At 37.7% G+C, this 64,119-nt stretch overlaps 1 protein-coding gene across 12 annotated transcripts; it reads right to left on the reverse strand.

Moving 5' to 3' along the window:
- Positions 1-643: 643 nt before the first annotated feature.
- Positions 644-59,435, reverse strand: KLHL8 (kelch like family member 8). 12 transcript variants are annotated; one of them, XM_035726243.1, is made up of 12 exons: positions 59,197-59,434; positions 49,043-49,085; positions 28,014-28,369; positions 20,290-20,436; positions 19,888-20,208; positions 18,474-18,660; positions 13,993-14,136; positions 12,937-13,048; positions 6,627-6,795; positions 6,241-6,400; positions 3,723-3,924; positions 645-3,480 (listed from the first exon to the last, which is right to left on the reverse strand). In XM_035726243.1, exons 3-12 carry the CDS (start codon positions 28,221-28,223, stop codon positions 3,357-3,359), a joined length of 1,776 nt encoding a protein of 591 aa, XP_035582136.1. In that variant the 5' UTR covers positions 28,224-28,369; positions 49,043-49,085; positions 59,197-59,434; the 3' UTR covers positions 645-3,356. The 12 variants fall into 12 exon arrangements, with proteins under 12 accessions (XP_035582137.1, XP_035582140.1, XP_035582136.1 ...); XM_035726240.1 differs by adding an exon at positions 44,229-44,378 and having other exon boundaries at positions 3,236-3,480; positions 19,888-20,436; XM_035726241.1 differs by adding an exon at positions 44,229-44,410 and having other exon boundaries at positions 3,236-3,480; positions 19,888-20,436.
- Positions 59,436-64,119: the final 4,684 nt, after the last annotated feature.

The following is a 64,119-nucleotide window of genomic DNA, read 5'->3' on the forward strand; positions in this document are numbered from 1 at the left end:
CCCCCCTCATGTGCTTTCTCTCTCTCATTCTCTCTCAAATAATCTTTCAAAAAAAAAAATCTCATTTCTATACAAGTCTGCAGTTGCTGAAGAGACCATTGCTTTAATCAGTTACTAAGATTAGAGAAACTACTTACATTAGTTGCCCACATCCTTTATTTTTTAATTATTATTATTTTAAGTAGGCTCCATGCCCAGCATGGAGCCCAATGCAGGCCTTGAACTCACGACCCTGAGATCAAGACTTGAGCTGAGATCAAGAGTCAGATGCTTGGGGCACCTGGGTGGCTCAGTCGTTACATGTCTGCCTTCGGCTCACGTCATGATCCCAGGGTCCTGGGATTGAGCCCCACGTTGGGCTCCCTGCTCGGCAAGAAGCCTGCTTCTCCCTCTCCCACTCCCCCTGCTTGTGTTACCTCTCTCGCTGTGTCTGTCAACGAAATAAATCTTAAAAAAAAAAAAAGTCTGATGTAAAAAAAAAAACAGAAAACGTTCTTGACTGATAAGATATGAATTAGATTCTAAATGCATTCTCTACATGTAAGACATGGAGAGAAAAAAGAAAGAAAATTCTTAAGTTTACCCTTGGCAATAGGAGTTTATATAATTTCAACAATCTCTTATCTAGACATTTAACAGCATTATAAATTCAAATTGTGTGTAGGAATTAAGAGAATAAATAATATTCCTCAGAGGGAGTACAAAGTTTATTCAAACATTTAAAACAATTTAAAATAATCAGTTACACAGAGTACAATGAAATTAACCAAAACCAATTATCAAGTAATTTGTTTTTAAAGTGGCAATATAATATAGGAAAACAGTGGCTTTAATAACTTTATAGGACAATCACACAAAAGCACCTATAATACTTCTTGAAGAAATAAATATGCAAATTTTCACCATTTCAAAATTTTATCTCTATTTTATATCACTTTTTGGTTTTCTTATTAACCTCTGAGGTTAAAATGAAAGGCCTCACAATTAAGTAGCCATATTCTTTTAATAATGTCATCTCTTTATTCCTATGAATTTAATCATCTTTCAATTGCACGATTCCTTCAGCCTGATTCTCATTTTATATCTCAAAGAACATTTTTAATAAACTGTGAATACTTGTTCCACTATTTATCTTTCATAACCATTTTCAGGTCCTTCAAAACTATGCTTCTAACGATCTACACATAACAGACAGCCACATGTTTTCTTCACTTTACTTCCCTTATGAGTAGTTCCTATTTTATGGGTAGCTAGGGTATGTTTGTATGTTAGATGACTACGGTATAGTAAAAACCAGAAATAGACATTTAACACCTTAAAATAAAAAATTTAACACCTTTATGTTCCTAAACTCTACACATGTGACAAAGGCAGAAATATGTTAAAGAAAAAAACCATTTTAAATAATCTTAGAAACAATAAGACCATGATCCTCTCTCCCACAAAATAAATATAACATACTAGTAACCATAGCCAGACAAGCATTATAATACAAGAATTCCAGACAGTTGAAGCCAGGTGTTGAGATTTATGCTCCACATCCAGCTAGTTATAACCAGTCCAGTGAATTCTAGAGAGTTAAATGCTTTGAGGAATGACTGAAATATGGTTATAGTTATACAAGAGAAGAACCCTGATTCAGATCCAGCAAAGACTTATGAACTTGCCTACAGGCTGATAGCAAAAAGTGGCATAATTTGGGAATTTTTAAATTTGCCTCATGAAAGACCTTTATCTGCTAGCCTGAGATCCTCTTACAATTTTTTTTTCTTTTTTTGGTCTAAAATACTCAATAGACACTGGCTTTTGTAATGTGGCTTTCTAACCCTACTATACTGACAAGCCAGGCTACATTTTAATGAGGACCATCAGAGTTAGTAGGCAATGAACTTTAGAGCTGGGTGGATGGGGGTAGTGTTCCTCAGTGACCCAGCTTCCTTGTGAACCAGCAATGAACTACACTAAATTATGAGGCATGTTGACAGGAAAATTCAGGGAGGCCTGAAAGAGAGGTACCAAAGTGCATTGCAAATACAAAACAGAATATTTTAATATTCACCATAAGTATTTATACAAATATTTACATATTATGAATAGGCAATTTTATAATACTGGCTAAAACCATGGAAGAGCTATTAAGTCAGTAGGTTTATCAATATCCTGGCTTCAAATTAATGCATAGAAATATTTTCAGTTGAAGTTCAATAAATAAATATACTGAAGGTGATTAAACAGAAAAAACAGGAAATTTCAATATTGCTCTGTTTTTAACAGTATCTTTTATTGGTAATAATGGACTTGAACTAATCAGTAAACCATAATCTATAAAGAATTTTTGTAAAAATGCATTCATTTTCTGATAATAAATACATCCAAATTCCAGTTTTTTTAAAAACCAGGATGGTGGAAAAGAGCAAAATGGAAAGGTAATAATCCTGGGCTCAAAACCAAATGATTAAATCAAAGAGAGAAATATTTTCAGATTCCTCTCAGGGAATCATGTAATCGGCACCATTTCTTCTCAAGGTCTCTCAACTGGACAATAGAGTAATATCAACTCTAAAGCCTTCTCCTCTAATATTTCTTCTCGTTCAATTTTTGCTAATATGAAACAAATCCTTTTTGCATGAGATGAAAAAATAAAAGTGTAGATTTATTCAGATGGGATTAGTTCAGATAGATATTTGGTGCCCTACACAAGTCAAACTGAAATTAAGAGCTTCTTACAGCACTCCCATAAAGCTTCTGAAAATCCAGCCAAGTGGCACTGAGAAAGAGTAAACATTTTTTCTACTTCTATAAATATCCAAGAAATTGAAAAATCGACATCTAGAAAAAAGCAAGGCATAAATTCATCAGCACCAAGTAGAAATGATCTTCAAAAGGAGCAGTCTTTTATGTGTTCTGATATACTTGTGTTGATGAATAGGTTCTAATCTCCCCTCTAAGAAAAGTCCACTGCCTACAGTTAACACTTTTAGGCAAAAGAGAAGGTAAAACTCAGGTAAAATGGAAATGATTCCATTCTACATTTTGATTTATCCAAAATGTCTTTAAAGAGGGATTTCAAGGTTTCGGTACTACCTTAAACATTTTTCAGAGGAGGCATGGTTTCAGGTTAGATTGTTTTTCTTCCCTATCCCATTATTTGCTAAAGCGGGAAGTATCAAATTTAGTTTTATTACAATATATCTTCAGCTACCATTCTAAATGTTGCACTTAGTCACAATACAACAGTTTCCATTTAAAATAAGACTCTAGCAGTAGTGAAAACTATTCAAAGGTGGTCAAACAAGATCCTGGTTGTCCTTCTTGTCTATCAAATATGACCAAACTGTTGGTGGCTGGAGCTCATATCACATACAATCAACCACATTATTGGATCCATGACCTACATCTCGAATTTGGCTAGTTAAACAGGCACACACAGCTACGCCTGCTCCAGCTCTGCAGTGAGACACAGATCCAACCAGCTCCCACCTGAAAAGACAGAGAAAGTATGTTATCTTAAAACAAAGCATGATTTACTTTACTCAAAATACCAACCACAAACAAAAACTCCCTATTATTGGGACTGGTTCTGAAAGACAGCAAGGTTCCTCAGGGAGGTAAGATATCCCTAATGTTTTATCTTAATAGGTATGTCTAGTAGTATTTTAGCACTCTGGAATAAGCAATTACTGGAAGATCCCATTAAAGCATACAGAAAAAATGAAAATTACCTATTCAACACTGGATCAAATGCTTCCACTGTATTTAAGTATGCATTGCCATTATGCCCACCAACTGCAAAGATTTTGCCCATCACTGTTGCAATCCCCACTCCACCCCTGGGAGTGGTAAGTGCTGCTACATAATCCCATCTGTTGTTTCGAGGATCATACCGCTCAACTGAACTCAGAGGAGAATTATCATCAAAACCACCTATATATATATATATAAAAAAAAAGATTTTAAAAATAGTACTACATTTCATAGAAATTAACTATTAAATCTCAATCCAATAGCTTCTACAACCCAATCTTTTAAAAACATTTTAGAAAATAGAGAAAATCGGGAAAAAATTCACCCCATTACCTGTCATCACTACCGACTCCTATTAGACATTTTTCTATAATTTGAGATAACTTAGTATTTTACCTCAATACTAAGATTAAAAATCTTAAAATAGAAAAACTGAAGTCCCTGTATCTAAGCAGGTAATTTAGGAGAAAAAAAACCCCTCATAACATTCATAATTTGTCCTTCACCTCCTAGAGGCAAGTAAGACAGTATTGAGATTCCTTCTCTGTATGTTGTGTATATTTTTAAACAGTAAGAGTGCCTGAGAAGAGAATCAACTACTACTGAATCATTTGACTCTAAAGTTTTCCAACTGTTTCCCCTAATACTGTAATTGTCATAATTACAGAGACGGCTATGACTGATCTCACCAATTTTTGCCAAAACTACATCTTCATGCTGCATAATCTAGATGATGACAGTTCTCTCTATACATCATTCTAACAATGCTACTTATTATATTCCTGAGGGTTAAATACAGAGACTGTTATTTTGACAGTGTTCTTTCCCTTAAAAATAAATGTGCCTCTTTTTAGACTCCATCTCAGTCTACATGAGTAATAACTCTCTTCAGCAGCTAAGCCTATTTTCCTGAGGACAGGAAGTGTTGCTATTATGATCAGTCTATTCAGAAACAAGGTCAGTTTACAAAAAAAAAAAAACAGTTAACTTCTCTAATAGGTTTAATTAAATCAATTTAATTGAAATAAAATTCACCAATTTTATGTGTAACTTGATAAATATTGACAAATGTGTACAGCAGTTTCCTCACCACCGCAACCATGATACAGAACATATTTTCATGACAATAAAGGGTTTAGCTCTCCTAAGTAGGGAGCTGTAAGACGTAGCAACTGTGTACTGCAAGAACTCTGGTTTCTCATAGACCCAAGTTCAAATTCCAGCTTTGTCACTAGTTTAGAAGGTGTGTGACTATGAGGTAAATTATTCACGCTCTCTGAGTCTTTGCTACCTCACAGAGCTGTGAGCATCAGACAAGATCTAAAGTAAATTATGTTACCTATATTTCCAAGCACTGGAATATTCAGCATTACTTCTATTACTTGCAGATATTTCAATGCTAATAATATCCCACACTCTCTTATCAAGAACTGTAAGTTATGTAATACCAAAGAGTTTACATCAACATAAGTGCGACATATGCTAGTTACAACCTCTCTGAACAATTTCTTTCTCTGTAAAGGAGGGAATTACTAACCACAATATTGCCATCCATGTACTGGGTAACTACAAAGCACCAGATGCAGTTTGAGATGCTTCATATATACTATCTCTAATTCTTAGAATAATTCTCTCAAAGATAATTCTCATTATTAGTTCTCATTAATAATTCTCATCATTATTCCCATCTCATAGTTCTTTAAAACCTTGCTACTGGAAGTGTGCTGAATGGACCAGAAGCAGCATTGATTATCATTTGGGAGCTGTTAGAAATACAGAATCTAGAGGCGCCTGGGTGGTTCAGTCGTTAAGCGTCTGCCTTCGGCTCAGGTCATGATCCCGGGGTGGGATCAAGCCCCACACCGGGCTCCTTGCTCTGCAGGGAGCCTGCTTCTCCCTCTCCCATTCCCCCTGCTTGTGTTCCCTCTCTCGCTGTGTCTCTCTCTGTCAAATAAATAAAAACCTAAAAAAAAAAAAAGAAAGAAATGCAGAATCTGGGCTCCACTCCTGCCGCTTAACAGTATCTTCAGAATATTCACATGCATATTAAAGTTTGAGAAAGCAATGCCCTATGGTTCCTTCCAATTCTGCAATTCAGTAAGTAAAAAGCAAGATAGAGATACCAACAGCCATTATGCATATGAAATAGCCACTGCTTTGCTTAAAAGAGTCAATGTATAATTCCCTTGAAATGAAGATAAGAAAAAAATTTCTTAAATCTTTAAAGATTTTAGCAAAGCACATTTGTGTTCTTACATTAAAAAATATATATCTTATTTAAATATTATCCTCTACCTTAGATGTATTTGCTACTCCTAAAACATGAAACATGAAGGCATAAGCAAAAAAACACGAATGTGAACCTTAGTAATTTGAAAGCAAATCTTAGGACTATTCCATTTGAGCCTAAATGCAATATAATTTGTGTTATTGTGTTGTCTTATGACACTACCACTGTACATCCTGCAATAAATTAGAGAAATACCATCCACTCACCAACAACGTATAAGCAACCATGGAGCTCACTAACTCCATTGCCCGCTCTTCGTTGACCCATTTCTTTAACTTCTATCCACTTGTCCAGATGTGGATCATACCTCTCCACACTAGATAAAGAAGCTACTCCATCATTGCCACCTACTGCATAAACATGATTCTAAATAAACAAAGAATAAAAACACAAGACATTAGACTTTTAAGTGATTTATATGTGATTTATCGGTAGACCAGAATGTGTAAGAAAGCAGTGTTTCATGAGATAATATGGTATACAATCATTATCTGCATCCTGGAGATATGAATATAGCAGACCTTTCTTTACTTATTAGGGTATTAGGGCTATGATACAATGCAATCCATGAGCCAACTGCTACATAACTTACTACAAGAGCCACAGAGCCAACTCCTCCACGGGGACTATTCATTGGTGCCACTGTACTCCACTGATCAGATTCTATGTCATATCTTTCCACATCATTGAAGCAAGTGTTGTCATCTAACCCTCCAATTGCATAAATTGGACCTCCCAAGGAGGCCAAGGCAATTCCTCGCCTGCAAAGACAATAAAACATACTTTAGTATCTGGTTCTGTTTCCAGAAAAAAGGTAGTAAAAATATGCTAAAGAAAGTCATTTACTTTTTTAAACCTCAGTGAGGTTTTTGTCCCCATTATTTTTAGATTTATCAAGGCTTTTGAATAGATGGCTACAAGGCTGCCAAATTGTGTGACTATATGTGAATAGTGCCCTCTGGAGTTTTATAATGCACAGCCTACACAGGTTAAACTCAAATGAAATAAAGTGAAACCCAACAAAATAATATAAATGGAGTCCAAAACATTCAACAGTAAAACACTCCATAATAAGAGATTAACAAACTGACAGAAATGTTTTGCTGTGGAGGTCAGAAGTCAATCTCATTTCTAAATTCAAGTCATTGCAGAGCACATGTTTTGATGCAGGTTTTCATGGTACTACACAAAAGAACATCAATTTTTATATTACAAGCTTTATATCACATTGCTTAACTTCTGAAGGGCATTTATTTCTCTTCTTGGAAAGAGGGAGACTTAGCCCTTGTTAAAAGCTAATTCACTGTAACAGTGATCAGAAACAAATTATACCAATTTCTTAAACACTGCAGCAATAAAAAATTGAACTATTCTAAAACTATAAACTACCATTGACTTGATATGTACTTTGGACAGTGTATTTGCTAAACTTCTACCTTGCTTCTTCATCTGTAACCCATTTGAGAAAGGAGCAGACACAGGAGATATAGAGATAATATAGGTAAAGCACTTAAAACAGTGACTGGCCCATCGTTAGTGCTATGTTATTAGCTATATTACTGGAGAGTGCAGCTGGTCAACCGAGATTCTAAGTTTACCAAAGAGAATCCTAAGAAGGATTCTTAAGGGTAATGTTGTTACTCATTTTCAATCCCCTTAATCTCTTTTGAGAATAGAGCAATGACTTACAAAATACTGTGGCTATAAAAATTTGCAGGTGTGTAAACGTGTGTGCACTCTAGAACATACAGGTATTATAATAATGACAGATGTGTACCTAGTAAATATCCCACCCCCTCACCATCCCAAACCAAAATAACTAATAATGTTATTTCCTACTCCTCAAAACTCTCTTGATTTTCATGAAATCACATCTTTGAATTCCCTCCTAAATCTCTGGCTGATGCTATTCTGTTTCCTTTATCAGTGCCTTCCTCTCTACCCCATCATTAAATTATCAAGTTCCCTAAAGGCCTATTATCACTTAAACGCTCTCTGCCAAGGCAAACTCATTCTTTCCATGGATTTATGATAACTCAAATGTATATTTCCAGACACATATCCAACTTCTACATTAAATCTGTCATGTTAGCTATTCAACCTTAATTTTTTTTTGCAAGTGAGTGAGGAGGGAGGAGACTAGAGGAAGAGGGAGAGGGAGAATCTTCAGCAGGCTCCCTGACACAGGGCTCAATCTCATGACCCTGAGATCATGACCTGAGCTGAAATCAAGAGTCAGATGCTTAACCAACTGAGCCACCCAGGCACCCCTCTTCTACCTTAACTTTAATCTGAGATCAAACTCACTGCTTACTTCCCTGTGATAGGCAAATTTTAAGATGTACCCCCCCCACACACACACCCAGTATATTCATCCTCTAGTTTTATTCCCATGCTTATACTACATTATATGGCATAAAGGAGATTACTTGAATGGTCCCAATCTAATCACACAAGCCCTATTAGAGAGGTTTCTCCAGCTGGTAGCAGAAGACAACTCAAAAACTCAAAGAATGAGATGGATTCTGCATGCCACTGCTTGTTTGAAGACAGACAGGAGCACCTGGGAAGGACCTGGGAGTGGCTTCTAGGAATTGAGACGGACACCTGGCAACAGCCAGTAGAAATGAGAAACTCAGTCCTACGGTCTCAAGGAACGGAGTTCTATCAAAAACCTAAATGACCTTGGAAGTAGATTGTTTCCCAGAGCCTCCAGGTAAGAGCTTAGTCCAGCCTACACCTTTATTTTGGCCTTGTAAGACCCTAAGTGGAAAACCCAGTCAAACCCACTAGACTTCTGATCTACAGAACTGTGAGCTTTAATAAACAGATACAAGCTGCTAAGTGTGTGATAAATGGTTTCACAGCAGTAGAAAACAAATACACCCATCACAAGGGAAACAAAAATTTTATCCTGTTCATTGTCTTTTTTTTCCTAATGCAGAAAATTATACCACTATCCACACCCAACTGCTTAAGCCAAAAACTGAAGGATCATCCTTGCTTCTTGTTCTTTCCACCTTACACATCTGATTATCATAAAATCTTGTTGATTGTATACTTCTGAATTATATCTCAAATATGTCCTCTCTCTCCCAACTTTTTCCACTTTAGTCCAAGCCACCATTATTTCTTGACTAAAATATTACAATAACTCTATTGGTCTCCCAAACTGTTTTTACTCTGGTCAAATCCTTTCTCCATTTCATTCCCCTGCTATTAAAAACACACACACACACACACACACGTGTGTGTGTGTGACAGAGAGAGAGAGAAAGCTCACCAGATAAAATAAAAAAACTCTTGGCAAACCTGAAAGGCCCTCATCCTTTCCTATTGTTTCAGCCTTATTTTTTCACACCATTCACCTTGATCTTTCAGCCATACTAGACTTCCTTTATGCTCTCTCCTCTTGTTGACTTCCAGATTTTCAGACTTCATTTCTTTCCACCCATCACCCTTCTATCCACCAACACTTAACCAGAATATATTCTTCTATTCCTTCAGATCTTAGTTTAAACGGAACTTCTTTAAGATTTTTTCCATTCTCAAGCACCCTTTACTTAACCCTATGCTTAGAATTATTGCCCTTGGGGCGCCTGGGTGGCTCAGTCGGGTAAGCATCTGCCTTCAGCTCAGGTCATGATCTCAGGGCCCTGAGATGGAGCCCCACATCAGGCTCCCTGCTCAGCAGGGAGTCTGCTTCTCCCTCTCCCTCTGCCCCTCCCCCTGATCATGCTTGTTCGCTCTCTCAAATAAATGAAATCTTTTTTTAAAAAAAGAATTATTGCCCTTGTAATTATGTCTTTATTTGTATCTTTCCTTCTAGAATGTAAGATCTACAGAAGTAGACCCATGAGATCATGACCTGAGCTGATATCAAGAATCACTTAACTGACTGAGCCACCCAGGAGCCCCTGTTGCATGTCTATACACTAATAATGAAGCAGCAGAAAAAAAAAAAATTAAGAAAACTATCTTGTTTACAACTGCACAAAAAAGAATAAAATACCTAGGAATAAACCTAACCAGAGGTGAAAAACCTATACTCTGAAAACTATAAAGCAATGATGAAAGAAATTCAAGACAACACAAATGGAAAGATATTCCATGCTCACGGATAAGAACAATTTGTTAAAATATCTATCCTACTCAAAGCAATCTATAGATTTAATGTAATCTCTATCAAAATATCAACAGCATTTTTCACAGAATTAGAACAAACAACCCTAAAATTTGTATGGAATCACAAAAGACCCTGAATAGCCAAAGCAATCTTGAAAAAGAAAAAGAAAACTGGAGGTGTCATAGTTCCAGACTGCAAGTTATATTACAAAGATGTAGTAATCAAAACAGTATGGTACTGGCACAAAAAGAGAAATATAGGTCAATGGAACAGAACAGAAAGCCTAGAAATAAACCCACAATTATATGGTCAATTAATCGTCGTAAAAGGAGCAAAGAATATGCAATGGAAAAGAGAGTCTCCTCAACAAATGGTGTTGGGAAAACTGGACAGCAACATGCAAAATGAAACTAGACCACTTTCTTTCATACACAAAAACACACTCAAAGTGGATTAAGGACCTCTATGTGAGACCAGAAACCATAAAAATCCGAGAAGAGAGCAAAGGCAGTATTTCCTGACATTGATTATAGCAACATCTTTCTAGATATGTCTCTTAAGGCAAGGGAAACAAAAGCAAAAATAAACTATTGGGACAACATCAAAATAAAAAGCTTCGGCACAGCAAAGGAAACAATAAACAAAACTAAAAGGCAACCTACTGAATGGGAGATGTTTGCAAATGACTTCCCAAAAAAGGGTTGGTATCCAAAGTCTATAAAGAACTTATCAAACTCAACACCCAAAACCCAAATAATCCAGTTAAGAAATGGGAGCAAGACATGAATAGACATTTTCCCAAAGAAGACATCCAGATGGCTAACAAATGAAAAGATGCTCAGCATCACTTATCATCAGGGAAATCAAAATGCAAATCAAAACCACAATGAGATATTACCTGACATCTCTCAGAATGGCTAAAATCAAAAACACAAGAAACAACGCTGTTGGTAAGGATGTGGAGAAAAAGGAACCCTTGTGCATTGTTAGTGGGAATGCAAACTCGTGTAGCCACTGTGAACACAGCATGGAAGTTCCTCAAAAAATTAAAAATGGAACTACCCTAAGATACACTACTGGGTATTTACCCAAAGAATATGAAAACACTAATTCAAAGGAGTATAGGCACCCCTATGTTCACTGCAGCATTATTTACAATAGCCAAACTATGGAAGCATCCCAAGTATCCACTGACAGAGAAATGGATAAAGAAAATGTGGTGTATATATATGTGTGTATACACACACGCACACACATGCACACACACAATGGAATGTTACTCAGCCACAAAAAAAGAATGAAATCTTGCCATTTGCAACACATGGATGGAGCTACAGAGTATAATGTTAAGCAAAATAAGTCAGATAAAGACAAATACCATATGATTTCACTCATATGTGGAATTTAAGAAATAAAGGGGAAGGAAGAAGAGATAAACCAAAAAAACAGACTTAAATATAGAGAACAGGGGAGATGGGTGGGGAATGGGTGAAACCGATGAAGGAGATTAAGAGTACACTTATCTTGGGTGATGGCTATTAAGGACACTTGTGATGAGCACAGCTTGCTCATCATGACCTGAGCTGAAGGCAGATCCTTAACCGACTGAGCCACCCAGGCGCCCTGAGGGATTTTTTTTTATTTTTTTATTTATTTTTATTTTTTTTTAATTTTTATTTTTTTTAAAGATTTTATTTATTTATTTGAGAGAGAGAATGAGATAGAGAGAGAGAGCATGAGACGGGGGGAGGGTCAGAGGGAGAAGCAGACTCCCCGCTGAGCAGGGAGCCCGATGTGGGACTCGATCCCGGGACTCCAGGATCATGACCTGAGCCGAAGGCAGTCGCTTAACCAACTGAGCCACCCAGGCGCCCAGGGATATTTTTTTAGTATCTTAAAATACCTATGCCTTAGTCATAAAGGCAGTATCTCACTTAATAGGGAAACATTAGAGACATTTCCACTAAGATCAGAAATAAGACAAAAATAACTACCATCTCTGCTACTATTCACACTGTATTAGATTAATAGGCAATATAAAGAGACAAAAAAAAATTCAAAGCATAGGAATATGTAGAAAAACTGGCAAAAGTTGAATAAGATCTATATTAATTAATACCATTGTATTAATGTTAGTTTCCTGGTTTCAATAATTTTACTATGATGGTGTAAGATGTCAACATTATGGGAGCTGGATTGAGTATGCAGCAGGATTTCTCTATCTCACCACTACTGATATTTGGGGCAGGGAAAATTCTCTGCTGTGGGGGGGGCTTTCTTGTGCATTATAGGATTTTTAGTAGCATCCATGGCCTCTCCCAACTAGGTGCCAGCAGCCCTCCCCCAACATCCCCACCCCCAAATTGTGACAACCAAAAAATGTCTCCAGATATTGCCAAGTATTCCACAGAGGAAGTAAAATCATCTTTTGCTAAGCATCACTGGTAAATAGGAACTCTACTATTTTTGCAACTTTCCTTAAATCTAAAATTATTTCAGAGTTAAAGTAAAAAAAAAAAATCAATGTTCAGGTTTAGGTGGAAACTATGTTAATCATTACCATATTCTAAAACATAAAAAAATATAAAATATATTCTCAAGAAGGAAAACATAAAAAGTTATAACAAAGCATCACATTGGATGCTAAATTTAACAAAATGTGTTTAAGACAGTATTTAAAGTTTCTAAAAATGTAAAAAGTAGAAAATTGGCCCCTTCAATTACTGGAAGCTTTATTCTCCATCAACAAATCAAAAAAATTTCCATGCTGATTCACCTCTTTGTGTTCATTGATGCCTTCATCATCCATTTATTAGTGAGAGGATCAAACATCTCCATGCTACCTAAATGTTCATTTCCATCATGTCCACCTACTGCATACACTTTACCTGTCAAACAGAGAAGCATGTTCATGATTCCAACTTAAGTAAATTGATATTTATGTATATAACATATACATAAGATCAAAATAGAATAGCATAATTTTCAACAAATATTCTTCTGTTCAACATCATGAATAATGTCATTTAAATAGTCAAATGAAAACAATCATAAGCTTCTACTTAATAAAATGCCAGGAACATGCTGTTAGATATGAAGTTATTTAAATGCTCAAACACTATCCCTACTTTGGTTTCCCAACTTTTTATTACTAAGTAGATGAAATCACTAATAATGCTGTCAAAGAATGTTTAATAAAATTAAAAAATGCTCCATGTTATATGAAGAAAAATAAAATTCAATCCAGTATGATCAAACTTTCTAAGTGAAGTTATTAAAAATACATATACAATAAATAATTTTAAAGGTTACATACAAGAATGTCAACTGTGACTATTTTTATTAGAATGTTTTCATATTTTCCCAAAAAGAATTTACACTTCTATAATCAGAAAAAAAAAGGTATTTTTTTAAAGTCCCCTAACAATTTACCCATGGTTCTGTAATTATTTCATTTTCAGTAACCAGTAAAAAAAACCTCTCATTTCAATAATTAGGTATAGAAAAAAGCTGATATATATTTATTAAGTTCAATAAACACTTTTTGTAGTTTGATTATTTTACAAATATAACTCAGAAGAGTTTAACTCTTTATTTTAACTCCCTTTCCCCTAATACTCCTCTCCCAACAAGCACCTACATGCAAGAGATTATTCATTGAGCATCTATGGGCATAAAGGCAAGTAAATAAAAAATCACCACACAAATATTTTATTGATATAGTAAAACATTTTATAATTTAGCAATTTTCTTACAGAAAGAAATTCTCATTTAAATATTTTAAAAGAATGTTATCATCATGTGCTATGACTTAAGACAATAATGGACCCACCTTCCACAGAGATTACACCCACGTGCCGCCTTCGACTATTCATTTCTGGCCCAAAAAACCAACTGTTTTTGTTTATAGAATAGCATTCAATACTGCGAAAGGGGTCACCAGATCCACCTCTACCACCTACACAAAACAGCACGCCTAAAGGTAAAGCCAGAAAATACAGATCAAAATTATAGCTCCCTAAATTTTTTTAATTAGTGTGGAAAAAATACTTAGAAAGTCAAAATTTTGATGAACTGCTAAAAAAATGAGTTATTTGGATAACTTCAATGTCATTATGTTACTAAAAATCTAATTTTTCCCCCTTATTTGAATTCCTCAAAGAATAGGATACATCAGCTATCTCTGTTTGCTAACATCCCATTATAGTATGGTTTAGATTTTCACCCACTCTGTAAAACTGCTCTTGCTAAGGTCATAACTACATCCAATTAACTCTTAATTTTAAGATTTTATTTATTTATATTTGAGAGAGAGAGCGTGAGAGCATGAGAGAGCATGAGCTGGGGGAGAGGTAGATGGAGAGGAAGAGGTAGGCTCCCCGCTGAGCAGGGAACCTGATCCGGCCTCTATCCCAGGACCCCAGGATCATGACCTGAGCCGAAGGCAGATGCTTAACGACTGAGCCACCCAGGTGCCCCTTAAGTTAATTTCTTACAAATGCAACACTCAATATGTTGATCACCCTGCGTTTTGGGAAACTCCTTAACTCTCTTGATTTCCATAATACTGAAGTATTATGGAAGTCTTTTGTCTCCAATAATTTCTCTTTCCTATGTTTCCCATGTTTCATCCTTTGCATACTTCTCACATACTTCATACGTTCACACAGGAAAAGTACATTCCTTAATTTTAAATTCCATCTGTATCATAATGCCTTCCAAGCTACGTATCTAAGCCACATTTCCACTTGATGTCCCACAGGCACCTCAAATCCAGTTTATTCAAAAGGATCACCCTTCCTCACCTACCTGAAACCTCTTCCTTCCCCGAGGGGCCCTGCCCTTCCTCTCCCTCACAATTCCACTGCTTTAGTTCAGGCCCTCATCTGCTATTACCCAACTACTGCAAAATCCTGTCCTTTCTTATCACTTAGTAATCTTTTTGCTTTCAGACCTTCAACAGAGTAAACTAATTAAAAGGCTCTTTCAACAGCTTTCTATTACCTAAATCAGTAGTTTTTAAAAACTTTAGCCAATGCCACTAAATTGTAGAGTTAAAAATGGTTAAAATGACAATTTTTATATTATACATATTTCACTGCAATCTAAAAAAACCAAAAAAAAACTCCAGTGTGGTTCAACAATCACCTGGAAGGCATAAACCACAGACTGATGGTCCTGACCTCCAGAGTTTCTGAATCAGTCGGCGTGGGGTAGATCCAAGAATTTATATTTCTAACAAGTTCCCAAGTGAATGCTTATGCTTCTGGGCCAGGGGCCACCACTTCTTTTATACTTTGAGAACCACTGCCCTACAGGATAAAACCCAGCACAGCATAAAGGCCTTGCACTGTCTAATCTGATCTTCTCCCTCCCTTTCTCTCAAACTTCATGTTCCCACAACACGCATACAGGGCTCATCCTCGATGTTCCAAAGCCAATTTTTGGTAACTATCATTCACTTAACACAGTACAGAAATGATCCATTATGCTGATATCTGTCTCCAGAGTCTAAGATAGGTTAGGACTGTATGTTAAGCATTTTGTACTAATCAGGGCTAGCACAGTGCCTGGCATGTACTAGGCATTCAACAGATGAAAAATGAACTGAATACCCCTTTCCTTAACTGACACCTAGAAAAACATCTGTTTATTATTCAAAACTAAGACTGAGGTTTACTTTCTCTATAAAACCTTTTCTGACCCTTCCAAGGTAAAAACAACCACTCTTTTGTGTTCCCCACTATACTTATATCAACTTCCCTTTACCACTTCATTGCATTTATTTATTCACATGTCTATCTCCCTATATTGGACTGCAAGTTCTCTCAAAATAGGACTGGCTATATTCTATGTGTATCTGCATTTCTAATGCCTACCCCAGAACCTGGCATGTGGTAGGTACTAAATAAATATTTGCTGAATGACTGTATTAAAAAATGTACAGAATTGCTTGTGTCATCTTTTCCAACTCAATCCTTGATTTTCCAAGTCAATACTTTAAGTCAAAGAAATTTAAAGTTGGAAAAGGCTTTAAAGATCATTTAAATCAAAATCGTTTATAAATAAACAGGACTTCAGAGATTACAAAATCTGTCCCAAATTGTAATATTTAATGGCACAGCTGGAATTATAATCCCAGAACGTAATCTCAATGATTGAATAGATTTTCAGTAGAAACTAGTATTTCAGTTATACAGTTCACCAAGGAACATGGAATGAAGGGAAAAAAAGCTAAAAATGAAACAAAAAGATCAGGATATACATACTTTTTATGCTATTTCTCTGTGTGGCCTTGGGCATATTTTTAACCCTCTCTGAGTCTTAGTCTCTTCATCCATAAAATGGAATAACACAATCTGTCTCATAGTAAGTATTGAATCCTACACTAAAACCTACTCATTAAGTTCCTGCAATCATGTGAGAGATCATGTATACAAGGGTCTACGATATGCCTACTATATGCATATAATTCAGGCTACCAAGATGTTGTTTAAATTTAAAACTTAAAGAGGAATTTAATTAAATACCCTGACTTCCTGAAACAGGTTTCACAATTTAAAAAAGCCCTACACTTCAAAAAATTTAATTCTTGACAGCAACCTATAAAAAGAGGAGAATAAGCAGTCCTTTCCATGTTAAACTATATTTGACACTTGAACAACCCAGGACTTATGGATGCCAACTTCCTGTGTAGTTGAAAATCTGCATACACTTTTGACTCCCCCAAAACTTAACTCCTAATAATCTACTGCTGACTGGAAGTCTTACTGGTAACATGAACGGTCGGTTAACACATATTTTGTGTATGTATTATATACCATATTCTTACAATAGAGTAAGCTAGAGAAAAGAAAATGTTATTTAAAAAAATCATAAGAGGGGCACCTGGTTGCCTCAGTCAGTTAAGCATCTGACTCTTGACCTCAGCTCAGGTCTTGATCTTAAGGTTGTGAGTTCAAGCCCCTCACTAGGCTCCATGCTGGGCGTAGAGCCTGCTTAAGATTAAAAAAATAAGAAGAAAGAGAAAAGATATTTATAGTGCTGTAAAAAATGTACATACAAGTGGACCCATGCATGTAGTTCAAACCCATGTTGTTCCAGAGTCAACTGTATTTAGAAGAACGACTTCTTCATAGGTACATATATGGCAGTCATATTTTCTTTACCTAGATAAAATCCCACTATTCATAATCAAGTACTGCCCTTTGTTGTTTTTTTAGGCTGTTCCACAGATCTCTTTATTTGATAACTATACTGGGTAGCAACAAATGCAGACAAACTCTGTTTAGAATACCGCTTCCTGAATTCCTGGACTTTCATTTATCTTCCATCATCCCTCAAATATATTTTTTATACTTGTAAAAAGGAACATAAGTGAACATGAACCAATTAGGAAAATATAGTCTGAAAATTGTGGCAAATCAAGGTAAAATTGCATGCCTCCTTAAATATTAGACCTTTAGATTCTAAGAGTCTAACAATCTATTACACAAATTTTAAATGTATTTAGTGACTTTCAAGTTTGTTTTTTAATTTTTTTTTTTTGTAATCTGTACACCCAACGTGGGGCTAAGCTCATGACCCCAAGATCAAGAGTGACATTGCTCTTCCAACTGAGTCAGCTAGAGGCCCCGTTTAGTGCCTTTCTTTTGATAAAACACAAAAACTAGTAATATTTAAACACAAAATATGTGTCAAGTTCCATCCTTGACACTAGAGATATAAACCTGAATAAGATATTTACCTGTCTTTGAAGAGCTCAAAACATGTCAAATAAATAAACTTCAATGCAACACAGTAAGAGAAAACAAGTGCAAAGTATTCTAAAAGTACAAATGACAGAGGAATGAACTCTGCTAGAAGCATCAAGAAAACTTCAAAAAAAAAAAAGATTTCAGCAGGCTCTTCAAAGTACATAGGACTTATGGCTTTTTAAAAAATTGGCTTATTACAGCGCCTGGGTGGCTCAGTCATTAAGTGTCTGCCTTCGGCTCAGGTCAAGATCCCAGGGTCCTGGGATAGAGCCCCACGTCGGGCTCCCTGCTCAGCAGAGAGCCTGCTTCTCCCTCCCCCTCTGCCTGCCTCTCTGCCTACTTGTGCTCTCTCTGTCAGATAAATAAATAAAATCTTAAAAAAAAAAAAAAAACTGGCTTATTGGCAAAACTACCTGAATCATGTCCAGTAAGAATTCACATTATATAACCATACTTGCCAATTACTACTTTAAGACAATCAGATACTAATCATCTTACAATTAAGTTTGGGAATACAATCCTTCAGTAGAGATGATAAAATGAGTAATTTAATTACCAGCAGTTTGCTTCCTTGGGGTAGTCCGAATGGAGTATTCAAAGTCAGGTACTGCTCTGCTACTCAAGTGAAGATGGTAATTTCTTGCTTCATCCAATAAATCTCTACATTTTAGATTTTGCTTGACAATCTGTTCTTTTGCCACAACACCCATAAGAAAATCAACTGGCAACAGCGGCAAACGAACCTAAGATCATGAATAGTTGCAGATGTAAAATTTAAGTTGTAATCAGATAGTTTATGCTCTACTTTGTAGTATTTTATGTTGTCTTTTTAAAACTCATTTACTACACAAAGCCTTTCTAACATGTGAAGGAAGTTCAATGAGCCAAGTTCTAAAATGATTTCTAGTATGGTCTACACTAATGAAATCAGATTATATGTTAAATGCATCCTCCCCCCTTTAAATACAGATTTAAGTAGACTGGATAAAATAATTCAATTGTATTCATTCAAGTTTCTTACTTCCAAAAATGGTAGTGTCATAATCAAAAGGCCCCACTGCTGCTAGAGAAAAGGCACAATCAAAACAAAATTGCCATGTTTTGTTATTTTGCCTTTTAAAGCTAAGACTGAACAAATGGAAATGGGATTTCTTCATTACTTGAACACAGAAACATTCATAATATTAAATCAGTGTTGTTTTCTCCAAATCAATCACCTTGGAAGTTTATATATTAAATCAGGGATGCATTCCTACTTCAAGTAGAGGCACTCACCTTTCTTCCCTTAAAGATGCACTGATTTTCTAGTGGATTAAGGGGATGATCAAACCAGGTAATATGATTTTGAGTTAAAAGTACATATGCATACACACAAATAAGATAGCTGCAAGATAATGAAACTTTTTGTTTCTGTTGACAAACTTGTTTTCAAAGTAATTCTAAGGCCCATTTATTATCTCCCGACCCAGGTTACCCCGTTGACCGTAAGTAAGTAAATAAGTAAATAAATAAGTAAGTAAGAAAAAAGCCATGTTTCTGAGGTTACAGAAGTGAAACTGTGGTGAGGAAAGAAAATGGAAAGTTACATTTTGTGGTTCTTTCCAGCTAGCAAAGTAATTCACTACAACTCAGAAACTTCACTATAAAACAATACTTAGAGCTTGTTTCCTCAGAACCAGTTTCTATCAGCATAAATAAAATATTTATTACTACAATTTCAAAGGGCTATTTTCAACATTCAGGTTAAAAAGCAAAGAATTATATTTCTAATTAAATGTAACAAATTCAGACTTATCCTTAAATAGCATAGTGAATAAATAGGAAAGTAAAGAGAAAGCCATTTTCACATTGTATTACACAAAGATTTCTATATTCCTTTGGATAATCTACATGTTTCACGATCAATGAAACAATGTAATTTGCTTCCATATCACTTCATTTCTATACACAATCTTATTTCAGCCCCCTACCTGTGCAAGTGTTTCATCCAACCATTTGGAATGATGCTGAGGATTGGCAAGAAGCCACTTGATGGCTGCACTATAGACCTGCTTTTCATTCTCAATATTTAAATCACTGGAGGACAAAAGCTTATGGAGATGTTGGGGTGACACACTTACAAAGTCTTCACACTCCACTACTTCAGTAAAATGCTCACAGGCGTACTGATCCGCCATGTCCATTAAGTCTATTCGGTTGTGACTTTCAGCAAAGGCTCTCACTGCCAGGCAGTTGGAGGGATGAAAATGTAACTTCATGTATTCACAACAAGCTCTAGCCACCAGTTCAACCTGTAGAATACAGGCTGCATATAAGAGAGGTTGGACATTGTCAACAGTCAAAGTGAGCCGTGAAGAATAGACAAATTTTACCAAGTCTTCTATTGCATCACCATCAAAATCTCTGATCTCAATCAGTGTTTGCTTAGCTTCAGCCATTTCAGAGAGAAACATGGCTCTGAAGTAGGGGATAACACAAGCCAATACTAGTTTGTGACAAGAGATTAGCTTTGAGCCAACCTGTTCAAAGCAAAGAAACAAAAGAAGACTCAGTTTCACATAAATATCAGTTTTAGATCAGCATTGAGCATATGGGTAGCAGGGACAAAAACCCACGCGGATTTAGTGTATTTGTTTTAACAATGCAATCCTTTGGTCACTTATTTTAATCTAGGCCAGCTGCAATTTTCTTCTTCCAAATAAGCCACTTATCGTCTATATATTGTCTATAATGTATATATAGTAAAATCATAAACTATGATTTTCTATATTATCTCAAATTTCAGGAGCATTCTGTGAATAAATGAGAAGAGCAACACACATCATCTAGCACTAGTTGGGCACTATTTTTGTTTTAGGTCTGTGAATCCCTTTCTAAAAAAAATTTTTTTTCCAGTCTTATTGATATAATTGACATATGACATTTTGTAAGCTTAAGTTATACAACGTAGTGATTTCATATATGTATATATCATGAAATGATTACCACAGTGTTTATTAACTAACACCTCACATAATTACAATTTTTTCTTTCCTTGTGATAAGAGCTTTTTAAGATCTCTTCTCTTAGGGGCACCAGGGTGGCTCAGTCGGTTGGGCATCTGTCTCTTGGTTTCCGCTCAAGTCATAATCTCTAACGGGTCATGAGAGCGAGCCCCGCGCTGGGCTCCACACTCAGTGAGGAGTCTGCTTGGGATTCTCTCCCTCTGCCCCTCTCCCCAACCCGTGCTGAGGTATGCATGCTCTCTCAAATAAATAAATCTCTTTTTAAAAAAAAAAAAGATCTCTTCTCGGGCGCCTGGGTGGCTCAGTCGTTAAGCGTCTGCCTTCAGCTCGGGTCATGATCCCAGGTCCTGGGATCGAGCCCCACATCGGGCTCCCTGCTCAGTGGGGAGCCTGCCTCTCCCTCTCCCACTCCCCCTGCTTGTGTTCCCTCTCTTGCTGTGTCTCCCTCTGTCAAATAAATAAAATCTTTAAAAAAAAAAAGATCTCTTCTCTTAGCAACTTCTAAATATACAACACAGTATTAATTACAGTCACCATGTCAAGCACTATTCTAAGTGCTTTTCACATATTAACTCAATTGTCCCAATGCCCCTATAAGTAGGTACTATTATCATCCACTATTTATCAGTGAGAACATTGAAGCACAGAATAAACCATTAGTTAGTAGTATTTACTAAGAGCTTAACTAAAGTTTTTTCATTTCTTAAATTATTTTGAAATAATAAAAACACTGAAATCTTACCTTATTTGTTGAAAAATTACACTACTGTCAATAGTTTGCTGTTGTTATTGACACAGTAAACTTTGCTCACTAAATCTGTTCACACTCCATTATTTCCTACAGATAAATTCCTAAAAGTAGAAATGGTATTTCAAAGTATAGGTGCAGTTTGGATTTACACTGCTAAATTGTCTATTTCTGATCTACCTACAATATCTGTGCCATATTTTGACTGCTAACTTATTAAAAAATATGTCAATTTGATGAATGAAATATTATCCCACTGTTTTATCTTTTACTAATATATCATTGAATCATTCATTAATTTGGGGCTATTTTTATCTATGAACTTTTTCCTATGTGACTTTTTTCATATGTATTTGTAAGAACTCCTCATACATTTAGAGTGTGAGTCGTTTGTCATATTTCAAGCTTTTCTCTTTTATGATGTACTTTTTTTTATTCACCCCCTATAGATTTTTACACAATCAAATCGATCTTTGTCTTTATTATTTCTGCCTTAGATGTTATGCTTAAAATTGGAATCATTCTAATAGTCCATAAATGTTAACTTCAGGTATTCCAGTATTTTTATGACTTTACTGTTTTACACTTACATCTTTATTTCCATCTGGAAGTTTCTGGTACTGAGTATCCAGTTTTCCAAGCCCTTTATGTTAAATAATCATTAAGTACAAGTAATAGGATAGTGTTTTATAAATTTTCCTGTTTGCCTGTAGCAGTTTGACTGTATAATACACTTATAGTTGTGTCTCATTATTTGGGAATGAATTTTAAAATGAGAACTTCTAAAGAAAAAGGCCTGAGGAGTATTACAATGTATAAAGGCTTTTGTTTATAAATGTTCCTCCCTGACCTTTTTTCACTAACGTGGAAGAAAAATGAATATCCCTTCAACAAATACAGGATAATCATTTGTTAGTTATACCATATTTAATTTTCTAAAAGAATTCACAAGGCAGGATTTAGATTCTACTGAGATTCAAGGTGTAACCTAGACTAAAGCAGAAAGCTTGGCATGTTTTCAAATTCACTTCAGTCCTAAAATGGGATCTGAAACCTGATATTAAACATTTTAAAAACAGGCTAAAAATATCCTTTTTTTAAGAATATCTGCATATGCTGGTGGCACCTGGGTGGCTCAGTCGTTAAGTGTCTGCCTTCGGCTCAGGTCATGATCCCAGGGTCCTGGGATTGAGCCCTGCATCGGGCTCTCTGCTCTGCGGGAAGCCTGCTTCTCCCTCTCCCACTTTCCCTGCTTGTGTTCTCTCTTGCTGTGTCTCTCTCTGTCAAATAAATAAACAAAATCTTTAAAAAAAAAAAAAAGAATATCTGCATACGCCACCATTGAGATTTCGTTTCTATGTAAATATCTGTAAATCTCACATGACATAAATCTGCTTCAACAACTTGCCATTACAAAAAAACAGAATTCTACAATTTCCAGTTAAACATTATTTTAACACTGCTTTCTTATCCAAGCTGTATAAATCGATGGACCACAAACTATTTTCATATTGTTCATGAGGCTTTGTCTTGCAATAACTCTTTTGATTCAAATAAACTAAAATTTGAATATTTAATACACACACAATCACACCCCCTATGTGCGCTTTTAGAATAAAGACCCATATTAATTTTAAAAAGGTCTTTGAGCCATGTGTATGAAATAGCAACATCAAAATATTTGGCTTTTTATGCATTGATTCTCCTTTGACATTATATAGTCTCATTATATTACTGAAACTTTATTTCTATATTCTTCTGCTCTGGTACATAAAAATAATTATCAATTACCAAAAACATTTCATCAGAAATTTAGGAATGAAAGAACACTTCATCAGAAATTTAGAAATGAGGGATGCCTGGGTGGCTTAGTTGGTTAAGCGTCTGCCTTCGGCCCAGGTCATGATCCCAGGGTGCTGGAATCAAGCCCCGCATTGGGCTTCCTGCTCAGTGGGGAGTCTGCTTCTCCCCCTGCTTGTGCTCTCTCCCTCTCTCCCTCTCTCTTGCTCTCTCAAATAAATAAAATCTTTAAAAAAAATAAATTTAGAAATGAGGGACAACTGGGTGGCTCAGTCAGTTAAGCCTTTAGCTCAGGTCATGATCCCAGGGTCCTGGAATCGAGTCCCACATCAGGCTTCTTGCTCAGTAGGGAGCCTGCTTCTCCCTCAGCCTGCCACCCGCGCCCCCCCCCCGCCGCTTGGGCATGCTTGCGCTCTCTCTCTCTCTCTCTCTGACAAATAAATAAAATCTTTTTAAAAACCTGCATAATGGAAACAATGGATAACATTTTAGAGATCGAATAAACAAGGATGGACAAATATAAATATTTAAATAGCTCCTTTTCTGAACATGAAAAAATCAAAATATCAATTTATTACTTGAACGTCAGAAAGTAAAAGTGATCATTTATTACACTGTTTAACATAGAATGCTTAAGTGTTAAATATAAAATCACCTCCTCCTTTATCATTTTTCTTTTATTAGATCTGTCTGCCTTCCAGTCAGGAGTTATCTGTTACATTTATAAGGCTAATAATTTTATCATTTCTACCTCTTGGAAGTATGCTAGTATAATGTAGTTCATATATTTTGTTTCCCTGAAATCTTTTGGAGGACTTATTCATATCTGGTCATTTAGAAGTTTGACACCAAAAAATTATGACACTTAGTCTTGAAAGTATTTATTAGAATTCTATAAATATTTGTTTAAAAAATTACAGAAACATGTACCTTCAAAAAAAAAAGCCAAAAGATATGAATAAAACATATTCAGTGGCAGCATCAACAGGTGATGTGGGAGGTTTCCCTCCTCTAATAATCTGTTAACCTCTTTAAGTAAAATTAACTATAATCTTTAATAAGAATTACATTTCCTCAAACTACATAAAGCATGAGTATAAGCATCTTTGTAATGTTAATCCTTTTGATCTATAACATATAATTTAAGCATTATGAGTGCCATGCAATACCTCTGCAAGACAAATTTCCCCATCCTTTATCCAACCAAATTGTTGCCCTTAAGAAGCTTGCCCCATACATAATTTTAGACCTGCTACTGGATATACTGTTCAAAATGTTTTCATTAATAAACAATATATAAACAAGTTTTACCTCTCCCTGGAATGACCTCTAGATAATAATCTCTTATGTGAAGCCTTTCCAATCACCTCTCAGGCATAATTCATAAATCCTCTCCTTGGGGCGCCTGGGTGGCTCAGTTGGTTAAGCGACTGCCTTCGGCTCAGGTCATGATCCTGGAGTCCCGGGATCGAGTCCCACATCGGGCTCCCTGCTCGGCGGGGAGTCTGCTTCTCCCTCTGACCCTCTTCCCTCTCATGTACTCTCTCTCTCTCATTCTCTCTCTCTCTCAAATAAATAAAATCTTTTAAAAAAAATAAATAAATCCTCTCCTTTGCTACCATAAAAATAACAAAAATGATAATCACTAAATTGTACTATCATTCACTGTGTTTGTGCCTATCTCTGGCTAAATTTCAAATGCCTTCAAGGCAAGAAAAGAATATTATTCAAATTTCAAGTTTATTTATACTCTCCACGTACTAGAGTAAGACCTTAGTAAATATATGCTAAATAAATTTGTTATTTCTAATATAGGTGCTCATTTTGGAATTTAAAAATCAGCTAATGACCTTATATACAAATAAAATCTGGATAACTGCCTTTTTTTAAAAAAGATTTTATTTTTTTAAAGATTTTATTTATTTATTTGAGAGAGAGAGAGAGCACAAGTGGGGGTAAGGGCAGAAGGAGAAGCAGACTCCCCGCTGAGCAGGGAGCCCAAAGCAGGGCTCAATCCCAGCACTCCGGGATCATGTCCTGAACCAAAGGCAGATGCTTAACCGACGGAGTCACCCAGGCGCCCCTAAAGATTTTATTTTTGAGTAATCTCTATACCCAATGTAGGGCTCAAATTTACAACCCCGAGATCAGGGGTCACATACTCCACTGACTGAGCCAGCTCAATGATCTTTCTAAAATGTGTGTCTCAGGGCACCTGGGTGGCTCAGTCGTTAAGTGTCTGCCTTCAGCTCAGGTCATGATCCCAGGATCCTGGGATTGAGCCCCACGTCGGGCTCCCTGCTCAGCGGGAAGCCTGATTCTCCCTCTCCCACTCCCCCTGCTTGTGTTCCCTCTCTCGCTGGGTCTCTCTCTGTCAAATAAATAAAATCTTTAAAATAAATAAAATAAAATAAAATGTGTGTATTAAAAGCAATAATGGTCAAAGGAAACATACTAATAAAAGAATGGAGATGACTTTATATTAAAGAATCCTAAAAGTTATATGAATATAAAAAGTGAAGTTTATGTTGAACAGGGCATCATAAACTATCCATAACCCTATTTGACTTAGTTGTTCTATGACAGTTAAATTCTGACAGGTGAAGAAATGTTGAATTAGAGTTAAGAAACAATCCAGTAATAGACCTGTTAAAAGATTAAGTTGTAATACTTTTTAAAGATTTTATTTATTTATTTGTCAGAGAGAAAAAGAGCACAAGCAGGGGGAGCGGTGGGCAGAGGAAGAAGCAGGCTCCCCACTGAGCAGGGAGCCCGATGCGGGACTCAATCCCAGGACTCTGGGATCATGACCTAAGCCAAAGGCAGACCCTTAACTGACTGAGCCACCCAGGCATCCCAAGTTGTAATACTTTAATCAATAGGAACAAAATATACCATAGCAGAATTATCTGATACCCTTGGAACAACAATAATAGTACACATAATGATCCAAATAGAGGATATTTGTGATCTATTCTATACCAAGCCTGCCATAAGGACTTCACTTGTATCAATTCACTTATTCCTCACAAAAACCTAATCACTCTAATTTTATAGTTGAAAAAGTAAAAATGATAGTCCCTTGAAATTAATGAAGTGTTTCTCATTCCCAAAAGATCTCTGTCACTGTTTAAAACACAGTATTTTAGTTTTCAACCACTGATTCTGTGGGAGTTTCTATTTCAATCTATTGCCTATGTTATGCAATAAAGTTATGAGTTTAGTTCTCACTTGCCCTAAAATGGCTATATCCCTATTTTTTACTTAAGAAAGTCTGTATGCACTATGTTGTAAAAATCATTCTAAAATTCAATTATAAAATTTATAAAATCAATTCTTATTTTCCATTCATACATTGATATGTTGAATGATAACTGAATTAAAATAATCTATTTTACAGTTTTTGTTTTTGCCAAAGCCAGTGTGGGTCACTGAATTTCACAGCAAGGGTGAAAATTAGGGCAATGACATAAAATTGAACATACCATACAGAACAAAAAAACTTAAGTGTTCCTACATTAAAATATATACATGGCTAAATTTCACACAGAGCTAGAATTATATAATGGTTTTCTTCTCAATATCTTAGGACTTGGAAATACATAGGGAACAGTAACAGTTTATTCACAATATAATACTATAGTCCCAGACATTCTGGACCTGAAACTCAAAGCTTATGCTTTCAGTTTATAGACTTTTGTTGAGTGTTCTCTGATCTGATTCTTGAAGTAGGTTTTCAATCCCTATGACTCAGCTCTAAAAACTTGCCTGATCAAGAGCAGAAAGCAAAATTTTAAGAGATTTCAAAGTGGCAAATCAAATGTGGAAAATGCTCCATGAATGCATATGAATCACCAAAAAAAATTTTCATATTACACTGACATAGAAGAATAGTAAAAAAAGTACCTTAAACAAGTAATGACAAACAATTAGAACATGGATTCTTCCACACTGCTTTATCACTCTTCCAATTTTACTAAAACTGTCTTTTGCAGAATAACATGATTCTATAGACCACAGATTTAAAATTTACTACACATTTTCATCCAAGTCTAAATAGATTCTACTTCACTATCAGGTATAGATAATCTCACTCAAGTGACAACTGTTTTAAAGTAGCACTTAAATTACCAGATAGGAACATACACTAAAATACTAGTGCAGCTGAATAAATAACCAAGACTTCCTAACTTTCTAAGTAATTTCTAAATTCATGAGTTAAAAGCTTACTGGTCAACAGCACTTTATTAATTTCATTAATAACTATTTAACGTTTTAAAGTTCCAGAACTCTCAGAAATTAAATTAACCAAGAAATAATGAATATTAACATTTAATTAGTACAATAATTTTATCTTAGGCTAACCTCCCTTTATATACCTTCCCTTATGTCTTTTCACCTTCAATAAAAAAGGATGAAGACTAAAATCACCTTGACTGTAACAAATAAGTATGGCACCAAAAATCTGCCTTGTGTGGTTCTAGAAACCTTCATTTTTCATAATGCAATAAAGAGGTTGAAAAAGAAAAAAAGAGAGTCTCACCTTTAGTGTGACATCACAGAGTTCTCCATTTTCATAAAACCGAAGAAGGGAACCATGAAAATCTTTCCAAGCTTCATTTGCTTCAAAGATAAAGGAGTCTTCTCCATCACCATCACTAATTGAAGACCTATTCTTTATTTGCTGCTGCTGCCTTTTCCCCTTTGTGCAGTGATTCCTAGCTTGTTTTGCATTCACAGATTCTGAAGCCATTTGCAACACTCTTCTTTTAATATAGCTCTCTTCTCAAACATCCCATTTATTCTTTTGTAAAGAGTGGGGAAAGGCAGAAGATAGATGCTGCCCGCTAACCTTCAGATATTTTTCAAAATCCACTCAAACTGTCATTGTCCAGTTTCCTGAGATTAAAAAACAAAACATACAAAAATTCACCGAAAGAAAAAAATCATTGGTAATTAGTTTACCAAAGCTACATATGTAAAATGACCACATAAATTATTACTTAAAAAAGAAAAAAGTAACTTTGTAGCTTTATGATAAATGTCATGTAAGTTACCTCAGCTAATTATTTCAGTGAAGGAATGCCTTTAAAATCTAATTTGAAAATTCTGGGGGGTGCCTGGGTGGCTCAGTTGGTTAAGCGACTGCCTTCAGCTCAGGTCATGCTCCTGGAGTCCCGGGATCGAGTCCTGCATCGGGCTCCCTGCTCAGCGGGGAGTCTGCTTCTCCCTCTGACCCTCTTCCCTCTCGTGCTCTCTATCTCTCATTCTCTCTCTCAAATAAATGAATAAAATCTTTAAAAAAAAAAAAAAAAGAAAATTCTGGGAAGATGGTGGAATAGAAGCATCAGGAATCTGTCTTCCCCACCTAAGCAACAATTGCACTAGCAGAATCTGCCTAATATAACTATTTTGGAACTCTGTGGAGTCTGTTGAAGGCTTGCAATTTCCAGGGAAAGACTTGAGATGTTTAGTTTTGGTCATTTTCAGCAGCAGCAGCGGCCCATCCCCACATCCTCAGTCAAGTGGCAAGTAAGCAGCTGTGTGCACGTTCCTGAGAGTTTGCAGTTTTCAGGAATCAGGGTGGACAAAAAGGACCCAGTCCTCCAAATATCAGGGATCTCTGCTGATTGCTTACAGCTTCTGATCACAGAGGTGTAGATAAAGAGGTGGATAGCCATGTTAATACACCTCCATCTATTGCTGCAAGTCCCTCCCTCTTGGCTGAAGTGACTTCCAGAGGATTTAAAAGGCTTGTGTCCTTCCTTCCCACTCATTTGTTTTTCTTTTTTCTTTTCAGAAGCAAGACAATATAAAATAAGAGTATATACAAGTAAAATTAGAAAGTGACAATGCATGCCAAAGGAAATGCTCAGAAAAGACCTAAGACGACCTTAAATTATACCTCAGCTCAATCCTCAGCATAGAGATAGCCTATAATAATCAAAAAGGGGGAAAAAGTAACAAAAAAAATAGAACTTGAAGCAGAATTGGATTAAATCTGGACACTGATTTCCAGAAGTACTACATTATTAAATTCAAATGCCCAGTGTTCAACAAAAGAATCACAAGGCATACGATGGAATACATTTGGGGGGGGGGGGGGCAGGTGGCCAAACAATAAACTGTCCTAAAAAAAAAAAGGAACTAACAGGATTTATACTAAATGAAGACTTTAAAACAACTCTTTTAAAGATGCTTTAGGGGCTGACTGAACAAAATAAACAAATAAATAAATAAAGATGCTCAAAGAACTAAAGGAAGATGTGGAGTCAGGAAAACAATCAATACCATCAAACAGGAAAACTAAATAGAGACCAAAAAGAGTTTCTGGAACTGAAAAATACAATAACTGAAATAAAAAATTCACTAGAGGGACTCAGGAAAGATTTGAACAGGCAGAAGAATTATCAACCCTGAAACAAGACAATGGAAATTATTGACTCTGAAGAAAAAATTGAAGAAACATGAACAGAACCTAAAAGACTTGTGGAACACCACACAGACCAATATACACATTGTAGAAATCCTAGAAGAGTGAGAGAGAGAGAAAAGGGAAGAAATAATGACTAAAAACTCCCCAAATTTGATGAATATAAACATTCAAAAAGTTCTACAAAAGAGAACTCAAAGAAAACCACACCAAGGGCGCCTGGGTGGCTCAGTTGGTTAAGCAACTGCCTTCAGCTCAGGTCATGATCCTGGAGTCCTGGGATCGAGTCCCACATCAGGCTCCCTGCTCGGCAGGGAGTCTGCCTCTCCCTCTCACCCTCTTCCTTCTCGTGCTCTCTATCTCTCATTCTCTCTCTCTCAAATAAATAAATAAAATCTTAAAAAAAAAAAAAAAGAAAACCACACCAAGACATCATAATCAAGCTTCCAAAAGACAAAGATAAAAAGAGAATCTATAACAAGAGAAAAGTAAATCATCAGATACAGGATTCCTCAATAAGAGTATCAGATTTTTTTATAAGAAACTTAGGAAGCCAGAAAGGGTGGGCAGATATGTTCAAGGTACTAAAAGACAAAAATTGTCAATCAAAAATACTGTATCAGCAATAATATCCTTCAAAAGTGAGGGAAGAATTAAGACATTCCCAGATAAACTAAAGCTGGGACAGTTTGTGACCATTAGACCCAGCCTGCAAGAAATATTCAAGAGAGACAAGTGGCTCAGCCGGTTAAGTGTCTGCCTTTGGCTCAGGTCATGATCCCAGGGCCCTGGGATCGAGCCCCGCATTGGGCTCTCTGCTCAGCGGAGAGCCTGCTTCTCCCTCTGCCTGCCACTCTGCCTATCTGTACTCTCTATCTCTCTGTCAAATAAATATATATTCAAGAAATATTCAAGCATTCAAGAAAGAATGCTAAACAGTAACTCAAAGCCATATGGAAAAATAAAGAGTTCAGTAAAAGTAAATACATGGGTAATTACAAAAGCTGGTATTACTGTAGCAATGGTTTGTAACCACATTTTGTTTTCTACAGATTTAAGAGACTAATACATCTAAAGAAGAAAAAGCAATTATTAAAGTAAAAGCTGATATTACTGTAACTTTCATTTGTAACACCAAATCTTATTTCCTATACAACCTAAGGAGGACTAATTTAAAATAAACTGAAAATCAGAAATTAAAAATTTTAGATCAAAATTTAATAATTACTAATTGTGTCCAAAGACACAAACAAGTTAAAATGAAAAGAATGGAAAAAATATTCCATGCAAATAGTAACCAAAAGAGAGCAAATACAGCTATACTAGTACCAGGTCAAAAAATGTTACAAGAAACAAAGAAAGATATTATAAATTAACAAAGGATCAACACAGCAAGAAGATATAACAATTACAAAGATTTATGCCTGTAATGACAAATCATGAAAATACAAGAAGCAAAAACTAAAAGAAATGAAGTGACAAATAGTTCCAGAATTACTGGAGACTCCAATACTCCAATGCATAGAACAACCAGACAGAATAGAGAACAACACACACAATAAACCCACTAGATCTAAGACATAAAAAGAACACTCTACCCAACAACACAATACACATCCTTCTCAAGTGCACATGGGACATTTTCCAGAATAGACCATTGTTAGGCCACAAATTAAGCCTCATAGATTTAAAAAGATAAACAGCATACCAAGTATCTTCTAACTACAAAAGGATGGATTTAGACATCAATGACAAAAGAAAAATGGGAAATTGGCAGGACTGGGAAAAATAATACACTTTTAAACAACCAATGGATCAAAGAAGAAATCACAAAACAGAAAATACTTAGCAAATGAAAATAAAAACACAACATACCAAAACTGACAAGTAGCCACAGTGAAAGCAGTGCTAAGGAGGAAACTTATGCTATAAACATATTTTTTAAAATCTCAAATAAAATCTCAAATCAAAAATCTCAAATCTAGCTTTACAACTTAAACAAGAAAAGGGGGGCACCTGAGTGGCTCAGTCAGTTAAGCGTCTGCCTTTGGCTCAGGTCATGATCCCAGGGCCCTGGGATTGAGCCCGCATCGGGCTCTCTGCTTAGTGGAGAGCCTGCTTCTCCCTCTGCCTGCCACTGTGCCTATCTGTGCTATCTCTCTGTCAAATAAATATATAAATTCTTAAAAAAAAAAAAAAAAACACTAGAAAAAGGAAAACAAACTAAACCCAAAGCTAGGAGAAATGAAATTAAGATTAGAAGAGAGATAAATGAAATAGAAAACAGATACACAATAGAGGAAAACAAACCAAAAGTTGGTTCTTTGAAGAGATCAACACAATTGACAAAACTTCAGCTGAATCAAGTAAGACAAAAAGAGACAAGGTTCAAATTAATAAAATCAGAAATGAAAGTGGGAACATTACTTCTGACTCTACAAAAATAAAAAGAATTATAAGAGAATACTATGAACAATTGTACAACAAATTGAGTATGAAATTGACAAGTTCCTAGGAAACAAAATCTAAATCACAAAGAAATAGAAAATCTGAATAGACATAACTATTAAGAAGATTGAATCAATAATCAAAAATCTCCCAACAAATTAAAGACTTAGACCTAAGGGCTTCACTAGTGAATTCTACCAAACATTTAAAGAAGAACTAATATTATTCCTTCCAAACTTTTCCCAAAAAATTGAAGAGGACAGAAGACATCCTAACTCATTCAATGAGGCCAGCACTACCCCGATACCAAAGTTAAACAAAGACTATGAGAAAACTACAAACCTATAAATCTTAGGAACACTGATGCCTGAAACTATAAAACTCCTAGAAGAAATCACAGAGGAAAAACTTCATGACACTAGATGTGGCATGACTGCTTGGATTTAACACCAAAAGCACAGACAACAAGAAAAAAAAAACAGACAAATGGGACTACATCAAACTTTAAAACGTCTGTGCAGCACAGGAAACAACAGTGAAAAGGGAACCCACAGAAAGGAAGAAAATATTTGCAAGCCATAATATATATATAAAGGGTTAATACCCAGAAAAAAAGTCCTTCAACTCAACAATAACAAAAAAACCTCAAACAGTCCAATTTAAAAATGGACAAGGGACTTGAATAGACATTTCTCCAAAAAAATAGAAATGACCAATAAACACATGAAAAGATGTTCAACATCACTATCAGGAGTATGCAAATCATGACCCCAAACCATTAGGATGGCCACAATCAAAAATTCAGAAAATAACAGGGCGCTGGATGGCTCAGTCGTTAAGAGTCTGCCTTCGGCTGGGTAATGGTCCCAGGGTCCTGGGATCAAGCCCCACTTCGGGCTCCCTGCTTGGCAGGAAGCCTGCTTCTCCCTCTCCCACTCCCCCTGCTTGTGTTCTGTCTCTTGCTGTGTCTCTGTCAAATAAATAAATAAAATCTTTGAAAAAAAAAATTTTTTCCCCCAGAAAATAACAAGCATTGGCCAGGATGTGGAAAATTGGAACCCTTATGCACTGTTGCTAGGAATGTTAAAATGGTGCAGATGTAAGGTGCAGGAGAAAAATAGCAGATTGGGAGGATTCTGAGCTCACCTCGTCCCACAAACACTCCTAGAAAGCCACATCAGAGGAACTAACAGGATGCCTGGGTGGCTCAGTCGGTTAAGCGTCTGCCTTCGGCTCAGGTCATGATCCCGAAGTCCTGGGATTGAGTCCCACATCAGGCTCCTTGCTCAGCAGGGAGTCTGCTTTTCCCTCTGCCTGTTGTTCCCCCTGCTTGTGCATGCTCACTTTCTCTCTCTCTCTCTCTCTCTGACAAATAAATAAAATCTTAAAAAAAAAAAAAAAAAAGAGGAACTAACTTAGAAAATGACCCAAAGACTGGCAGAACAAACTTTCCAAAGTTAATCATGGGGAAGAGGTCACATAAAAAAAGGGTAAGAGGGACAGAGACATAATCAGCAAACTAACTCCTGGCAAGACTAACCACAAATGGGAGGGTTACCACAAGCACAGAGAAGGGAGAAGACCCCACATGAGACTTGCACTGGTAAAACAATCCCCACATTTGGCTTTGAAAACCAGTAAGGATTAACTTGAGTTTTTACAACCAGTGGGGCTTAAAATCAGCAAGGCCTGGCTCTGGCAGAGCCAGAAGGTGATAGGAAACTGAGTCCTTGCTCTGAAAGACCCAGCATAAAAGCAACAATTTGAAAAGGGCCTGGGGTATGCAGGAAGAAGAGTTATTTAATCTCAGAACATATGCTGGAGAGGCAGGATCTTAAGAAGACTTCTTCAAGAACAAAAGAGCCGATGGGTGTCATTCCTCTTTCCACCCCCAAGCATAGAGAGCTGGACACTTCTGGGAACATACTCCATCTAGCTTGCTAACACCACACACCCTGACCCTACATTCTCCTGCAGATCTGCCCCATCCAACCCCGTCCCACTTGGCAAGCATCCCTCCAAAGCAGCCCAACTGGGGAACAGCACCACTTCAAAGTGACTCCTGCGCTGGGAAGAGGGGAAGATAACCACACACAGCAGTGCAACTGCAGCCTCAGAAGACTTACTGAGGGCAGGCATGTGGTCTGATTTCAGGCCTGCAATCAGATAAAAAGAACCAAAAGAAAAGAGATGAAAAACTCAGTATCTGAAATTAAAATTGTATACACTAGAGGGAATCAATGCCAGACTAGAAAAGGCAAAAGAATGGATAAGCAAACTAGAAGACAGAGTAATGAAAAGCAACCAAGATGAACAAAAAAAATAGAATAATAAAAATTAGAATAGGTTATGGGAATTGACTGACATCATCAAGTGTAATAATACTTGCATTATAGTGATCCCAGAAGGAGAACAGGAGAAAAGAGAAGAGAAAACTTATTTGAAGAAAGAATAGCTGAAAACTTCCCAAATCTGGGGAAAGAAAGAGATGTCCATATCTAGAAGGCACAGAGAACTCCCAAGAAAATAACCCCCAATGAGGTCTACACCATGATACATAACAAAGTGGCAAAGAGTAGTGAAAAAGAGAGAATTTTAAAAACAGCAAGAGAGGGGGAGCCTGGGTGACTCAGTCATTAAGCGTCTGCATTTGGCTCAGGTCATGGTCCCAGAGTCATGGGATCGAGCCCCACATTGGGCTCCCTGCTCGGCAGGAAGCCTGCTTCTCCCTCTTCCACTTCCCCTGCTTGTGTTCCCTCTCTCGCTGTGTCTCTCTCTGTCAAATAAATAAATAAAATCTTAAAAAAAAAATAAAAAAATAAAATAAAATAAAAACAGCAAGAGAAAAGAAAACAGTTACTTGTATACAAGGGAAACCCCATAGGGTTATCAACTGAATTTTAGGCAGAACATTGCAGGCCAGAAGGGAGTGGCATGATAGAGTCAAAGTGCTGAAAAGAAAAAACCTGCAACCAAGAATACTCTACCCAGCAAGGCTATCATTCAGAAAAGAACAGATAAAGACTTTCCCACACCAACAGAAGTTAAAGGAACTTCTCTGAGTGGAAAGGAAAAACCATAATCAAGAGTAAGAAAATTAGGGAAGGAACAAATTTCACAGGTAAATACAAATATAATAAAAGTACTAGATCAATCGGTTATAAAACCAGAACAGAGGTTAAAGCACAAAAGTAGTAAAAATCAATTATTTCTAAAATGTCAGCCAAGGGATTCACAAAAGGATATGAAATATTATATCATATACATAAAATGTGGGGATTAAAGATTTAGTGCTTTTAGAATGGGTTCAAAGTAAGCAACCATCAGCTTAATATAGACTGGTATATGCATAAAATATTACATGTGAACTTAATGGTAACCACAAATCAAAAATCTGTAATTGATATGCAAAAAATAAACAAAAAGGAATCCCCAAGCATTTCACTAAAGAAAGCCATCAAACCACAAGGAAAGAAAGCAAGGGAAGGAACAGAGAAGAACTACAAAAACAACCATATAAAGTAACAAAATGGCATTAAGTATATACCTATCAATAATTACTTTGAATATAAAATAACTAAATGCTATAATCAAAAGACATAGGGTGACTGAATGTGTATAAAAGCAAGATCCATTGATACACTGCCTACAAAATACTCACCTCAGATCTGAAGACACATGCAGATTGAAAGTGAAAGGATTAATTTATCATACAAATGGAAGTGAAAACAGAGCTGGGAATGTCCACAATAGCCAAAATCTGAAAAGAGCAGATGAACGGATAAAGAAGATGTGGTGTGTACACACACACACACACACACACACACACACACACACACACACACACACACACACTGGAATATTATGCAGCCATCAAAAAGAATGGAATCTTACCATTTGCAATGATGTGGCTGGAACTAGCAGATATTATGCTAAGCGAAATAAGTTAATCAGAGAAAGACAATTATCATATGATCTTATTGATATGTGGAATTTAAGAAAAAAGGCAGAGGATCATAGGGGGAGAGAGCAAAAATTAAGACAAAACCAGAGAGGGAGACAAACCATAAGAAACTCTCAATCTTAGGAAACAAACTGAGGGTGCCTGGAGGGGAGGTAAGTGGGGGGATGGAGTAATGGGAGATGGGCATTAAGGAGGGCACTTGATGGAATGAGCAATTGGTGTTTGCTATATGCAACTGATGATTCTCTAAATTCTACCTCTGAAACTAGTAATACACTACATGTTAATTAAATTGAATTTAAATTTAAAAAATTTTTAAATGAAAATAAAGCTGGGGTAGCAATATTTATATTGAACAAAATAAACTTTAAAACAGAGACTGTGACAAGAGACAAAGGAAACTACATAATGATAAACAGCACAATCCAACAAGAGGATAAAACAATTCTAAATATTTATGCACACAACATAAAAGCACTTAAATACATAAACTATTAACAGACGTAAAGAAAAGAATTTCAGTAATACAATAACAGTAGGGAACTTTAACACCCTCACTTACATTAATGGATAGATCATCCAGACAGAAAAACAAGGCAACAATGGCTTTGAATGACACAATGGATCAGATAGATGTATTCAGAACATTCCATCCCCAAACAGTGGAACAATGAATGGGCTAACCTAGAAATCAAAGAGGAAATCACAAAATACACAGAGACAGACTAGATGGCAGCAGCTGGCATACAGCTCCTTAGATGCCATGGCTTCAACAGCACGGTAGCTCCCACCAGGTGTGAGCGTCACCAGCCTCTCCCCCAGGAGGCCATTGCAGTCCGCCACCCCTGCTCCTCTGCAACCATGTGCTTACTGGAAGTCTGTAATCAAATGCCAGTATGTCAGAGAAGACACAACAGGACTCAGTGGAGTGTGCTACTCAGACACAATATAGGGAAGGACACTTCAGCCCATATTAAGGAGTTTAACAAGAAGTACAACCCCACCTTGCACTGCATTGTGGGGAGAAACTTCAGTAGTTACGTGACACATGAAACCAAACACTTCATCTACTACTACCTGGGCCAAGTGGCCATTCTTCTGTTCATATTTGGTTAAAAGCATGGACTGGGTGTCACATACCCAGTGGTCCACTCAAAAACAAGGACTACAGCCTAAATTCCAAATACCAGAGACTGAAATCTTAAGCCTTGCATGAGAGAACACCCTGATTTCTGAACCTCTATGGGCATTCTCTGTACAATTTTGTTATTGGTTATTAAATTACCAAAACAAAACAAAGGCAAATGAAAATGAAAACACAATGGTCCAAAATCTTTGGGATGCAACAAAAACTCAGGAAGATTAAGCAGTACAGGCTTACATCAAGAAGCAAGAACAATCACAAATAAAAAACCTTACACCTAAAGTAACTAGAAAAAGAACAAAGCCCAAAACCAGAAGGAAGGAAATAATAATGATTAGAGGAGAAATGAAATAGACCCTCCCCCAAAAATCAATAAAACCAGCAGTTGGTTCTTTGAAAAGATCAATAAAATTTATAAACCTTTAGCCAGACTTATTGAAAAAAAAAAAGAGGAACCAAGTAAAATCAGAAATGAAGGAGAAATAACTGACACCCCAGAAATTCAAAGGATTATAAGAGGATATTAGGAAAAATTATACGCCAACAAATAAGAATAACCTATAAGAAACAACCTATAAGAAATGGATAAATTCCTAGAAACATAACCTTGCAAAACTGAACCAGGAAGTAACAGAAAATTTGAAAAGACTGACTACTGGCAATGAAATTAAATCAGTAATCAAAAAGTTTCTCAAAAACAAAAGTCCAGGAGAAGATGGTTTCAGAGACGTTTCTACCAGACATTTAAAGAAGAATACCTATCTTTCTCAAACTATTCCAAAAATAGAAGAGAAAGGAAAGCTTTCAAATTTATTCTATAAGGCCAGCATTGCCCTGATACCAAAAAAAGACACTACAAGAAAAAGAAAACTACAGGACAATATCTCTGATGATCATACATACATACCTATGATAAAGTTTAATATATAAGTTAGACACAGTAAGAGATTAACTATTAATATAAAACAATTATAATATATGGTAGTAAAAGTTATGTGAATGTGCTCTCTCTCAAAATATCTTACTGTATTACACCCACACTTACTGTCATGTGAGATGACAAAACGCCTACATGATAAGATGAAGTAAGATGAATGACACAGGCATTACGATGTACTGTTAGGCTACAATTGACCTTCTGATGATCATCAGGAGGATGATCCTCCATCTGCTTCTCAACAGCAGCTGACCTCACAAAACTGAACCTGCAGAAAATGAAGCCATGGATAAAGGAGGGGTGGGGGGACCACCCACATTGGTACTGTGAAATGTACCAATCTTGCCTAGATTATAATAGCCCCCATTAACCAATCACCATGGCCCTATCATCCCTAAACATCTATTACAGGCAATGCTGCCAGACTTACCTAGCTCTCAGTGTCAATTCCAAACTGTTTGATATATGTAGTTCAAACTGCTTATCCTGGCATTCATTGCTCTGATTCCAACTTACCTTCTAGTCTTTTCCTCCATTAATTTTTGACATAAAGTAGGGGAAAGGAGGGGGAAAGGCTACTTACTAAACCACTATGTGTCACATATTTTGCCAGAAATCTTACATAAACTTTCTCATGTAAACATCATGAATACATTATAGATGGCCTAAACATCCCTGATTTGCCCAAAGTGACACAGATACAACATGGGAACTTAGGATTTTTTTTAAGATTTTATTTATTTATTTGAGAGAGCGTGCACACACCAATGGGGGGAGGGGCAGAGTGAGAGGGAGAAGCGGGCTCCATGTGGGGCTCGATCCCAGGACCCTGAGATCATGACCCCAGCTGAAGTCCGATTTAACCCACTAAACCATCCAGGCACCCTGGGAGCTAGGATTTCAATTCGGCTCTGATTAAGCCCATTCTTTTTCTATTAAATCAGACTTCACTATTCCACTTTTCTCAAATATATGTGGAAGTACTCAAGCTATTTCTTGTGAGGGAATGATGTGTAGGCCCAACTTAAACAGTGTTTCTGAATTGCATGAAGCCTCTAAATTCTCCCAATGGGGTGTGATCACCCTTCTGTGAACCCATATGGTACAATGTACTTCTGACTTTATTCCTTTTGTATTTTAGATTTGTCTACTTAACACAGTGTTAACTCTTAGAGAAAAGTATCTTAATGATATCTATGTATCTTGCCCACATAAGCCTGGGTCATAAGTGATTGAGTCAAAATGATTTTTGTGGGCTATATGTTTTTTCCCCCAATATAAAATAACTGAGTCAACTCTTCTTTACTGGTTAGGCTATTGAGTCTTCTTTCATCAAGAACTTTCATCATACCATATTTTGTGCCCTAAGAGTCTGAGTATTAGTAATGGCAAGCATTACTAATACGTTACTTCTAAATTTCACTAGGTTTACTTACCTACAATTCAAAATTTTTTGATTCATTACATTCATTACATTTTTTCATTCAATTTTTACATTGATATCAGATTTGGGCAAGACACAACAGCTCAAAAACTTTCTATACCAAATTCTCTTAAAATGGTCCATTCAAAAAAAATGCACTGTCCTCAACTTTTTAAAAAATCTATCATATATAAATAAAATAGGAAGACAAGATCAGGAAAAGAATATTTACCCTGACATTTCACTCCTCTAAGGAACTTCACAGATTTTGGGACTCCTAAAGACTGTATTAAGTGGAAGTAAACTCTAACCCAAAATGTTAAAAAACTGTATCTAAGATTCTGACCCTTAGGGAGAAAAAAATAAGATACTCCCCCTTCCCCAATATATTAAGAGATTTAAAAAAAAAGAAAAAAAGAGATGATTCATGGAAGTCTATCACACCATAGTGTGTTATGACACTGAAGCAGACAAGAAGTGTCTCTAGGTGCTAGTAAAGTCATTCTTAATCCAACAAAATAAGTTCTGAAGAAAAAAGTATTTCAAACAGAGGCAGATAGGTTTTACTGGTCCAGTGCAGAGACTATATAATAAAACTAATGTGTTTTTACATTTAAACACAACTTACAATGAATTTCAGAAAACAAAACTTACAGCAAAAGGATAACGATACTATGTTAAGTCACTCTTCTTTTTCTAATTTCTTTGTAGTTATAATCTGTATCACATATTAGCATGTACTATCAATATATATAATACCACTATGTAGAACATTGTATTAACTCATACTGTACTGTTCTCATAGCTAAAATCTTTGTAGGCAAAGAGTGACTTTTATACTACACATTAATCAGAAGAGTACTAAGTAGAAAGAGGAACTTCAAAGGGCACTGCCGCAGTACCTACTACCGGCAGCAACAGTACTCTTAGACTCATTCTTCTTTTATTTTTTTTAATTGAAGTACAGTTGACATAACTGATTAGTTTCATGGGTACAACATAGTGATTCAACAGTTCTACACATTATGCAATGCTCACCACAGTGAGTGTAGTTACCATATGTCACCAAAGTTATTACAATATTATTGACTATATTCCCTATGCTGTATTTTTCATTCCTGTGATTTATTTTGTAACTGGAAATTTGTACCTCTTGATTCACTTCACCTATTTCACCAATCCCCCCCAACCTCACCACTGGCAACCACTGTCTTGTTCTCTGTATTTAAGAGTCTCTTTAGTTTTTTGTTTGTTCATTTTTTTAGGTTCCAAATATAAATGAAATCATATGGTATTTGTCTTTTCCTGTCTGATTGATTTTACTTACCATAATATCCTCTAGCTCCATCCATGCTGTCACAAATGGCAAAATTTTGTTCTTTTTTATGGCTGAGTAATATTCCACTGTAGTTATAACACATCTTTATCCACTCACTATTGATGGACACTAGGGCTGCTTCCACATCTTGGCTATTGTAAATAATGTTGCAATAAACATAGTGGTACATAGGCATTCCCATTTTTAATTTTTTGAGGAACCGCCATACTGTTTTCCATAATGGCTGCACCAATTTATATTACCAACAGTGCATAAGACTTCTCTTTTCTTCATATCCTTGCCAAGACTTGTTATTTCTTGTCTTTTTTTTAACAATTTAGAGAGAGAACACATGTGTGTACATGGGGGAGAGGGGAGGAGCAGAGAGAGACCCAAACAGACTCTGTGCTCAGTGTGGAACCTGATGTGGGGCTCAATCTCACAACCCTGAGATCATGACCTAAGCTGAAACTAAGAGTTGGACACTTAAGCAACTGCACCACCCAAGAGCCCCTTATTTCTTGTCTTTTTGATAACTGCCATTCTGACAGGTATGAGGTGATATTGCATTGTGGTTTTAATTTGCATTTCTCTGATGACTAGTAATATTGAGCATCTTTTTATGTGTCTTTTGGCCATCTGTCTTCTTTGGGAAAATGTCTATCCACGCCCTCTGCTTGTTTTTCATATATAGCCTTTATTATGTTGAGGTATATTCCCTCTAAACCCACCTTGTTGACTTTTTATCATGAACGAATATTGCATTTTGTTAAATGCTTTTTCTGCATCTATTGATACATGATTTTTCTTTCCTCTTGTTAATATGATATATCACATTGATTGAGTTGTGAATATTGAACCATTCTTGTATCCCTGGAAAAAATCCCACTTAATTGTGGTGAATGATCCCTTTAATGTATTGTTGAATTTGGTTTGCTAATATTTTGTAGAGAACTTTTGCATCTATGTTCATCAGAGATACTAGCCTATAATTTTCTTTTTTTGTGGTGTCTCTGGTTTTGGTATTAGAGTAATGCTGGCTTGGTAAAATAAATTTGGAAATACTCCTTCCTCTTCTATTTTTTGGAATAATTTCATAAGAATAGGTACTAATTCTTCTTCAAATGTTTGGTAGAATTCAGGTGTTTGGGAAAGCACCTGGTCCTGGACTTGTGTTTGTTGGGAGTTTGATAACCAATTCAATTTTGTTACTAGTAACCAGTCTGTTCAGATTTCTATTTCTTCCTAATTCAGTCTTAGAAGATATTTCTAGAAATTTATCCATTTCTTCTAAGTTGTCCAACTTGTTTTCATAGTAGTCTATTATAATCCTTTGTATTTCTGTGGTGTTGGTTCTAACTTCTTTTTCATTTCTGATTTTATATACCTGAGTCTTTTTCTTCTTGATGAGTCTAGCTAAAGATTTGTCAATTTTATGTTTTCAAAGAAACAGTTTTTAGTTTCACTGATCATCTACCATTTTTTAAAGTCTCTATTTCATTTATTTCTGCTCTGATCTTTGTTATTTTTTTCCTCCTACTAATTTGGGGCTTTATTCTTTTTCTAGTTCCTTTAGGTATAAGGTTAGATTGTGTGAGAATTTTCTTGTTTCTTGAGGTAGGCCTTTGCCACATACCAGAGAATTTGCATTGTGTTTCCATTTTCATCTGTCTCCAGGTATTTTTTTAATTCCCTCTCTGATTTCTTCATTGACCCACTAGTTGTTTAGTAGCATGTTGTTCAGCTTCCATGTTTATGTTTTTCAAGTTTTTTTTTCCTGTAAAAAATCGTTATGGTGAGAAAAGATGCTTGATATGATTTCAACCTTCTTAAATGTATTGAGACTTGTTTTCTAGCCTAACACGATCCTGGAAAATGTTCCATGTGCACTTTTAAAGAATGTGCACTCTGCCCTTTTTGGATGGAATGTTGTATATTTATATGTTAAGCCCATCTGGTCTAATGTGTTGTTCAAGCCCCGTTTCCTTATCTGGATGATCCGTCTCCTGGTATGAGTGGGGTTTTAAAATTCCCTACTATCATTGTATACTGTCAACTTCTCCCTTTATGTATGTTAATATTAACTTTTTATATTTAGGTGCTCCTATGTTGGGTGCATAGATATTCATAACTGTTATATCTTCTTGTTGGAGGGATCTCTTTATCATTATGTAATGCCCTTCTCTCTTGTTACAGTCTTTGTTTTAAAATCTATTTTGTCTGATATAAGAATTGCTACTCCAGCTTTTCTTTCACTTCCATTTACATGGAATATGTTTTTTTTTTTTTTTAAGATTTATTTATTTGAGGGTTTCCTGGGTGGCTCAGCCGGCTAGGCATTCGACTCTTGGTTTCAGCTCAAATCATGATCTCAGGGTTGTGAGACTGAGCCCCACATCAGGCTCTGCACTCAGGGGGAGGGGGAGTCTACTTCTCTCCTTCTCCCCTTCCCCCTCCCCCTGCTTACGCACTCTCTAAAATAAATCTTTAAAAAAAAAAAGATTTGAGAGAGAGAGGCACCCCAACATGGAGTATCTTTCCGCATCCCTTCACTTTCAGTCTGTATCTTTAGGTCTGAAGTGAGTCTCTTATAGCATATAGATTGGTCCTGATTCATTATTCAGTCACCCAATGTCTTTTTTTTAAGATTTTATTTATTTGAGAGAGCGAGCGAGAGATTGAGAGAATGAGTGGGGGGAGGGGCAGAGGGAGAAACAGACTACCTGTGGAGCAGGGAGCCAGAAGTGGGACTCGATCCCAGGACCCTGGGATCATGCCCTGAGCTGAAGGCAGAAGCTTAATGACTGAGCCACCCAGGCGTCCACCCTATGTCTTTTTACGGAGCATTCAGTTCATTCACATTTAAAGTAACTACTGATAGGGGTGCCTGGATGGCTCAGTAAGTTGAGCGGCAAACTCTTGCTTTCAGTTCAGGTCATGAGATCAAGCCCCATGTTAGGCTCTGTGCTCAGCATGGAGTCTGCTTGTCCCTCTCCCTCCCACTCTGCCTCTCCCCTAACTTGCATGTGTGCACTCTAATAAATAAATAAAATCTTTAAAAAAAAATAAGTAACTACTGATAGATACGTACTTATTGCCGTTTTGTTGTTTTCTGGGTTTTTTTTTATAATTCTTCACTGTTCCATTCTTCTCGTACTCTCTTCCCTTGTGATTTGATGACATTCTTTAGTTGTATGACTGGATTCCTTTATCTTTAGTGTATCCATTATAGGATTTTGATCTGTGGTTACCATGAAGTTCATATTTAACATCCTGTGCAATACAGCAGTCTATTTTAAGTTGATAGTCACTTAAGTTTGAACCCATTCTAAAAGCACATTTTTATTCTCCCCTTCCATGCTTATGTCATATTTTACATCTCTTAAATTTGTGTATCTTTTAACTAATTACTGTAGATATAACTAGTTATAATAAATTTGTCTTACAACCTTCATACTAGCATTATAAGTGACTGATCTACTACCTTTACTATTATGTTTGCCTTTACCAGTGGAACTTTTTCCTTTCATGATTTTCTTCTAGTTTTGGCCATTCTTTTCCACTTAAAGAAGTCCCTTTAAAATTTCCTATAAGGTCGATTTAGTCGTAATGAATTCCAACTTTTTTTGTCTGGGAAACTCTTTAACTCTCTTTCAATTCTGAATGATCTTGCTGGGTAGAGTATTCTTGGTTATAGGTTTTTTCCTTTAGCACTGTGAATATATCATGCCACTCTGTTATGGCCTGAATAGTTTCTACTGAAAAATCAACAATGGCCTTAGGTTTCCCTTGTATGTAACTAGTTGCTTTTCTCTTGCTTTTAAGACTCTGTTTTTAATTTTTTATATTTTAATTAGTATGTCTTGGTGTGGACCTCTTTGGGTTCATCTAGTTTAGGGCTCTCTGTACTTTCTGGACCTGGATGCCTGTTTCCTTCCTCAGGCTAGGGAAGTTCTCAGCAATCATTTCTTTTTTTCTTTTTTCGATTTATTTATTTATTTGAGAGAGAGAGAGAGAGAGAGAGAGAGAGAACACAAGCAGGTGGAGCGGGAGGGAGAGGGAGAACACTCCCCACTGAGCAGGGAGCCTGATGTGGGGCTCAATCCCAGGACCCTGAGATCATGACCTGAGCCCGAGCCAAAGGCAGATGCTCAACCAAATGAGCCGCCCAGGTGCCCCTTCAGCAATCATTTCTACAGATAAGTTATCTGCCACTTTCTCTCTCTCTTTGCTTTCTGAAGCCCCTATAATGCAAATGTCAGTATGCATGATATTGTCACAGAGGTCCCTTAACCTACTCTCATTTTTTTTAAACAGTCTTTCTTCTTTTTTGCTGTTCAACTTGGATGATTTCCACTCCCCCCCCTTCCAGATCAGTGATCCATTTTTCTGTATCTTCTAATTCACTGGTGATTCCCTCTAGTGTCTTCTTTGAGTTATTATACCCTTAAGCTCTGACTGGTTCTTTCTTATATTTTCTCTTTGTTAAAATCCTCACTCAGTTCATCCACTCTTCTCTCAAATCTGGCAGGCATGTTCATGACCATTATTTTGAACTCTGTATCAGGTATATTGCTTATCTGTTTCATTTAGTTCTTTTTCTGAGGTTTGTCTTCTTTTATTTGGAACATATTCCTCTCTCCCCTCATGTTGTCCGACTCTGTTTCTATGTCAAGTGGGTCAGATATGTCTCCTTGTCTTGAAAGTAGTGGCCTTGTGTGAAGGGCCTCCTATGCGGCCCAGGAGCACAATCCCACCCCTGGTCACCAGAACCAGGTGCTCCAGGGGTATCACCTGTGTGGCTGCATGTGCCCTCCTATTGTAACTGGTCCATGACCGCTGCCAAGTACATTGGTGGGTGCGGATGGCCCCCACCCAGGATGACTACATTGACCAGCCTCAACTACCATGGGCACACTGATGAGCAGGGCTGGTCCCTAGCACAGCTGGCTAAATGGCCTGGCTGCAGCTACTATGGGCATGCTGGAGGGTGGGGTTAGCCCCTGGTACAGCTGACTGAGAGGCCTAGCTGCAACTGTTGTGGGAGTGCTGGTGGGCAGGGTTTCCCCAACCTGGGGCAGGAATTACTTGGGAAGAGCTGCCTGCTTGGTATGAGGGGGCAGCAGTTGCTTTGGCGGGGAGGGAGACACCAAGGCTGCCTGCTGGGTATGACAGGATGGAAGCTACTTTGGAGGTACACCTGCAGATTGGGTGGGGCAGATCCACAAGAGAATGCTGGGCAGAGGAGCAATACCAGCAGGCTAGAAGGAGAGTATCAGAACTGAGTCCCACCAGCTTTGGGCCAGTTAGGCTGAAGGAGGGTAAGAAAAATGATGCCTGCCAGGACTTCCATTCCCAGAGAAAGTTCCTACAGATCTCAGCCTCTTCAGCACATTCTCTAAAATTAGTCAATAAATCTCCTTCATATATAAGCTAGGCATTTTTCAAACTGCTGCCTCTGTGCTGGGTCTCAGAGAGAGTAATATAGGGTGCTGGCCCTTTAAAAGCAGAGAGTCTCAGTTTCCTTTAGCCCTCCAGCTCTTCTACAGTTAAACCCTGCTGATTTTCAAAGCTAGATGTTATGGAGGCTCATTTTCTCAGTACAGATCTCTGGAGTGTGGGGTACCCAATGTGGGGCTTGATCCCTTCACTCAAGGAAGACCTCCAGGCTTGTGATATCCCTCCCACTGTGCAGAGTTTTGGTTCCCAGCCACATCTCTGCCCTTCCTACCCTTCTCAATGTGACCTTTTCTTTATGTCTTAAGCTGTGGAACAGCTGTTCTGTTAGTCCTTATGTCATTTTCAAAGTGAGTTGCACTTTATGTAGCTGCACCCTGATGTGTCCATGAGAGGAGTGCTCAGAATCCTATTCCATCATCTTCCCAAGCTCCTGTTCCAGAAAGTCTAGATTCATTATTCCTTAAAATAACTGGAGGGTATTATGCTGAGCGAAATAAGTCAATCAGAGAAAGACATGTATCATATGACCTGATATGAGGAATTCCTAATCTCAGGAAACAAACTGAGGGTTGCTGGAGTGGTGGGGGGTGGGAGGGATGGGGTGGCTGGGTGATAGACATTGGGGAGGGTATGTGCTATGGTGAGCACTGTGAATTGTGTAAGACTGTTGAATCACAGACCTGTACCTCTGAAACAAATAATGCATTATATGTTTAAAAAAAAAAGAAGAAGATAGCAGGAAGGGAAGGATGAAGGGGGAGGAATCGGAGGGGGATAAGAACCATGAGAGACTATGGACTCTGAGAAACAAACTGAGGGTTCTAGAGGGGAGGGGGGATGCGTTGGCCTGGTGATGGGTATTAAGGAGGGCACGTACTGAATGGAGCACTGGGTGTTATATGCAAACAATGAATCATGGAACACTACATCAAAAACTAATGATGTAATGTATAGTGATTAACATAATAATAAAAAATAAATAAATACCTGTAGTTTGTACTCTTTATGATTCAGTTAGGTGAAGATTTTAAAATGATACAAAATATTACATTTAATACAGTATCTGATAGGCTATACTCATTATTTCATTTTTATTTACAAAAGCAAATAATAGAGATTTTAAATTTTGAATCAAGCAGTCCAAAAGAAAATACATTATGCCAATAATTAAAGGAGAAGCTGCTGCTTTGATGAACTGGGTTACAGATACAGTAGTTCCTACTTAGTCAAGGTATATATGACTTCGAAAAATTTACTGCTGTAATTCAAAACATGTTTTTCTTAGCATTACCATGTATAAGATTCAATTGTTATCAAAATCTGCTTGTTAATGTAATGTATGGTGATTAACATAAAAAAATTTTTAAAAAAATCTGCTTGTTAAATACTAGTGTCATTTCCAGAGTTGTTCTACATGTTGTTCTACAAACAACATTTTCACTGCACTAAATACTTTGTAAGATGTTTCTATTTTGGGGTCTGCTTTATTAAGAAGGCCATCTATTAATATTTCACTACTATAATCATTCTTTTGAACTGGACCACATAATTTATAGTCATTATAGTTGGGAAGTCCAGTATAAAGTAGTAAAAAAAATTTTTATTTTATTTTTAAAGATTTATTTATTTTTAGAGGAGTGGAGGGGCAGAGGAAGAAAGAATCTTAAGCAGACTCCAAGCTAAGAATGGAGCCCCATGCAGGGCTTGATCCCATGACCCTGAGATCACAACCTAAGCGAAAACCAGGAGTTAGACACTTAACCAATTGCACCACCCAGGTACCCCTAAAAAATAAAAATTTTTTAAAAAGACTTGAATTTTACCTAAGTATGTGAACAACATGTATGAACTGTCTCTTAGGTAGGGACTCTATTACTTACTCGTTTTGTTTAAGAATGTCATAGAAGTCACAGGGTTGTACTTAAAGATAACAAATGATAATTATTTGAATAAAAATATAAAGTCTACCAAAAAATAAATTTACCAATAATCTGTTTCTAAGTGTGAAAAGGTATTTCCCATTCAATATCTGAAATGAAACAAAACACACAAAGCTAGATAATAATTACTTACTTAGAGAAAGCTATGCTTCAGGCACAGTCCTTCTGAGTACAGCAGATTGCTAATCTTATATAGGTTTTAGGAGGAAATGTGGAGTCCAGGGATTGGTGGATTTTCAGAGGCTTTGAAGCGTTACTAGAAGAGCTACCACTGACTGGCTGGCTTGCAAAATCCTGTTCACTAAGGCAGGTTGTTGTTGATTGATTACACTGACTTAAAAACAATTCTAAAGAACTGTCAATTACTCAGTAAGCAGGTTTAAAACTGGTTTGAGTGACTGTTACCATGACTATACAAGAATCAGTCTTCTCCTAGGAGCTTGGAAACTTCCTTTCATTTTCACAAGGTAAGCACATAAACCAACATAGACATACATATACATACCATGTATGTAAATCATATGGTTTTATAATCACATTTCAAGAAACTGCAATAAAAAAATAGAAATACTGTCAGTGTTAAGGGGAAATACCACTTGTCTTACAATATATTCATTTAATCAGTCAGTCATCACACAGTATACTGCAGATTATGTTAATTCAAAGACAAATACAAAAAGCAACAAACAAGTGCTTTTTTTTTTTTTAAGATTTTATTTATTTGACACACAGAGAAGCACTGTGCCACAGAGAGAAGCACTACTTCATAAGACTCGGAAAGTTAATATCCACAATAGATGAGGGTGTTATGTTTTGCTATGAGGATACAGGCAAAAAGAATGTGTATCACATACCAAGCAGGTAGACACCTGCATCAAAACTGGAAGAATGGTGGGGTGCCTGAATGGCTCAGTTGGTTAGGTGGCTGCCTTTGGCTTGGGTCGTGGTCCCAGGGTCCTGGGATCGAGTCCCACGTCAGGCTCCCTGCTTAGCAGGGAGTCTGCTTCTCCCTCTACCTCTGTTCCTCCCCTCTGCTCATGCTCTCTCTCTCTCAAAATAAAAACTTTTTTTTAAAGATTTTATTTATTTATTTGACAGAGAGAGACACAGTGAGAGAGGGAACACAAGCAGGGGGAGTGGGAGAGGAAGAAGAAGGCTTTCCGCTGAGCAGGGAGCCCGATGCGGGGCTCGATCCCAGGACCCTGGGATCATGACCTGAGCCGAAGGCAGATGCTTAACGACTGAGCCACACAGGCACCCCTCAAAATAAATAAAATCTTAAAAAAAAAAATTGGAAGAACGGTGACAAAATTGGAAGAATGATGACAAAGCACATTTAAAGGCTGTATCATCTATCCCCTGGATGCAGATTATGCTGTATGAAAAAACAAATGACTCTGAGATAAAAACTGCTTCAAAAGAATCAGACTCTAAATGTGAAGAAATTTAGGAACACCTTAACCTATCTATCTCTTCTGTTTTCCTTAAAAAAAACAAAAAAAGTATGCACAAAAGTAATCTAATCTTTAAAAAGGTTATCTAAGATAAGTCTCCCCTAAAAAAAGATGATTAAGACATAACATAATTCCTACCATTAATGAGCCTGAATTATCCAGATGGGACAAAAACAGATGCTAATAATAATGTGGTAAAGGCAATAGTAAAGAGATATACTGGATATTATGGGAGAACCCAAACTAGTCTGAATGATCAAGGCTCCCCACTGAATGTGAAAGCTCCCATGTACTCAAAATTCCCAATCCACTCTACCAAACTATAACCAAGTTCCATACAGTCTACTTCCTCAGTTCCTCTCATACTGTTGGCCCTGCTTCTCCAGCAATCCCACTTTAGTCCCAGGCCCCATCATCTCACAGCTATAATGACAGCTTCCCAACAGCCTCTTCTCTTACCAGTGCATTCTTCCTACTGCTGCCAGTGATCATTCCCAAATTTAAATCAGATCATATCACCTCAATGCTTAAAAAATTCCATGAATAATGTTAAAAAATTCCACGAATAATGCAAAAGTAAGGAGAAAGAAAACTGGATATAAGATGTATGATCTCTATTTTGTAAAGATGTACATGTGAGGGCGCCTGGGTGGCTCAGTTGGTTAAGCGACTGCCTTCGGCTCAGGTCATGATCCTGGAGTCCCGGGATGGAGTCCCACATCAGGCTCCCTGCTCAGCAGGGAGTCTGCTTCTCCCTCTGACCCTCCCCCCTCTCGTGCTCTCTCTCTTCCATTCTCTCTCTCTCAAATAAATAAAATTAAAAAAAAAAAAAAGATGTATATGGGATAGGTTTCCAACCACAAGATAGTTCCAAGTGCAATTGCTGTTTTGGAATCAATTAATGAAATGATTCCAAGTCTCTATTTATTACAGAGAAATCTGTGGAGGAAAATAAGGAAACGTAAGTTTAACATGGGTCACAGAAATTTACAGAATGGGGCATACAAATTATATTCCCAAAGCTTCATCAAATTCTAAGAACGAAAGGGAAATGACTTTATTTACTGTTATTACAGCAAGCGTGCCTGTTTTAACTAGGTTAAATATTCTTATAGGTCATAAACATTTTATAATGCTTTAAAGTCCCTTATATAATGACCATAAGGTACAGCTGCTGATTTTATAGAACTTAAAGAGAGGTAGCATGGGGCACCTGACTGGCTCAGTTGGAAGAGCATGTGACGCTTGATCTTGAGGTTGTAAGTTCGAGCCCCATGTTCAGTGTAGAGAGTACTTAAATGAATAAATTAAAACTTTAAAAAATAAAAACAGGGGTGTGCCTGGGTGGCACTGTCAGCTAAGTGTCCAACTCTTGGTTTCGGCTCAGGTCGTAATCTCAGGGTTGTGAGAATGAGCTCTGCGACAGGCTCCATGCTCAGCACACAGAGTCTGCTTGAGATTCTCTCCCTCTTCCTCTGCCCCTCCCATTTGTGCGCTCTTGCTCTCTCTCTAGAATAAATAAATCTTAAAAATAAAATTTAGGGGCACCTGCGTGGCTCAGATGGTTGAGCGTCTGCTTTCGGCTCAGGTCATGATCCCAGGGTGCTGGGATCGAGCCCCACATCAGGCTCCTGGCTCAGCGGGGAGTCTGCTTCTCCCTCTCCCTCTGCCTCTCCCCCTGCTCATGCTCTCTCTCTTTCTGTATGTCTGTGTCTCAAATGAGTAAATAAAATCTTTAAAAAAATAAATAAAATTTAAAAATGAAAATAAATAAAAAGAGGTGGCATGGTATAGCAGAAATAAGAGTGACTTAGGTATCAGGATAATTGGATTTTAACTAGTTACATTTTTGGGAAGTTACCTAATCTCTCCAAGTCCCAGTTTTTTCATTTATAAAAGAACAGGATTGGATAGGTCATGGATCGGTAATCTTTTCTGTGAAGGGCCAAAGAGTAAACATTTTAGGCTTTGTGGGCCATACAGTCTCTTTCATGACCACTCAACTATGCCATAGTAGTATGAAAGCAGCCAGAGACAATACATAAAGAAATGAGTGTGGCTGTGCTCCAATAAAAATTTATTTACAAAAGTTAGAGGGGTGCCTGGGTGGCTCAGTCATTAAGCATCTGCCTTCGGCTCAGGTCATGATCCCAGTGTCTGGGGATCGAGCCCCATATCGGGCTCCCTGCTCCGCGGGAAGCCTGCTTCTCCCTCTCCCACTCCCCCTGCTTGTGTTCCGTCTCTCGCTATGTCTCTCTGTGTCAAATAAATAAAATCTTAAAAAAAAAAAAAATGAGAGCAAGGGGTGCCTGGGTGGCTCAGTGGGTTAAGCGCCTGCCTTCGGCTCAGATCATGATCCCAGGATGCTGGGATAGCGCCCTGCATCACGCTCCCTTCTCAGTGGGGAGTCTGCTCCCCCTCTTGTGCTCTAATAAATAAATAAAATCTTTAAAAAAAAGTGAGAGCAAGCTGTTTAGCCTGTAAGAACCTAGTTTTAGGTAATCACTGTTTACCTTTAAAATATGAGAGTATTTTTTTTTCTATTTAAAATTCCCTAAGCTGTTACCTTTATTTTTATATATTTTAAAAGATTTATTTTTTAAAAGATTTTATTTATTTGAGTGAGAGAGAAATAATGAGGGGGGGAGAGGGGCAGAGGGAGAGGGAAAAGCAGGCTCCCCGATGAGCAGGCGCCCTGACCCGGAGCTTGATCCCAGGACTCTGAGATCATGACCTGAGCCAAAGACAGAGCTTAACCAACTGAGCCACCCAGGTGCCCCTAAAGATTTATTTGAGACAGAGAGAGAGAGAGACAGAGAGAGAGACAGAGAGAGAGAGAGACAGAGAGCACCTGTGCATGCAGTGAGGAAGGGCAGAAGGGGAGGGGGAGGGAATCTCAAGCAGACTCCCTGCTGAGCACAGTGCCCCAAGCAGGGCTCCATCCCACAATCCTCAGATCATGACCTAGGCTAAATCAAGACTCCAATGTTTAACTAACTAAGCCAGGTGCCCTGGTTGCCTTGATTTTTAGAGAAATCTGTTAGCCATATGTAACACAGGGCACACAGACTAGTGATTAATAGCAGACTTTAGGATCAGACAGCTTTGGGATTCTCTATTAGCTGTCAGCCTTGGACAAGTCACTTAAAATCACTCTGAGCCTCAGCTTTCTTGTAAGGTTCTTGTGAAGTTTAAATGAACTAATAATAGGGGTGCCTGGCTAGCTCAGTCAGAAGAGCATGCAACTCTTGATTTTGGGGTTGTGAGTTGGAGCCCCATATCGGGTGTAGAGAGCACTTAAAGAACTTTTTTTTAAAAAGTTTAAATGAAGTAATAATATATGAAGTATTTAACCCTATATCTAGTATACAATAAGCATTCAATAAACGAACATTACTTTTGCAATAATTTTACATTACTAATATATTACATATAACATATTACTTAATATTACATTATTATAAATTTATTTTTTTAAAGATGTATTTGACAGAGAAAGAGACAGCAAGAGAGGGAACACAAGCAGGGGGAGCAGGAGACGGAGAAGCAGGCTCCCCACGGGCTCCATCCCAGGACATGGAGATCACGACATGAGCTGAAGGCAGACACTTAACAACTGAGCCACCCATGCGCCTCATAAATTTTTTTTTTTAAACTATGTGATCCTGAGTCCTTGGTCAGGAACACAATACTCCATTTTTTTCCAGCAAACAAATAAAATATGCTTTATAATGATCTACATTCAGATGCATTTTTCACTAAAGCAAAAGATGAGGACTGGCTATATTACCCTAAGTCTTCCTGTTGTTTTGTTTTGTTTTTAAATGACAACAGTCAACTTTGTAGACAGCAGATAGGAGGGGCAGGGGAAGAGGGAGAGAGAAGATAGTTGGCACTACCTACTTACTAGCTGTATGACCTTGGTAAAGTTATATAACTTTTTATTAGCCTCCATTTCTTCACCTGTAAAAATGTGAAAGTAACAGTACCAACTTCATAGGACTGTTATTAGAATTAACTGAGTTAATAAATCGCCTGGCACATAAACTATATAGTAACTGTTATTATCTGAGTTAGATATTTAACATTTGTTCATTTCAGTCCTCGGACAACCTGAAGAGGTATTATTCCTATATTTACAGCTGTAGATAATAAGGTTCAGAGAAGCTAAGAAACCTACCCAAGGTCACCAGTGATTAAGTGGCAATGCCCAGGACTCAACATAGGCTTGCCTGACTACAAAGCCAAAACTCTTACCACAAGGCTAAAGATGACATCAACTATATCTCTGTATGGTATATACAAAGGAATTTTAAGAACTAAAATAGGGGTATTAATAATAATCTCCCCAGGCAGGAAAAGTTTTTGAATTTTTTAAAGTTCAAGGGTAAGAGAATACACAAAATCACGGATCTTCTTAAAATGATAGTATTCCCATAAGTAAAATTTTTCCTGAAATGATTCCTCTTTTTAACTTATGTCTAATTAATTTAACTCAAACGTTCATTATTAAAGTAATAAGCAATCCTCGGCACTAAAATAACTAAAGATGCAGCATAGTGACTTATCTTGTACACAGAAAGTACTATGCAAATGCTGGCATTCACCTCTACTTGATCTCTGAGATTTATATAGGACTCTCAGACTAATTTTATAAGAAGCAAACGTAGAGAGCCAAACACACTTCTGTTTACTTTATTCCATAAATTCCCAAGTATTGATTTAGAACTTGAGCTTTGAAAAGCTTTCCCGTTCAAATGAAAACAGTAACCAATATTAAAGGGGAAAAGTAAAAGACACCTCAAGGAAAAAGACCAAAAGACATTACTCCACTGCATAGATTTATTCTTAAGTTTTCTGCATTATTTCATTCACCCCATACTCTTTAGGCCTTGTGAGTGCCTGGCCTGGTAACTGATCCAGAAGAGAAGTTGGCTTCACACTGTAAAGCCTCAGAGCTCAGCAACCTAATACTAACAAGAAACATACGGCAGGTTGATGTAGCTTATTTCCAAACTCTATTACAAGAATGAACCCAAACTTAGAACTCTAACCTAACTCTAAAATTCCCCAAGTGCAAATAAGATTAATCTTCAATGTTATAAAATTACAAATTATAATCTAATCTACTTAAGCAGATTGTCAATTTTTTTCAAACCAGAAATTCTGAAAGTCAAAATAACCATTAATTAAGAATTAATAAAACATTACACTCTGTGCTATACAGGAAGAAATATAACAACAAATACACTATGTAAATGTCATTATCTAGTTTGGAAGACAAAATAATTTTCTTTAGCATTTGGTGTTCTGTTGAGAAAAGAAAAAATGTTCAAATTTTAAGTTAAGGAAACCAAATCATCTTTTAGCATTTCAAAATAATATTCTAACATGCTGGATTGTATTAGGGTATCATTCCTTGCCAAGTATTCTGTTGCCCATCAAGACGGGAGGGGAGGGGAGGAATGGACAGTATCTGCCTAACAATAATGGATCCATCAGTAGTGTCATCTCCACATATAAGAAACAGCACTATCATTCATATGAACATAGTATATCATAAATATCAACCTCTAGTTCTAGAAGAAAAACAGGCACTCATGGTGGTTCAAAAATTACCTTTCTCAAAAAAAAAACAAATATTAAAAATAATCTGCAAGGGGTGCCTGGATGGCTCAGTCAGCTAAATGTCTAACTCTTGATCTCGGCTGAGGTCTTGATTGTGAGTTTGAGCTTAAGTTGGACTCCATGATGGGCGTGGAACTTACTTTAAAAATAATAATAATCTGCAAAACTTTGTTTAGTAAAGAAGACTGCCTAGATAACTGATGCTAACAGTTCTTCAACCTTTGCCAGGGGTTGTCCATGAACCCCCTTTGAACAGCTGTTGAAAGTTATAGGTCTTTTCCCCACAAAGTACAGATATACAGAGTTCAGACTCTTGTAAGACTATGGACATGCCCATAGATCTAGGTTAAGAACCAGAAACATGAAGTAGAAATTTTCCCAAGGTACCTTTGACTCTCTTTCATAATTTTACCTCTGACTCACAAGACCCAACTAAATCATTCATAACCAGACAATGAACTCTCATGTAAAGCCAGCCCTTAAAAAAAAAAGTTTGATAGTATTTACTTAAGCAGTATTCACCTGAAAATACACTGATAGCATTTTATTTTATTTTTTAAAGATTTTATTTATTTATTTGACAGAGAGACAGAGAGAGAGCATAAGCAGGCAGAGCGGCAGGCAAAGGGAGAGGGAGAAGCAGGCTCCCTGCTGAACAGGGAGCCTGACAGGGGGATCATGCCCTGAGCCAAAGGCAGATGCTTAACCGACTGAGCCACCCAGGTGCCCCAACAGACAGCATTTTAAAATACAGCACGTAACTAAGTGATATCAATAAACGTTATAGTGTATTAATTTATAAAATGATTTCACATAACAATTAATACTCTATCTCCCTTTTAGAGCTAACAAAATGGAGGTTCAGAAAATAACTTGCCCTGGTCACACAGCCAACAAATGGAGAGCTGGGATTCTAATTGAGTTGTCTAGTTCCAGAACTGAGCTTACTTAGTACATTATTATATCCTGATGCTGCCACAAAAACCCCTCAGAGAAAACAGATTTAAAAAAAAAAGAAAGCCTAATGGGTCACATTCTATTGTAGATACATCTTGACATCAGTAAAAAAAAAATTAGTGTATTTAAAATGTTTGATTTCCTCTTGCTTCATTGGTTAACATAAAACATGGTTTTCAGAAAAATAAATGGTCAAGCTAATGAGTTTCAGGACTGAAAAATAAGGATATTTTGTTATTCTATGAAGCATTCCTTCTCATTCATCTCTTTAATTCTTAACATGCAATGTTAAGAAATGTAAATGTAAATATAAGAAACTGAAAGTTTAAACATCCAATTTCTTTTAAAACACAAAAACTATTTGAAATTAATTTTTAGGATGTTCAAAATATTCCTTGTAATCTTTTTTTTAAATAACAATACTTCCATTCTCTACAAATCAAAATTTCTTGATTTTTTTTTAAGTGTCATTTGTCTAAACCCATAGGATATACAACACCCTACTGTAAACTATAAACTTTAGGTGATAATGATCTGTCAGTGTAGATTCATCGATTGTAACAAACGTACCATTTCCATGTGGGAATGGAATGATGGTGCAGGAGGTGTGCCTATGTGGAGCCAGGCAGGGGGCATATGGAGGCAGAGGGTACACGGGAAATCTGTACCTTTCACTCAATCCTGCTATGAACCTAAAACTGCCATAAATATAAACTATTTTGCAAAAGGGCTGGGGCGGAGGTGTCAAAATTTACCTCATTTTGTTAACAAATGAGGAAATAATTGTCTTCTAAAAATTACCCTGTGGAAAAAAAAATAAAAATAAAAATTACCCTGTGAATTAAGTTTCCTGCCAGAATACAGAATGTGCAATTATTACAGCATATATCATTTAAAAAGCCATTAACAGTAATCTTATTAAATGCTAAAAGAATTAGTTTTAAATGTTAATACGAAGCTAAGTGCACATGTGAGTATAGTTATCTTAAGATTCCTTTTTATATTTATGTTCATACTATTTGGTATTTTAGGGGACTAAAAGTCTGAAGTGGGTGGCGGGTTGACTGACAAACTAAATGGGGTGCCAGTGGGAGGAGGAAAAGCAACAACCAATGAAAAAAGCCACCGCCAAGCAGAGGTCCTCTGTTCTCCCAAGTCGACCCTCTGCCAGGGTCAGGATTCAAGGGACATGGAGAAAGGATTTCCTCATAGAGTGAGAATGAAGAACAGCAAGAGTCAAACAATCATCGACTTATATAAAAGAAAAACAATAAAAAAAAGAAGAAAAGAAAAAGTGCAACTAGTAGATAAAATACTTGTGTCAACCCAGGTTTTTCAAGCTTTCCCCAAAGTATCTTCCAAATGTGGTAACCACCCACAGGGGTAACATTAGCATAAAGGGCCAAAAATAGTTATGTTATTAAAACAGATTAAAAGGCGGGGCGCCTGGGTGGCTCAGTCGTTAAGGTCTGCCTTCGGCTCAGGTCATGATCCCGGGATCCTGGGATCGAGTCCCACATCGGGCTCCCTGCTCCGCGGGAAGCCTTCTTCTCCCTCTCCCACTCCCCCTGCTTGTGTTCCCTCTCTCGCTATGTCTGTCAAATAAATTAAATTAAATTAAATTAAAAACAGATTAAAAAGAATACTGACTGAGAAAGGTTCAATTTTCTACGAAAGTCCTCTGATTCAACACTGCCCAGTGGGAATACACGTAGAACGCTTTTCACACCCAGGCGCGCAAACGCTACGACTGTGCAAATCCAGTAAAGGACAAGTCCCGGGCTAGAAAACTCCCAACTCTGTAGACAAATAGCCCAGCCTGAAGAAGCCAGCAAGTTAACTAAGCCCAGAACTGAGTGGAAGGAAGAAACAGCTGGCTCTGGGGCAGTAAAACAAACTCCGCGGAGCGGCTGCGCCTTCGGAAAGGGGCTGCAGTTGCTGATGTCACACCAGGAGGCACTCTTCCACAGGGTCTCCACCACCGCGGAAGAGACACCTGGCACGAGCCGCAAACCCCCAGTACCAGCAGATTCCGTCTAGCAGCAAGCTCCGCGGAGAGCCAAGTGCCGACAGGCAGCGAGCCCCTCCGGCGGGTCAGTCCCGGGCCGGCGACAAGCCCCCTGGGCAGGCCAGTCCCGGGCGGGCTGCGAGTCCCCATGCCGCAGAGCCGGGAGAGAGCCCACCTGCCGCGCGCGCCCACGGGCCGGCCGCCCTCCCCCGGCCCCCGAACCCAGCCGGCCGCACCGCTCCTGCTCATTCCTTGCACCCCACCAAGCACCTGCCTGTCCCTCTCTTCCTGGAAAGACCGACCAAGAGGAGAGAGCCAAGGGAGCCACCGACGCGGCTGACAGAGCCAGAGGCTGGGGATCTCCTCCGGGAAATGCAACCCTGTTCCTCCCGCCAACGGGAGCGACAGAAAACGTGCAGCGGTTTAATGGGCCCCAAACCCTCTCAGCTGCGGAGTTTTAGTTACTGCTCGTAAGGCTGGAGTTTCCTCGAGCCGGAGGCGCAAGCCCGGGCGGCGTTACGATTTCGGGTTGGGGTAAGGGAGGGCTCGGCGTGAACCGACAGCACCGCACAAAGGGAAGAGAGGAGTGAGGGGGGGAATGAACGCAGTTACCTCGGTCCTCGGCTCGTCTCTCCTCTCGGTTCCTGCCGGCCTCGCCAAGGCTGCAGCTGCCCTGCCAGGTTCCCGCAACCCAGCGTTCTCCCGCAGCACCCAGCAGCGCCGCACTAACCCAGCTGGAGCACCCGACGGACGCGCGCCCTCCTGCGCGGCCCCGTAGAGCCCCGGTCGGCGCCCGGCGTCCTCCCGGCTCAGCCCCGAGAGCGGCGGCCTCTGAGGTTGCGAGCGGAGCGCGCGCCGGAGCCTGCGCACTGCACCCTGGGAGGTGTGGTTTATGGTTACCTCCTCCGGGTGCCCGTCCCCCCACGTCCTCTCCGCCCCCGCTGGCTCCCGGGCGGCGGGAGAGTTCCCGGGACTCGCGGTGCTGTGCTGCTGGGGGAAGGTAGACCAGGGCCTAGGGGACGTCCTCAAAACAGTTCTGGATAGTTTATTAATATCTCTGAAGTTATTCGTTTCTTCACTTCGGTGGCCGTACAGAATTTGGTTTCTTTTTATATCCATCAACTCCCCTGCCGCGCGCGTTGAGTGTTCCTTGGGTTTCTATCGCTTTCTTAAAAATGGTGGGGGAGGGGGGAAGACTTCTGTTTTTATTCCTATGTCACTTTCTCCACATGTTCCCCAGAGGATATACAACAGCAGCTTGTGAGACCCACAGTTTATAAACCTAAGGAAGCAGTTAATTGACCTAAGCAGACACTGGCAAAAATCATTGCAAATAAAAATGATGTTGAAATAAACCAATTTTTCAATAAAGTCAGTGGAATGTAGAGGTGGGAGATTAAGAGAGAGCAAAGAAAAATTTTTTAAAAGATATTCTCCTAACACTGTGTCTTTTATTAGAACAATCTCAAGCTTTCACAATCCCAGGAATCTATGTCAGAATAAATTCAACCCTAGGTACATTTATGAATGTTAACGTATACGTTTGTATTGATTTTGCTCGAAAAAGAGCTTTTTCAAAAGTAGTAGCATCTTATGTTAAAACCCCAAAATGACTACTTGAATTTGAAGTTTCATTTCTAAAAAACATCACCTTTTTTACATAAAAGAAATTGAAATAATCCTTAATATTTCAAAATATTCCTCTTCAGAGCAATGTATTTTGCAAATTTGATGTCAATGCCCTTAGAAAGATAGAACAAGACCAGTTTTAAAGTATACACTCACACACACAATTATAAAATTTGTCTGGAAGCATGATGCAATATATATTTAATAAAACCATGTTCTAGTAGAATTTTTTATATAATATGAACTTTTCTTTTTAATCAGGTGTACTATGTCTCCTAAAAAATGCTCTATAGGGGTGCCTGGCTGGCTCAGTTGGTAGAGCATGTGATTCTTGACCTCAGGGTCATGAGTTCAAGCCCCATGTTGGGCCTAGAGTTTACTTTAAAAAAAATTAAAATGAAATAAAAAATGCTTATAGAACAGAGTGGATTTTTTTTAAGATTTTATTTATTTATTTGACAGAGAGAGACACAGTGAGAGAGGGGACACAAGCAGGGGGAGTGGGAGAGGGAGAAGCAGGCTTCCCACGGAGCAGGGAGCCTGATGTGGGGCTCGATCCCAGGACCCTGGGACCATGACCTGAGCCGAAGGCAGCTGCTTAACGACTGAGCCACCCAGGCGCCCCCAGAGTGGCTTTTTCTTTTTTTTTTTTCAAAGATTTTAGTTATTCATGAGAGACAGAGAGAGAGAGAGAGGCAGAGGGAGAAGCAGGCTCCCAAGGAGCAGGGAGCCCGATGCGGGACTCGATCCCAGAACCCTGGGATCATGACCTGAGCCAAAGGCAGACACTTAACCATCTGAGCCACCCAGGCGCCTGGCTTTTTCTCTTCTAATTGACATATACAAAGCAATAGATTTCTTGTAATTACCAACTACATCAAAGAAATATACACAAAATTTTAATACTCTTATCATTTATTCAAGAATAGTTATTGAGCATTTAACTATGTGCTAGACACTGAGCCAGAAAATGGGAAATACACAGTGAACAAAACTAAACAGACCTGGCATTCTAGCGGAGGAGACAGAAAACTAACAGAGAAATGAAAAGGTATGCATAGAGTTACAAGAGAAGTGGAGAGCATACAAGGTACACCAATCTAGAGCTTTTTGTTGGGAGAGAAGAATCACACACAAAAAAATCTGAAAATTAAATGAAATTTTCAAACCAAATGTCAATAAACTAGGGGTAGGGGAGAGAGAGTCCTTCTCTAAAAAGTAATATGTCAGGGCACCTGGGTGGCTCAGTCGGTTAGGTGTCTGCCTTTGGCTCAGGTGGTGATCCTGGGGTCCTGGGATCAAGCCCCACATTGGGCTCCCTGCTCCGCGGGGAGGAGGCTTCTCTCTCCCCTTCTCCTTCTGTATGTGGGCTCTCTCTCTCTCTAGTTCTCACTCTCTCTCAAATAAATAAAATCTTTTAAAAAATAAATAAAAAGTAGTATGTCCACAGAAATACTCTCGGGCACTGGGTGGCTCAGTTGGTTAAGCGACTGCCTTTGGCTCAGGTCATGATCTTGGAGTCCCAGGATCGAGTCCTGCATCAGGCTCCCTGCTCGGCAGGGAGTCCGCTTCTCCCTCTGACCCTCCCCCCTCTTGTGCTCTCTCTCTTTCATTCTCTCTCTCAAATAAATAAAATCTTAAAAAAAAAAAAAGAGGGCGCCTGGGTGGCTCAGTTGGTTAAGCGACTGCCTTCAGCTCAGGTCATGATCCTGGAGTCCCGGGATGGAGTCCCGCATCAGGCACCCTGCTCAGCAGGGAGTCTGCTTCTCCCTCGGACCCTCTTCCCTCTCATGCTCTCTATCTCTCATTCTCTCTCTCAAATAAATAAATAAAATCTTAAAAAAAAAAAAACCTGCCATGTAAAAGGTGTACCAGGAGGAAAGACATTTTTATCACCAGAAATGGAATTTAGGGCCAAGAAGTCTATATTAACAAACTTTGTTAAACTTACCCTTATCTTCCTAGTTACTTCACTATTTGGTACCCCCAGCCCAAATCCCTTTGTCTTGTCAGTTTGTCCCAAATTTCTTACTTCTTTGTCTAAAAGTATGAAAGCTTCCTACTCTGGTCACTTCTTCGGGTCTTCATTGGGAAAATGCCCATGTACATGTAAAAGTTCAATAAAATGTGTATACTTTTCTCCCGTTCATCTGTTTTTATCAGTTTCATCTTCAGACCCAGCCAGGGATCCTAGAAGGGTCAAGTAAAACGTTTTCGTCCCTAACCTCGACTGAAAGAAAAGAACACATATTTCCATAATCTGACAAGGATTATTTTCTTAGCTTTTACTGATTCCTCTCTAGCTCCATTTGCAAATAAACAGCACTGGCCTTAATAAGTGAAGATCTTTCTTCCCTTCCCTAAATCTCACAAAGTCCCATAAATTAAAACTGGAAAAGGGCTGATATCTGTTGACTCATTGTCTGATGTACTTTGGTCTGAATAAATCACAGTGTTTTAACCTTAATTGACATTTGCATTTTAAGCTAAAATAGAAGGCATCTTTATCTCTAATCCTGAAATAAAAGGCTTTATAATCTCCAAAAGAATTTCAGATGTGGCCTGCGGAGGGATATAGGAAGATTAATGAAGAGGACAATTTTTATCTTCATTTGCAGTGGGGGCACAGATTTGCAGCCAGAGAGACTGCCAGAATAGAACTTCCTTGAAGAGCCTGAACACTACTAGCAAGACCACCACCTCTCCCTGCCCAAGTCAGAGTCACTGGCTTGCGCTTTCTTGCCCCCCTCCCCCCTTATCTTATCACCCTCTTGCATGACCAAACTTGACTGAAGTGCTTCAGCTTCCCTTTAACAATTACCACTTCCTGCCTTCTGGCCCACAACACACCGGATGCCTACATTTTCTGGCCTTTGTCCAGCGGCCCAGCTTATGCTATTTTAGTTAATTTATGACCGTTCTAATATCCATTACCCTTGCCAATAATCTGACATAGTTATCTCTAAACCTTTGCTAACCTTTTTCCGTTGTGGTCTCTGAAATACTTGCATTTCCCTAATTTCCTTCTGGGCCTTTGTAATTGTTGTGCCTTCTCCCTCTTTGCCTGACTCCCACTCATCATCCAATATTAACTTAGATACTATTTTCATGAGGAAGTCTTCCCTGGTTAAGGGCCCTCTCCCCAATTCTGGGTTAGCTCTTTACAGTTATGCTCACACTGCAACAACCTATTTTTGCCCCAAAGGTAGCACTTACCAGTGAGCATTTTAATTAAGTTATCTACCTCTTTCATTTATCTGAAAGACTCTTAAATAGAAAGTAGGAGCATAGTACTTGATATATAGTAGCTGTTTAATAAACACTCTAGCAACAAATGAATGCATATCAACTGAGTGCCATAAAGAAGGTTTGAGCAAATATTTTCTGTAAAGGGCCAAATAGTAAATATTTAAGGCTTGCAGACTCTAAGACCCTGTCACAACTATACAACTCTGCTTCCTAAAGGACAATAGATAATTCCCACTGGTGGCTTCAGAATATCTCTAAAAGACAGAATTTGAGTTAAAAAAAAAAAAGGAGTGGAAGGAGTGGGGTACAGCTCTGGGCTAGAGAACATTACTTGAGAATATATATACACAGTAGATCCATAGTTCTTGTTTAGAGTGATAAGTATTTTGGGTAGTTTGGGGTGGGTCAGTGGATGGAGCTAAAACAGAAAGCATCCTTGGTATGGCCACTGCTTGTTCAATTTGTGCACTAAATTTTTCTTTTTGAAAATTACTTGTGTTTGTGAGTTTTTACAATTTATAATTTAATCTGAGTTTACCCCCATATTTAACATTTCACTTTTGCTACTCCATCCTGCCCAAGTCAAATCACTTGCCATTTCCTGTGAACTTGCTTACACGTGGTGGAGATTTCAGCTGCGTATGTGGGGAGCTGTGG

The sequence above is a fragment of the Zalophus californianus genome, chromosome 2 (genome assembly GCF_009762305.2).
Source record: "Zalophus californianus isolate mZalCal1 chromosome 2, mZalCal1.pri.v2, whole genome shotgun sequence".
NCBI lineage: Eukaryota > Metazoa > Chordata > Mammalia > Carnivora > Otariidae > Zalophus > Zalophus californianus.

Bases quoted from the DNA above. Each gene is read 5' to 3' on its own strand.
- KLHL8 (XM_035726238.1), bottom strand. From the start codon at position 28,223: ATGGCTTCAGAATCTGTGAATGCAAAACAAGCTAGGAATCACTGCACA. The intron at 18,661-19,887 runs GTAGGGGGCTGA...TCATGATCTTAG, and splicing joins TGGATGAAACACTTGCACAG to GTTCGTTTGCCGCTGTTGCC. The intron at 3,481-3,722 runs GTAATTTTCATT...CTGTCTTTTCAG, and splicing joins TTTGATCCAGTGTTGAATAG to GTGGGAGCTGGTTGGATCTG.